The following is a 72089-nucleotide window of genomic DNA, read 5'->3' on the forward strand; positions in this document are numbered from 1 at the left end:
TAAGGAACATTTCTTTGTTGTTCAATGAAACAATTGATTATTCAAATGAAAGAATAATGCAGTTGTAATTTAATAATTGTATAATTTTGCTTCCATGTCTCCAAAACATAAATATTTACTGTATATTTGTATATGACACAGTTTCTTTAAATTATCCAAAATGTCAACATTTTTCCAATATTCCAAAATTTCCCAAGGTTCCCATAGACAGCTGCTGGAAGGGAGGTGAACAATATCTGTCCACGTCCATCTGAGAGGAGCTCAGGACAGATGTCCTACAGTTATTTAAAAATCCTATTAAATATGATCTAATAACCTTATCACAATAAAATGTCCGATAATCAAAGACGATTGAAGAAACCACTTAATTGTGGCCTTTAAATGCTTTATTGGCAGAAAAAAAACAGATAAACAAATATAAGGCTTCATTATATTGATATTAAAGAAAATGATCGTGAGATGCGTAATGATATCGTATCATTGGCCGGCTCTGCCTGTGTCCTAGTTCATCCCAAGCCCACGAGACGTTAGCGAGATGGGCTATCTATCAAAAAGTAGTGATGACCAGTAGAAAATAATGTGTGGTGCTGGTGTGCAGAGCACTGTGTATGAACACACTTCATCACTCGGGAGCTTCCTGTGGGAAGAGCCTGCCTTGGAAATGGGGAGCGTGTGATTTAGTGCTCCAGCATCATTTTCCATACGGCGAGGGATGAGTGAGTGTGGACCACCTGACCTGTGTCCTTGATGTTCTTTTGAGCTTGGTGTACCGCAGTGGCTAATGAACCTATATCATAGCGACGAGTTTTCAAGCCCGTCATTTTTCAAACTTGTCCTCTAGCAGTTTGCGTTCCTAAGCTGTCGAGTCGGTGGCGCCAAGTGAAGGTTACGAACGCGACGAGACAGTGACGGAGCTGTGAGCTGTTAGCCCGACATGTAGGAGGTAGAACAATAGCAACTTTGTCTCGCTTTAAAGTTCTAAAACCGAGGAGGAGGAGGAGGAGGAGGAGGATTGTTCCACTGCCAGATAGAGCAAAGAGCTAGCGGAGGATCAGCGGTGGAGCGAATCATCTTCTCGTCTACATGCTGAAGAAGTGCTGCACAAAGATGCACTGCACTGAATGTCAAAACTGAGTGGTCATTAAAGCGGAATATCCTTCCCCTATAGTTTCATTCAGTAGTACACTACTATATACCATTGTTTCCCAACCCTGGTCCTCAGGGAACACTGCCCTGCCATGTTTTAGATGTTGCCCTGCTCCAACACACCTGATTCAGATGAAACATTACATTTTTGAAAAAAAAAATGGACAAAAGTTGAAACATTAAATTTAAAATAATATATATTTTTTTTTTTACAAAAGTTGAAATATTACTTCTTTTTTTTAAAAAAAAATTGACAAAAGTTGAAACATTCAATTAAAATTTTTTTTTTTTTTACAAAAGTTCAAAAATTCCATTAAAAAAATATTATTTTTTTTACAAAAGTTGAGATATTATATTAAAAAAAAAAAATGGACAAAAGTTGAAATATAATTTTTTTAATTTTTTTTTTAAATTGACAAAAGTTTTTTAACAAAAGTTGAAACATTAAATTATTTGAAACATTGAATTATTTGAAGTTTGTTATCAGGCTTCTGCAGAACTCGATGATGAGCTGACCATTTATTTGAATCAGGTGTTTTTTGAGCAGGGCAACATGTAAAACATGGCAGGACAGAGTTCCCTGATAACCAGGGTTGGGAAACACTGCTATATGCTACTATTTTTATGAGCACCACTTTAAAAAAAAAAACATCCGTCCAACGATTGTCTACAACTTTATCCTCGTCCACTCTCCCCCAACCCTCTCCTGACCATGTGCATTTATTTTCAACGGAGCTCACCAACACAAGCCCCTGGAGCCACGTCCATGCCGCTCGGCATCCTTTTTGCGTTCGTCTGTGTTTTTCAATTCTTGCTGTTAGACCAACTGTAAAAAAGCCGGTCCGTTTTCGACAGTTGTTTCCTCTTCCTCCGACAACTGTCGTCTGTACTTCTTTTGGTAACTACTTCAGACAGTCTGTGGCACTTCTAGGCTGTAAAGTTTGAGCTTAGGCAGGTTCAGAGTTTGAACTTGAACTTCTGCTTCTGGACCTCGTGGTAATTACTTCAGACAGTCTGAAGTAGAGCTTAGATAGGGCCCAAAAATTCAAGCCCGACCCAAGCCTGTGCACATTGTGTCCGAGCCTGGACTGGACCAACACATTAACTGTAATTACGAGCCCGAACCCGACTTAAACCAGACAATTTTTTTAATATGTGAGCCGTAAATGTACACACGGCCTCCCCACAGCGGGAGCTTGTTGTACCTGCTGCCACAGTCACAACAATTTACAACAATAACAGAGCCGCTGAGATCCACTTTCCATGAACGCATATGTTGCTAATGGCGACACGCTTCCTGGTTTTTAAATGACGCGTTCACGGCCGCAGATTTTTCCCACCTTCACACAATACGGCGTGCTATAACATACCACGCGAACGCGACGAGGGAGAAAAAATACGACACGGGCTCGGGTTGGGGTCGGGCAGAGCATCTAAACTCTAGTCTGAAGCGTTTCTTGGCCATAACGTTTGAGTATAAGCAGAGTTTGAACCCCCCCCCCCTCCAATTGATATCCAAATTCTGGACAGCACCCCCCAACATTTTGAAGGCAATAACCAAAGATGTGTGTTTGAGTTTATTCCAGGAGGTCCACCAGTGCCCACACCACGCATTTCCCCCTCCCACAGTCCAAAAACATGGCCCTGTGATGGACTGGCGACCGGTCCAGGGTTCACTCCGCCCCTTCGCACTACGACAGCAGCTGGTGATTGGCTCCAGTGACCCGCGACCCTCTTATATGAGATTATGTATGCATGCGTGGAAACCACGGTCTCGTACAGTATATGCGAGGACAAAATGTTCATGGGCGCTTGAAAGCGTGACTAGAACTAGAAAACTAAAAACTAGAACATAAAGCTCGAAATATTCCAAAAATAGTCAAATAAAAGTCCCACTTCACACAGTGCCATTCCGGTTGCGTCCACTCAGGATAAGTGTCCGAGTGTTCAGTTCCACTGAAGGCCACCGGTGTGAAGTTTAAGCTTTTAATGACTTCAAAGAGCATGGATGGTGAAAAATTGTTGCACAGCACAAAGAAAGGGGAAAAGGTGAGCGTGTCAGTCAGCCATGTGTTTGTTTATCTGCAGGAAGCTCGCACACACACACACACACACACACACTCTCTCTCTCCCTTCCTGTATGTGGGCAAGCGGAGGGAGACCTGAGCGATTGCAGGAAGTTAGGATTGGCTTCTCTGGGGAAGAGAGATAAGAGCGAGGCAGAGAAATAGTTAACGGGAGGTTATCTGCACTCCTTCATTACTAATAACAAACACACGTACACGGCGTGTACACACACACAGAGTGTACACACAAGTCATCCAGTTTGATATTTGCATAGGTTTTCTCTGTGTGTGTGTGAGATACTGGTGATTTCCTCTTGTGTGTAGGAAGCTGCGTCTCTGTTGTTCAGAAGGGGAAATCCCTCCGCGGTGTTGAGGAAAAACGAGGCAATCGGTCAGGCTGAAGTCTCAGGTCGACCTAAAGTGGGAACACGACGTCAGGATAAGTTACAACATGCCCCCCTCGTGCGCTTACTCAAATACACCAAAAAACAAATAATAGATGTTACCTGGCTGGGAACTGGTTGAACAAGGTGAGATCATTTGAATAGATGTTTGCATCGGGGACATTTTGAACTCACACCTGCTGTAATCGGTCATTTGCATGCTTGTAAAAAAGCGTTAACTGTAAAGCGCCGGTGTGATTCATGTGCTCTGTTGTTGCAAAAAGAATACGCTCTACTATGTCTGGGTTAATATCACACGTGTTACAAATACATATGATACCCGCAAATCTATTTATTAATATTATAATCTTGGGCTATTTTCTCCCTCAGAAGTATCATATTTCTGCCAGAGTTGAATTTGAAGGGTCACATTGTGTGTTGTGCCCTGTTCTGAGAGGCTCTATTTACACAATCATTGATACTCTGATAATTGCAGTATACTTTAGTAGAATTGCATTGAATCACAACGGCAACACAAGTAGAATAAGACAAGTATTGTATCGTGATACAATCGAATTGTGGAGCTAAATTTCAGGGGAAAATGTGGCGCATGCTAAGGTTGCATAAGGACAAAATACAATTTTCTTCTCTTGTATTTACCTTAAAGGTAATATTTTGCTATTGCAAAATGGCCGGTGACGCCGACAGATAAATAACACTGGGACGGCGGGCGGACTTTTTTTGGGGTCATTTTGCATTTTCTAGCAAACAAGAATATTGTTTACTGGCATCAATTTGATATATATATACAGTATATATATATATATTTTTTTAAAGTCATTAACACTATTTTATTATTCTTTCAATTTATATTTTCAAATACTTCATTTATCTTTCCTTTCCAACAGCAATATAAAGAGAAAAATTGATATTTATGAATGGTAATTAATCCACAGCTACCCTGTGATTAAAAATGATAATGTATATATATATATATATATGTATGTGTATATATGTATATATATATATATATATATATATATATATATGTATATATATATATGTTATATTGTTTCTAGTTCACAGATTTTTTTTAGACAAATAGATGGTCACATTGAACATTTAATTCCTTTTTTAAGTTAACATGTGAACTGTTTAATTTCCTAAATTGCTTTTTGTGCTTTTGTTGAAAACTGAACCCAACGCACTTAAGTCATTGTTCAGCTCAATGACAATACAATGGTCGCCTGATTGATTGAACAGAGGGGTGATGGGCAGTAATTGGGTCGTCCATCTGTGCTCTTTCTCTGTGTGTGTGTGTGTGTGTGCAGTTGGGGGAATATATAACGGGGGGCCTCTTCCCCAAAAAACTGTGATACCATTTTAGCTCAACCAGACCTTGTGCTGCTGAACCTGAACTCTGCGTTCTAGTAAGAAGTTGCACAGTCAGAGAGATTGTTTTTGCTGTGATGTTTGTGTGGGGTTGTTTTTTTGGCATCCGTCGCTGTGTGTGCACGGGGGGTGGTGTGTGTGTGTGTGGGGGGGGGGGGGGGGGACTGAGGCAAGCTCTGGGTGTAGGAAATGCATTGTTCATTGTTTTTATTTTCATTTAGGTATTTATTTTTTGTTGTTTGTGTGTTAAAGGCAGAAAAAGTTAGGGGAGGTCAGATGGAGCAGTAACTGACAACAGATGGCCCGTGTGTGTGTGTGTGTGTGTGTGTGTGTGTGTGTGTGTGTGTGTGTGTGTGTGTGTGTGTGTGTGTGTGTGTGTGTGTGTGTGTGTGTGTGTGTGTGTGTGTGTGTGTGTGTGTGTGTGTGTGTGTGTGTGTGTGTGAGTGTGTGTGATGCAAACAGCACACACTCCCCTCTCTGTCTCCCTCTACCACACATATGGACACACACACTTCCATGAATGAGCTTCTCACCATGTCGCCCCTGAGTCACAGTTCCTGGCAGCAGCAGATCGCCTGCAGTGACTCACATCCCATTCCCACATCTTTCTCTCTCTTTGACCTTCTACATTTTATTTTATATGTGCTTTAAAACTTCATATTTACATTCAAGCCGTTAGCCTAATAACAGCCGATTAACTCCACACGATCTCTCTCTCTCTCGCTCTCTCATACATCATCTCTTTGTGCCGCCTGGCAGCGTTCCCGCGCTGCAACGGGCAACATAACACGCTTGTAAAGCGAGATGATGACCGTAAACAGGTTGGAGTCTCGCTGAAAGCACAGAGAGGTTTCACGATTCTACCTTTCACTCAGCAGTTTTGACAGTTGTTCTGCTGCTGTATACGCACAAACGCTCCCTCGGTCAGGTTCTGGTAGCGTACGAGTCGTGTTACATCATTACTGTACGCAAACAAGGAAGGTCACCAAAGGTTAGCGTAGGAGCTTTAGAGCTGCAACTAACGATTATGTTTGTAATATATACAAATATATATCATATATATAGCCTATATATTTATATTTTTATAGTTTCTCGATTAATTGTTTGGTCCATAAAATGTCAGAAAACGTCGATCTGTGTTTGTCAAAACCTGGAAATGACGATGTTCTTGAATGTCTTGTTTTGTCCACAAAAATTATTCAGTTTTAAAATATTCACATTTAAAGGTGCCATATGTAAGAATGTGGCCAAAAACGGTTACTACATTCAAACTCAAAATACCGAGGTCACTGCAATGATTGGTAGACGGCGGTAGGTGGCGCCACATGCCAAAACATGATTTCAAAACATAAACATGATTTGCAGTCTGCAAAATATATTTTTTAATGCAAATATTCTGTCTGTACTGTTGTTGTTGGTGAGTTCAGTTTGTTATATGAACATTATTCCTGAGTCTCTGTGACATATTAGGAGGATTTTATGGCCAGTTGCTTTAGATTTATTACATAATGCACCTTTAAGAAGCTAAAAAAATCAGAATTTTTTAGTTTTAACCATGAAAAAAGCTTCCAACCGATTAATCGATTGTCAAAATAGTTGACGGTTAATTTAGTAATCGATATATCGATTTAATTGTTTTAGCTCTAGAGCCAGTATTGAGTTAATATATGGCCTTGGCTCGCCTCTACACAGTTTAGGTCGGTTTTCGAGTACAATAATAGCAGCTCCTGAAAGTGGGCGGAGTCATCACTGCACATTTTCAGTGTAACTGAATCATTAGAATCAGTTTTATGTAATATTTCAGACATTTTCCTTTGCTAATTGTTGGAAATTAAAGCACGTTTTCAGGGTCGTTTAGTCCTTTTAACGGCTCTACAGTGACCAATCAGTGAACGGCAGTCTGACGACGTCACGCATAGTCGGAACCTTCGTCTTTTATGTTATTTTATCAGATAAAGGGTAAACGATACACCCTTGATACCTTTGATAGCTATGATAGATAGAGGGACGGGTAGATATCCGTCCGTCTTCTACTGCTTTATCCTCCACACCATCTCAGCTGACATACCTGGACAGATCAGCGATAGGTAGATCGGTAGATATAAATCGTCATTCACAACCTGGAACATCGAGGGAATATTTCGATGTGTTGTTGATCTGAGAGAGGCTTGGATACAAGTGGACGGAAAAGTAACCTGGACGTACGGCAAGTAGAAATAAATGTGTAAAAACCCTTTCCTTTTCAATTCCCAGTACATAGAGTACATAGGAAGCTGCCTACAGCTCTTGTGTGGCTTTGGAATTGTTTGTTTCTTTAAGGACACATTTGAAAAACTGCAAAACCTATGTGTAGCATTCTGTGACAATATCCCCAATTATCCTGTCATTATACACTAATAATAACATTATATACATATTATATTTCATTCCTAAGTCGGGATCAAGGATTTTTAATCCTTGACCTTTGACCAACATGTTTATTTCTGTGGCTAATGCCATGTCTTTAGACATCAGTGCAGCTGATATATTAATATTACTCAAAACGTACTGGACATTTTGCAGTATTTTAAAGTAATCCTCATCTAAAAACATGAAATACAAGAAAAGAAAATTGCTCTGGATGCATGACGTCTCCTCTTAATTTAACACATTTCCTGGAGTCGAGCCAAGTCTTTGCGTACGTGTGTAGGTTTGGACGCTTGTTGTCAAGGATTAGCACACTGACACACATAACACACACACACGTCACATCTAAGGACTAAGACGACATCTGGCCGATGCAGCGAGCAGCTTTTGTGCGACTCTTCTCTCTCAGACGAGGATTAAGCTTATTCCTAGATAGTTGCGGCCTCGCTCGACGAGGTTGTGCGAGACATCTGCTGCTGCTGCGGATCGCAGCGTCTGCGTCTTTTACTGGCAATAAATGCTGCTTTTCATCTCTTCAATAAACTTTCATTACATGCTTTTCTGTGAGAAGTATAGAGGCAGACCGAGTGGGTGAGACCATTCATTGGGCCTTGTTTTTTCAAGTTAGGAATTTTTTGTTCATAAACCAGATAATTGTCAGTAAAAGTATTTTTTTTTGATAGCAGGTTATACGTTATTTTTCTTCTTGAAAATACTGTGTATAAAATGGAGAGACAGACCTTTAGTTACTGAAGTTTTACAATATTTGTTGGCATTAAACAGGTTTGTGGAACAGCTTCCCCCAAAGACCTGAGGGCAGAACTGAACATTCATATTTAAAGTAAAGCTTAGCTTTTTAGTTTTTTATATTATCTTACTACCTGAGGTTATCTTAGTGAAGATGTGTGTCTTTTACAGCCCCCTTTTATTTCCCCCCTAATTGTAGAATAACTTCAGTGTTTCCTCGTTAATGAAAGTGTTTCCTGACAGTTTTTGTCTCTTTTCATGTCCCACTGTTGCCTCCATGTCTGTGACTCACAGAGAGGCAATTTTGACTGTGTCTGTGAGTGTGTGTGTGGTTTATCATGTAAAGCACTTTGTGCTACAATTTCTTTTTGAATTATAAGTGCTTCACGAATAAAGTCTGATTTATTCATTCATTATATTATGTTTTATTTTATTTTATCAAATGGAGGAAACCAGAAAATGGGCAAACTGGGCCAACGTTTATTTAAAAAAATAAAAAAATAAAAAATTGGCTTCAGCATTGGCCATAGAGAAATCTCAAATAAGCACAAACGGCATATGTAATATACATATATATATACATACTATATTATAGTATGTATGTCTCTCTAACACGAACACACACACACATTGAGTATAATTCACTCAATAGCTTGCTAGCTAAAAAGATAGCTTGCTAGCTAAAAGACAGATAGATAGATAGATAGATAGATAGATAGATAGATAGATAGATAGATAGATAGATAGATAGATAGATAGATAGATAGATAGATAGATAGCTAAAAGATAGAGAGCTTGCTATCTGATAGATAGATAGCTCGCTAGCTAAAAGATAGAGAGCTTGCTAGCTAAAAGATAGGTAGATAGATAGCTCGCTAAAAGATCGATAGATAGATAGCTCGCTAGCTAAAAGATTGAGAGCTTGCTAGCTGATAGATAGATAGATAGATAGATAGATAGATAGATAGATAGATAGATAGATAGATGGATGGATGGATGGATGGATGGATGGATGGATGGATGGATGGATAGAGAGCTCGCTAGCCAAAAGATTGGTAGATAGATAGCTCGCTAGCTAAAAGATCGAGAGCTTGCTAGCTGATAGATAGATAGATAGATAGATAGATAGATAGATAGATAGATAGATAGATAGATAGATAGATAGATAGATAGATAGATAGCTAACAGATAGAGAGCTTGCTATCTGATAGATAGATAGCTTGCTAGCTAAAAGATAGAGAGCTTGCTAGCTAAAAGATAGAGAGCTTGCTAGCTAAAAGATAGCTCGCTAGCTAAAAGATCGATAGATAGATAGCTCGCTAGCTGATAGATAGATAGATAGATAGATAGATAGATAGATAGATAGATAGATAGATAGATAGATAGATAGATAGATAGATAGATAGCTAAAAGATAGAGAGCTTGCTATCTGATAGATAGATAGCTCGCTAGCTAAAAGATAGAGAGCTTGCTAGCTAAAAGATAGGTAGATAGATAGCTCGCTAAAAGATCGATAGATAGATAGCTCGCTAGCTAAAAGATTGAGAGCTTGCTAGCTGATAGATAGATAGATAGATAGATAGATAGATAGATGGATGGATGGATGGATGGATGGATGGATGGATGGATAGAGAGCTCGCTAGCCAAAAGATTGGTAGATAGATAGCTCGCTAGCTAAAAGATCGAGAGCTTGCTAGCTGATAGATAGATAGATAGATAGATAGATAGATAGATAGATAGATAGATAGATAGATAGATAGATAGATAGATAGATAGATAGATAGATAGCTAACAGATAGAGAGCTTGCTATCTGATAGATAGATAGCTTGCTAGCTAAAAGATAGAGAGCTTGCTAGCTAAAAGATAGAGAGCTTGCTAGCTAAAAGATAGCTCGCTAGCTAAAAGATCGATAGATAGATAGCTCGCTAGCTGATAGATAGATAGATAGATAGATAGATAGATAGATAGATAGATAGATAGATAGATAGATGTGAATGGTACAGTACATTATATTGGTAGTTCTACAGGTTTGACAGGTCTTGCAGTGTGTCGATTATTGCAGAATTATCTGGTGTGCTCATTTCTGCCTGAAAGCTGTTTATCTCAAACAGTGTTTGTTTTTGGACAACATCTCACTCAGCTGTAGCTCAGTCTGTTGGTGTTGGCCACCGTCAGACTGAGGTGCACAGAGCATCACAAACATCCTCATCACGGTGTCACAGTAGTTCCCGCCTCCACAGGAACAGGAGCTGACGCTGGCCTTTTCCTGTACAGTGGAATCCAGTGTACTGTCCAAACAGACACCCTGATATTTTGTGTTCTGGCTGCGGTGTCTGTGTTTGTGGGCGATGGATGTGAGGGTGAGCTTTGTTCAACTCTCAGTGGAGGAAAAGATGAGAGCTGATTTTCCGCTGTAAACTTTTGACAACTTTTGCTTAGCTTGTGTGAGACAAACACAGCTGGAAAGAGAAGTGATCCCACTGGTCAAGAGCTTCTCAATGTGTCCTCTGTGCTGCAGCTATGAGGGCCTCACAGCCAAGACCCACCTTTTTCAGATGAAATGAAGCTGCTGTTGAGCTATTTTAAGATCCTTGAGGTTTGTTGTTGATGTGCCATAAAGCAGCCATTCCCAAACTTAGGAGTGCTGAAGCCTACTTTGGAATCTGAAAATTGCCCAGCCAAACCTTATATCACGACAAATCAAGGATCAATAATTCCAATATGATTGTTTCAATGTGTGTGAAAATGGGGTTTTCGAAAAAAAACTAGGTGCAGATTAATAATAATATGTCCATTTCAAAACACATTAAAATCAACAAATACGGTGTCACCTGCTATACGAGGTCAAATAAAAGAAGACATCATTCAAACACCATGTCTTTGCTCTCTTATTGTACATGCATGATAGCAATTTTAAAACTATTGCTCAAATTAAAAACACAATTATTTCTTTGTATTTCTGCAGTACTGTATTTGTCCACTAGGGGCCGCTGCCACATTTTGGGAATCCTTGCCTAAATAAATGTGTTGCATGGCACAGAAAACAAAAACACTCTTGTTGTTTCAATGTCGTGATCCAACCACACGACATCTTTCTAAAAGGTCAGGAGCTGCTTAGTTTGACGAGGTGGATCTGTGTGGGCGACGACGTCACTGTCTCTCCACGATAATGACCCTGCTGTTCCCCATGTGTCCTCATTATGGTTGTCAACAAGTTCCAGGACGGTTGTGTCATTTGTGGATTTTAACAGGTGAGATTTGTGGTCCAGGGTTAGTAAAGATGCGTTGTGTTCTCACGACAGCAACCTGTGATTATCATCATGACTTCTTTATCTGATCACATCCTGTTACTCAGCGTCACCACCTGTGGTCAGAGGATGACGAGGGACCAGAACCATGATGATCTGCCTGTTTTTACGTTGTGGTTGTGCTGAAGACAAAGAAGGTTTTTATGTTGTTCTGAAGGAGAGAGGACGATAAAGACTAACACAACATTCTACTTTCACTTGTTCTACTCGATAGATAGATAGATAGATAGATAGATAGATAGATAGATAGATAGATAGATAGATAGATAGATAGATAGATAGATAGATAGATAGATAGAGCGCTCGCTAGCTAAAAGATAGAGAGCTTGCTAGCTAAAAGATTAATAGATAGCTCGCTAGCTAAAAGATATAGCGCTTGCTAGCTGATAGATAGCTAACTAGCTTGCTAGCGAAAAGATAGATAGCTCGCTTGCTAAAAGATAGAGAGCTTGCTAGCTTAAATATATATAGATAGATAAAAGATAGATAGCTCCCTAGCTAATAGATATAGAGCTCGCTAGCTAAAAGATACAGAGCTTGCTAGCTGATAGATAGGTAGATGGATAGATAGATAGCACGCTTGCTAGCTAAAAGATAGATGCTTGCTAGCTGATAGATAGATAGACAGATAGATAGATTGCTAGGTAAAAGATCGATGATAGCTCACTTGCTAAAAGATAGAGCTTGCTAGCTAAAAGAGATAGATAGATAGATAGATAGATAGATAGATAGATAGATAGATAGATAGATAGATAGATAGATAGATAGATAGATAGATAGATAGATAGATAGATAGATAGATAGTTTCATAGATTCATCGTCTTCTCTCCATTCATGCAACTGAAAAACTTTGGTCTGAAATCCCTGTTTGGGCATGTACTCCAAAGAAGATGGGAACTAAATACTGCTGTACTCAGCAGTGGCCAACAGAGGGCGGCAGAGGTCAGTGCTGCTTATTGTGTGACACAACTGGTGCAGCTTCAGCGGCCGTGTTAAACCCTCAGCCATGCTGTGTTCTGTGGTAGTATTCTATGGTCTGATAGATACAAGTGGGAGTGTAATGAAGTCGTGAAAATGTGCATGTTTGTGTGTTGACATCTCCCCGTGTGGGTGAGAAACAAGGAAACGACTCTCTGTGCTATTACACTCTGCCATCTGTTTACTTTCTCACCTCACACACACACACACACACAGAAACCTGCTCTCTCTCTCACGCCCATTTAAAATCCATTAAAATCAGCTCTATCTCGTGACAGAGGAGTAGATTTGCAGTGGATTTGTTGTTGCATCAGACGTTTCCAAGTCAAGTTTGGGATTACTGTCCAAAATACAAGCACCAGCAGGGAAGCGATTAATTGACTATGTCTGCCTCCGATACACTAGGTGGCACTATGCTCACAGCTTATTAGTGTGACAGACTGGGTAAGAGATGCCATCCCAGAAGTATGTTGCACAAGGGTTATGTTTAACCCCAGTAAATGTTTTCCCCATCACAATAACTCAGATGCTGTTAAATTAGGGTAAAATACTGCGTAGTTCTGCTTTACGAGTCCAGTTTTAATCAGACTAACTAACAAGACTTTTACCTTTTTTTTTAGGTCATGTAAACAAAGTGACTTGAGTAATACACAACATTTATTATCAAAAAATCCCCATAAAGAGGCTTAACTAGAGAGCCAGAATAGATCAAATCAAATAAGAAGTAACACTTATAAGAAAAGCAGCAAGGACACCATGGGTAGTGTCTGTTGGTTTGCTTTTAGGATCTATATAATCACTGTGAGAATGTTTATTTTGCCGTCGACCAACAGTTCACCCTCTTCTCTCTGCCGCTCACTACTAAGTTTACACAGTGAATCGCTTTCATATTAAACTCCAGCCTGGCAAGAAATACAGCTCTTATTGACACTGGTAACAGGACATCCTTGTTTCTCTCTCCCTTGATTCTCACCTTGCAGTGTGTGTGTGCATATATATATATATATATATATATATATATATATTATATATATTATATATATTATATATATAGATAGATATAGATATAGATATAGATATAGATAGCAACTTTATTTTTTCCCTCCACCTGATAAAATGCTTTTTTTATAATACGTTTTATAATAACAAATGATACACACAATTGCTCAAATGAAACAAACATGTGTGGTTTCTCTCTATAATCTGCATTGTATCAGTGCACTTTTACATTTTACATTAAAAAAAAATTTAACAATAAAAGCTAATTATTAAATAAACCAAATGAAATGTGTGAAAGTGTAATAATTGGCCAAATTAACTGAGCACTAATCTGCCTCGATGCTGATTATTTAAAGTGCTTGTGTTGGAGACACCACCTCCTCACCTCCTCACCACACTGGTTTCCACACTATTTCACAGCAATTAGCACTTTTATTTGCAGCCACCAACACAATAATAACACTAAATCATCACATGAGTTCTTTTTTCCCCCCTTCTTCTATTTGTTAAATGGTATTTCATGAGCAGTGCGTTGACTCTGTCACTCACATTCACACAAACCTGCAGGAATACACGAAATACACCAGACTCCTCTGTTAAATGTTGAGATTTTAGACATTTCCCTGGTAATTGTTGGAGATTGAGCCACGTTTTTAGGATTGTTAAGTCTTTCTTTAACCGATCTACAGTTCAGCTTTGATTCTTGTGTCGAAAGTCTCTGACCAATCAGTGGCCGTTATGCATAATATCTCCTTAGTGAATATTTGCAAACTGTATAATGTATTTTCAGTTTGAGTATTTATTGATTTATTTATTTTTTCTGGTTTTCTGAGTAGGCACTAAAAAGAAGTATCTGGTACCAGGTGCTATGCTAGTGTAAACACAAATTAACCGGTGAAAACGCACCATAAGACAGCAAGGGAATCACTTTTCCTCTAAAATGTCACAAAATAACAAACATGTACTGTTGTATTTACATCCCATCGCTAAAAGTGCGCTAAAACACGATCGAGTATATGTCAACTTAGCTGTTTATCGCAGATCGTCTGACGCAATTCTCATTCTTTCTCATGCATTCCTGCAGCGGCACGGTGCATTAAAACCAGCGGAGGCTCAGCTTCAATTGATTATGATGAGACGGAGACACAGAAAAGAGCTGAGGGCTGCATTGTGTGTTTGTTACCACACACATGGAAACCAGTTGTTAATACAAGGTCTAAATGAGGCCTAGTATTTAGAAAGTGAAGTTTCCTGCCTTTCCCCCCAAGCTCTAATATAACCAGAAAATATGGCCTGTTATAAATGAGGATAATGTGCTGGAGGTTAATGGGAAATAGTTTTCATTCTAGTGTCGGTCTTGTTTCTCAGCAGGTGGTGGCAGCGCTGTCTCCGTGTTGTTTGTGCAACGCAGCCATGTTCCGCAACAGTCTGAAGATGCTGCTGGGAGGCAAAACCCGCAGGAACAACACTGGTCAGTGATCCAGATTACTCTTCTCGTCTTCTTTGAAACTGGTGGATTTTACGCCATCTCCCCACTTATCTCTCTCTTTTGTACACCAGGTGGCGGTGGCATGGAGTCTGAAGGGTCAGAGGTCAGGATGATGGAGGGGTTCACGCGGTCGCTTCCCTCCTCACCCCTCCTCAACCTGCGACTGGCCAAGAGAAGTGGTGAGTACGAATCTGTCTCCATCGCCTCAGGAGATTCAGGGTTCCTCACGATACGGTACATGGTTCACGATACCAATAATATCGCAATTAGTGCTGGGCACGTTAACGTTAACGCATGACGCGTTTCCGTGACGACTGGCCGGAAAAAGACGCGCGTGACGTCATGTTTACGTGACTCCCCGATTGTTAAAATGAGTCGGTAAAGTATCGCTAAACTTTAACAACAGATGCACACATACGCAGTTACACAGGTACGCTGATTATTTGTAGCGCTGCTCTTTTCGTTTAATAAACAAACCGCTCCAGTTCCACTGTAGGCGCACTAATGGCGCTAAAGGCGCTAAAGGAGCTAACGCAGCTAACGGAGCTAACGGAGCTAGCTGGTAAATGGTGCCCGGATTCTGGTGCCGCAGCACGTAAACATGACGTCACACGTCTTTTTCCGGAATGCGTTAACATTGACGCCGTTAGCGCCGTTAACCGTCATTAACGGCGTTAACGTGCCCAGTGCTACTCTTTATAAAAAAAATTGATTCTGGGACATTTTATGTAAACTCTGAATCGTAGTAAATGGGAATCGCTTTTTATTGCCACGTCCCTAATTTCTCCGTTTATTCACAACACAGAGAACAGAAGTGCATTAACTCTATGTATTGACCGTGGATGGAGCATCTCTGAACGTAGCTTTCGCCGCCATTATCCCACAAAATAACATTTTCCAGTTCACACACGAACAATAAAATAACACGTTCAATTGAATCGCCGACAATCCTGAGGAGAGGGAGCGAAGTCGAGGGGCTGCAACTGACGATTATTTCAGTCCACAGAACAGAATGTCAGGAAATGTCGATCTGCGTTTTTCCCCCCAAACCTCAGATTTGACCACGTCCTCAAACGTCTCGTGTGTTGTTCACAGACCAAAGATATTCCGTTTATTGTCACGGCGGAGCAAAGGAAACCGCGACATGTTCACATTCAAGGAAGCTAAAAAATTAACAAAATACCGGGAGCTGGTGTTTCGTTTAACGCTCGATTTCTAATCCGTTAACTCTTGCAGACTTCACATGGAGGGCGGTGTGCAAAGCTGGGCTGTTAAACATTTGCCAATAAACACACTTCAAAAAAATCAATCTAAAAGAGTAAATTCATTTGATGGAGTGGTCAGAGTAGGACAGGTTTCAGAGATGCAGCGCGTGAGGGTTCTGAAAAAGCCTCCAGAGTCTCTCCACTGCGGCGTTTTTATGGTGCAGTCGCCGCCAGAAGCCACACAGGAATATACCAACACCCCCACACCCCCCCACACCCCCCACACCCCCCACACCCCCCACACCCCTGACACATGGAGACTCGGATCTGGTTGAAAGGGAGGAGAAAACCAAAAAAGAAACCATAACCAGCATTTAAAATAGTTTCCCTCTCTCTGTGTGTGTGTGTGTGTGTGTGTGTCTCTGTCTCTCTTTTACACACACACACACACACACACACACACACACACACACACACACACACACACACACAGCTGTGACCTGTTACACTGCGTCTGGCAGCAAAAAGGGGGGGGGGTTGACCTCTGACCCCTACATTTGATCATCCCTCAGTGCCACAGTGAGAGAGAGAATGCAGAAATGAAACCCAGCCTCCTGCAAACCTCTCCTCCTCCTCCTCTCCTCCTCTCTCTCTCTCTTCGTCCTCGGGGTTGATTTGACACACTTCGTCTAAACATTACCATGTGGAGTCTCTCTCTCTCTCTCTCTTTTTTCCCCCCACCACTTCCCCGTGTTGCTCGCTGCTTTCTGTCAAAACAAACAGGAACGACTGTCCAAGGCAAAGCAAACCTCGATAAGTCGATACCACGAGCTTTACTGTACAACATTAACTTTACAAAACACACAACAAACAGCATTGGATGACATTTTTTTTGACACTTGGTTTACAATAAATAATTACAGAAGAGGATCAGGGCCACGGAGGAAAAAGATATTTAGACTTCAAACTCAGAATTCCGACTTTACACCCAGAATTCTGACTTTATTCTTAGAATTCTGACTTTATTCTCGAGTTTATTCTCAGAACTGACTTTAAACTCAGAATTCCGACTTTACACCCAGAATTCTGACTTTATTCTTAGAATTCTGACTTTATTCTCGAGTTTATTCTCAGAACTGAATTTAAACTCAGAATTCTGACTTTATTCTGTCAATTCTGACTTTATTCTGTGAATTACGACTTTAAACTCAGAATTCTGACTTTATTCTGTGAATTCCGACTTTAAACTCAGAATTCTGACTTTATTCTCGGAAATCTGACTTTAAACTCCAAAATATTTTTTTCCTCCGTGGCCCTAATCCACTTCCGTAAATAAAAGACTTGTTTAATATCGGTGTAAACAGCTTTTAAGATCTACAGTAACCAGAAAAACAAAGCGCAGTAGTTGGGCGGCTAAATGTAAACCCATCTTAAAGGTGTAATATACAACGGAGCTGCATCGATTACTAAATTTAAAACTTAGATTTTTCAGCGCTTTTTTTGGTTTCTTTTCTCCATGTAACAAACAAATCATTCAAACTGAGGTTTGGGAAACGGCAGTCATTTCAAGTCCTCGATTAATCGAGGAAAACAGTCAACAGATTGATCGATTATGAGAATAATTGTTAGTTGCAGCCCTAATGTGCAACATTCTGCATCACATAACATCAAACAAGGGGAGTGATAAGAACAGCTGATATTGGTCCTTTTTTATGATGACTTGGGGCTAGTCCTTGTAAAAAAAAACTTGTTTTTGTCTGTGTTTATTGTGACTGACCATAAAAAGCAGGAACAAATACTAAAGGGTTTTGCATTCACTTGGGAAAAAAACCCTCAATTTGTCCCTGACTGAAGTATTAGTTCTGCTTTTTGGATACTTAAGAATATGAGGAGCTTCATTCCCTTCTTGAGAGCTTCATTTATTTATTTATTTATTTGGAGCAAACTTGTTTTGACTCCTTTTGCGTTAGCTTGAATATGTGGATGTCTTTGCAAATCTACTGAGGTGTGAGACGGGAATGAAAGCATCTTGTTTTGAAGTGTCTGGAAGCGTAGCGGTTATTATGTTTGTAGGAAAAATGACCTTGTTATGGTATGGTAAGAGCTTTTCCACTCTTGATGAGCACTCAAAACTACAGTTTTGCCATTCACACGTTCACCTACACATTCATACGTCTATGTGACTCGCTCTACCACTGAGCCTAAGCCATTGCCATCAAGTGAACGTGATATATTTACGTGCACGATAGCTTAAAAATGTCTGTCATTTAAAATCACTTCTGTTTTGCTCAGAAACACATGCCTAATTAGCAACGGACCTTTAATCTCGCTCCTCTTTTGGCTCCGTTTTGGTCTCCACCACCAGTCCTGAGAGAAATATGTGGCTGTTTATCCAGCTTGGTGGTTAATGTTTCCGCGCTGTGTGGCAGTGGGCAACCAGGAAATGGACTTCCTGCTGTAAACGCTAATGGTGCTCGTAATGACCTCCACCCAGGATGTGATCGAAAAGTTAGTTCAAAGGTGCTAAATACAATGATTAGGTCAGATTGTTGTTGTTGGAACACAAATGACGTAACATCATTTGTATGCTACGTCCTTCATCTGAAAACCGTCTGTCAGCCAATACTATCAGACCTGGCTGAAGGGAGCGTTGGTGTGTATACGCCAGCAGAGCAGGGGTGGTATTTTCAGCTGCAGAATTCTCTTCAGGAGCTTTTGTTTTCGTGGGCTCTTTTTTGTGTTTTCTGTCACACTCTTGTCAACCTGTTTGCAGTCGTCTCGCTTTACTAGCACAATGCTGTTGCCCGCGTCCGTCTGGACGTATATCATATAGACGATCAGATTGAAATAGATTTTTAAAAAATCCGATCAGAATCGCGTTTAAAACTGGTTCTAATCAGATTTGGAGAAAAATCGGATCTCGTGTTTTTTTAGCTGTTCAGAAAATCCAGCTAGCTAGAATCTGGATATGCTTAAAGGTGCATTATGTAATAAATCTAAAGCAACTGGCCATAAAATCCTCCTAATATGTCACAGAGACTCAGGAATAATGTTCATATAACAAACTGAACTCACCAACAACAACAGTACAGACAAAATATTTGCATTAAAAATTTTTTTTTGCAGACTGCAAATCATGTTTATGTTTTGAAATCATGTTTTGGCATGTGGCGCCACCTACCACCGTCTACCAATCATTGCAGTCATTAGGGTCACGGGTTGCCAGTTACGTCAGAAAACGAAACCTAAAGACCTTGGTGTTTTGAATTTGAATGTAGTAACCGTTTTTGGCCACTTTCTTACATATGGCACCTTTAAATCACCGATTTAGGCTGCAGTCTAAACAAGGCCACAGAGAGAAACCCAGAGAGTCGTGTGGAGCTGACAGGATAGCGTGAAGTCATTTGACAGCGCTTCGAATTTGTTTGGATTTAAAAGTTACATACTGCAGTTTTAAAGTGGTCGCGAATCCATGTTGTCACTAAGTTGAGGCTGTTTATGTTACCGATGTAAATTTATTGTAAATTGTACGCGGGGGGGGGGGGGGGGAGTTATTTTTGGATGTATTTAATAGCGTTCCAACAAACCAGGGAGTCGCGTTAGCTCGGTGCTTTCGTTGCCCCCCCCCCCCCACCACCACCCACCCCCCCCTCTCTTAGACAGAGGCTTCTATGTTTCTCTGAAAAACACAGGCATATTTAATTCCTCAGATTTTGCAAAGGAATGTTGGAGGTATGATTTAAGGACATTTGATCTTCACGTCCAAAGGAAGATAAACATCGAAAACATTGTGATTAACCCACTTTTATCTAGTGCCTTCTGCATTTTTCACATTTTTGGGACTGAAGTGGATTACAGTGCTTTTTCGTCTCCTCTCTGTGTCCAGACGCTCTTTTGTTCTTGGAAAAAGGAGTTTTCACTTTAATTGCAGCTTTTCTCTGCTCTTCCTGCCAACCTTCCCTCCACCGAGTCTTCCCTCAGCCCCCTTTTTTTCTTCTTTCTGCGTGTGCTTTGTTACAAGATAGAAGACTTGAGCTTGTGTTTTTTAACTTAGCCCACATTTCTGGACATGTACTCGCTCCGCTCGGCTCCTCCTGCAGTCCCCCCTCGTTCACTCATGTGTGTGGGGGTTTGTGTGTGTGTGTGTGTGTTGGAGGAGGAGGTTCTGATTTGCAGTGGAGTCAGACGAGGGAGGTCGCCTTTCCTTTCCGAGCAGATATGGAGGCTCTGCAGTTGAAAAGAATAACTCCTCTCTGACGTTGGAAACCTGACTTGTTGCTTTTCTCGCCAAAAGAGGACATCGTCTGAGGGAAGATTTACTCCGTGACCCTTTTGTGCGTTTTTAGCTGCTGTTCTTTGCTTTAGTTCTGAGTAGATTCTACCTGTGAATGAAAAAGGAGTTTGTTTTTTTGGGGGAGGACAATAACCAGTGAAACACTGTCCAGGTCTGCTGTGTGAAGAGAGTGCACTTTCCAGTTTTACTTGACAAGTACCGAACCTGTGAAGATTTTGCCTTTTAGCACTATTTGTTTTTCACTGCTGGTCGATCTGCTTCAGATAGTTGGAGTTGGAGAGGTGTTTTCTTTTCTCCCTCCTCTTATCTCCTCACTCCTACCTCCTTCATCTCTGTCTTTTGTGTTCCGTGGAGAAGGAGGAGCTCAGGACCAGAGAGAAGAAGAAGAAGAAGAAGAAGAAGTGTGGAGTGATGTTTCAGCGCATTGCAAACGCCACTTGACTCTGCCGCTCTCTGAATCAATCGGAGCAACTGCCGGGGGAACGCCAGCTATGGACTGCACGGCTATTGTTTTTAAACCGTGCGCCTGCTCGGCGACCAAGTGGTGCCGCCACGAGCGGTCGTCCGGCCGCCGGCCGTGGAGGCTGCTGCGCGGCGGCGGCGGCGGCGGCTGCAGTTGTGGCAGAGATGTCATGGAAGCAGATGTCGCTGGCCACACCTCCTCCCTCCTGCAGCGCTTGCTGTTTTATGTCTGCTGCTGCGTGTCCCGTGAGGACAGCCCCGAGCTGCGTCGGCACTGGGTGGCGCCTCCCGTCAGCGGAGCGCAGAGGAGAGGAAGAGGAGAGGAGGAAGGTGAGGTGGTTAGGTTTTAGAGGACGGACAGGTTTCATTTACCTGTCTTTGTGTCACTGTTCTTCACTTTTTTTAGGTTTAAACTGCACATGTTTTGAATATAAACACATGGCTCTTTTTCCAATATACAGTTCTAGAACTACTCGGATTCCATTAGGGATAACCGATTTGTTAAAGAGTGCTTCTGATTGGTCAGAGAGTGTCGTGACTGGAAGAGTGGAATGTCCGAGCGCGACGTCCGACACAAGAATCAAACCGAACAATGCCGAACTTTAGATCAGTTAAACAGACATAAAGGGTGAATTCCAATTCCTTGCTTAACCCTCAATCTTAACCCTCAATCTCAAAAATGTGCTCCCTCTAGTGCAAGTGCTGTCCCGATTCTCAGAAAAATTCAGTTGAGGGGCAAGTTTAAGGGCTGTATCGCCCTCAATATTGAGATTTTCCGAGACCACCCTTGGGAGCAAGGGCTACCCAGAATGCATTGCGTGTTTTGACATAACAAAGATGGCACCGAAAGCAGCGAAACGAGTACGCTACAAATCCATTGTCTTATCTTAGTTTGGGCCCGTGTCCGTGGTTGTGGTATTTGTATGAGTATCATCTTATAACTAACTGACAACCCTAACCCTGACGTAAATGTGTTCTTCTTCTTCTTCTTCTTTTTTGGAGTTGACAGACTGGACGCAGCTTTTTGCGTTATTCTGCCCCCTACAGTCTGAAGACGTATCTGCATTTAAGGGGTGTCCCATTTCGAAGTGACAAAATAACCCTCAACACTTGGTTTTGAGGGCCAGTTAAGATTAAGGGTTGAGCTTGAGGGTTAAGGTAGGAATTGGAATTGGTTTGATTCTCCCACCCCTGCGCTGCTGCTGCATACACACAAACTCTCCCTCGGTCAGGTCTGATAGTTTTGCCTGACAGAGCCTGTTTCCAGTTGAAGGACACAGCATTGAAATCATATTGCCCATGATTTTAGCAGGGGCTCAAAATATACTATAATGGATTCTATATTTCCCACAATGCAACTGTAATGCTTTCTCACCACACAGTTTGATGCCGTTTTTATTGTCTTTAACTTTTTTATATATTCATCTCCCCATGAAGAGGAAACTGAATGTTCCAATCCAAATTTATCTCTATAGCACATTTTAAAAACAACCATCACATAAATGCATAAAACAGACTGAAACAATGTAAACTAAAAGCAATATGAAAGAAAACAATAAAACACGGAAACAAGGTCAATAAAAACACTTAAACTGCTAGCTCTTATACACGGTCAGTGAACGAAGTGGGTTTTTAGTCGCGCTTTAAAAACAGTTCAGTGTGGGAGCAAGTTTCATGTGGGGAGGCATTTTGTTCCACATTTAGGAGCAAACACAGCAAAGTCTCCACCGTTGTTGTTGTTGTAATCTCGATCCTGTAGGTAACACAAGAAGAGATCTTTGCGCAGAACTCAGTGATCGTGGATGTGAACGATCACTGAGGTAAGATATGAGGGCAAGACCATTTAAGGCAAAACAAAAAAGGAGAATTTTAAAATGAATTCCTTAAATAGATTGGGAGCCGGTGCAGAGATGCCAACACAGATGTGCTCTTACTTGTGTGTTCCAGTCAGCAGATGTGCAGCAGTGTTCTGAAAATATACAATATAATAATATACGTATATAGCAGACTAAATACTGTCCTGTCATAGGTGAATTAGTCCAGATCCAGGCTTTACTTTTCAAACCCAAAGACTCGACAGTCCATGACTCGGATGCAGAAGTTAGGTTAGGTTATATCTCCTTAAAGTCTACACGCTGGTGCTTTAAAGGGCCAGTTCATGTGTTTTTGAAATGTGGTTGATTGTGGAACCCACACACTCTCAGGGTGCGAATCCTAGTCCGTTTGCTAGCAAAGTCCGGCTCGTTTCTTGTAGGTGTGAATGTGCAGCCGAACTCTGATCCGCACCAAAGAAGCCAAATCTGGTCCGCCTAAAAACGTAGGTCATCGGTTTAAGTGAACTAAATGCAGGAAGTGGACTACAACGCAGGGCATTGTGGGTAAACGCAACCAAAACATACACATTTTTTTTGCTCTGATGTGGAGGAAACAGAACAACAGATGAGCGAGTTTTCTTGTTCATTGTTGTCTCGTCTTCTCCTTCAGTAATTCTTGATACAGCGCCGCCTCAGGCGAGGAGGGGAATACCTTAAAAAGGTGCGTGTGGATGGAGTGTGAAAGCAAACTCGGACCAGCTGAATGTTGCAACCCCAAATCGTACCCAAAGTCTAGCGGTGACTATTATGTGTGAAATCGACCTCAGTGTCTTCCCCACAGCTAATTGTACTGTGCACAATCCCAGTCATAGCATGGTTACCCACAGGGACAGGGTTTGCAGCCACTTAACAAAAGTCTTATCTATTTTATCTTACTCTATTTATGCCAATAAAGGCTGTGGGTTCAAATCTGGCCTGTGACAGCCCAGAAGGAAACAATGGAAGATGGAAATATTCAAATATCTCTTAAGAAATAATTATGATGAATTTTTGAAAATCAGGAAATTATCCATTAGCCCTGATGCACTTTGACAGTGAGCTGACTTTCTTCTCAAAAACAAAAAGTATCTCGGAATGACTTGAAATTTATCATCATAATAGTCGGCATCGCCCTGGACAAGGATCCGTTGAAAATATTTGCATATCTCTACAGGAAAAATTTAAATGAATTTTTAAAACTCAGGAAGCTATCCATTTGCCCTGATACACTTTGACAGTGAGCTGACTTTCTTCAAAAAAAAAAAAAAGTATCTCGGAATGACTTGAAATTTATCATCATAATAGTCGGCATCGCCCTGAACAAGGGTCCGTTGAAAATATTTGCATATCTCTTAGGGAATAATTTTAATTAATTTTTTGAAAATCAAGAAATGATCCATTTGCCCTGATACACTTTGACAGTGAGCTGACTTTCTTCAAAAAAAAAAAAAGTATCTCGGAATGACTTGAAATTTACCATCATAATAGTCGGCATCGCCCTGAACAAGGGTCCATTGAAAATATTTGTATATCTCTTAAGAAATAATTTTAATGAATTTTTGAAAATCAGAAAATGATCCATTTGCCCTGATACACTTTGACAGTGAGCTGACTTTCTTCTCAAAAACAAAAAGTATCTCAGAATTACTTGAAATTCACCATCATAATAGTCGGTATCGCCCTGAACAAGGGTCCGTTGAAAATATTTGCATATCTCTTAAGAAATAATTTTAATGAATTTTTGAAAATCAGAAAATGATCCATTTGCCCTGATACACTTTGACAGTGAGCTGACTTTCTTCTCAAAAACAAAAAGTATCTCAGAATTACTTGAAATTCACCATCATAATAGTCGGTATCGCCCTGAACAAGGGTCCGTTGAAAATATTTGCATATCTCTTAAGGAATAATTTTAATGAATTTTTGAAAATCAGGAAATGATCCATTTGCCCTGATACACTTTGACAGTGAGCTGACTTTCTTCAAAAAAAAAAAAGTATCTCGGAATGACTTGAAATTTACCATCATAATAGTCGGTATCACCCTGAACAAGGGTCTGTTGAAAATATTTGCATATCTCTTAGGGAATAATTTTAATGAATTTTTGAAAATCAGGAAATTATCCATTTGCCCTGATACACTTTGACAGTGAGCTGAAAAAATCTATCGGAATGACTTGAAATTTACCATCATAGGATTGAAGGATTGAAGGGAAAAAGATAGGGGGATTGGAGGAAGCACATATGTTAGATTTCTTGCCACATAACCACAGCATCTCATCGCTTTCACACCCCGTCTTTCCATACCCGTGCTTCCTGTTTGCCTCATCACTGTTAACTATTAAATGAAGGCAGAATGCCAAGGAATCCCGTGAAGGGAAGGAAAAGAATGCGAAAAACCGAATTAAATGAAGACATAAATTAAGGGAGCAAGAAGGACAGGGAAAAAACTATAAAATAAATAATGCAAAGGCAGGAGGGTGGTAGGAATAAAGAGAATAAGGCAGAAGGAGAAAGAAAAGTGGGAGAGCAGAAGATCAGAGGATGGAGTTGAGCACTGACGACAGAAGTTATAGTAGTTAATGTAACAGAAGTGGAAAAAAATCTGTGCTGGCTGTATCTGATCCTTCCATTTTATTTTTCTTCAGCTAAAAACGACTCGCACACCCTGTCATTGACTGACCACACACACACACACATTCTTGAACGGCGTCCTCAGTGAGGACACTCGTAGATGTAATACATGCCCTTCTCTCTTACCCTAACCTTGACCATCACAATTAAATAACCTAAACCCAGTTCTACCCCTAACCTTAATCCTCCGATTGTGAGGACCGGACAAAAATAATGTCCTCACAAATATAGATTTGAGTCAAAATCTGTCCTCATATCCCGCTGTGGACACACACACACACACACACACACAGGCTTTTTTCCAGTTTGCTTTGTGTTTGCTTGGTTTTATTTTCAGTCTGACTCTGCGATGCCTCTCTAGTATTCAGTCCACAATTTATAGCTGTAATTACAGACTGTCAGAGAAAGAGACAGAGTATGAGCCCTCATGCTGTGGCTTACATTCTTGTGTGTGCGTGTGTGTGTGTGTGTGCTTTTCCTTTTGGCACATTTAGGCCATAATAGTAAATATATAAATATGGACATTACATTACACCGTCTGGAGTGCATACCTTTTGTATGAGTGTGTGCTAATGATCTCTTCCATTTTCTGTTGTCTGCTCTGACAGATTTACACTAACTTTTCTTCTTGATTGTATTAATTGTATAAAGTAAATATTGTGCAGCTTTGACAGAAAGAAAACCTTTACCGGGAGAGTCTTTCATTTGTCGCCGTGTATTTGCCTTTGCCTCTTAAGAAGCAGCCCATGTGACCAGCAGCACTCGTGAAGGTCGCAGTTGTGTTCTGTTTTATCTCTCTCCAGCAAAGTCAGTGCACCCCCCGGTGAAGGAATAATCCAACGTAACGCCCAATAAAAAAACCACAAGCTGTCATCCAGTGTCCCACCCACCACAGCATGTGCGACACTGTGTCGCCGCGCTGGCGTCTGCGTCTCTCTGAGCCTCAGTAAACACAAGCTCATGTGAACATAGTGAGGAGTAGAAGCTGTAAATCTACACCACAGGTACAGATACAGGTGAAGGTAACTCCATGTGGAGGAGATGATCTGATTAGATTTTGGTGCATTGTTTGCATTCCTGATGACTGGCTAGCACAGGGGTCTGCAACCTTTAGAATGAAAAGAGCCATTTTTGTTCCCTCTGCACCCAAATAAAATTAATCTGGAGCCGCAAAAACCCCATTTGTTCCTTAAAACGAAGATAAAATCACATGTAAAGTCGATACCCAACCTCTAAAGTGGAGAAAAACTACTTGAAATAAAATTATTTTGTGTAGTTTATGTCTGAGGAAAACCTGCATGGCGTAAAGTACATGGATCTAAAGATGGACAGGAATCCAAATGTGAACTTCATGTACTGTAATGGCTCTCTAGGGAGGTTTTTCAATTGGATGTGACAGACAAACAATATCAAAACACTTTTATTTATGCCTTTATCTTGACAAAAAAGTGTGAAAAACACGAGATGTTTTGTTCTTCAAAGCTACAAGGAGCCACTGCAGAGTGGCTGAAGAGCCACATGAGGCTCTAGAGCCGCAGGTTGCAGACCTGTAGTAGAACTGTTCTGTTCTTTATGGAGAACACAAATATAGTGATGTTATAAAGCACTAGGAACAACAGAGGCTGATAAAGGTGCCATTAGTTATGCGGGTAGTTTGGTATTAAATAAACTGTTCGTTTTATTATAGCGCTGTATGGAAAATGGGCTCCAGAGTGGGACATTAGGCAAACGATGATGCTATAATTCCACCTGTCTCTTGCTCTGGTATTCACTGTTGATGATCTCCATCATCGTTGTCGTCTTCCTCATCTTGTATTTGGAGATGGCTTGGTTTGGTTCGCTCAAGATAACGTTTATTTTCGTTCCTTAGTCCCCCTTGGCTTTCTTCGCTCTATCTCCGTTTCTGTGATTTTAGACATTGTCATGTATATTTAAGCATGCTGTATTTTTTGGGGAGCGTAGCAGCATTACAGCGCCACATACAGGCCTGGCATACAGCGTTTAGAGTCATTTTGGGCATTTTGTGAGCGTAAGAGACAGTTTTTGAAACTATGCCGTGCTTATGGCTTACAAAGTAAAAAAAAAATTGTTAACCTCTTCTTCCCTGACCCTCTTTTTTGAGTCCCTGCTCGAAAATGACATGCCCAAACTAAATAGAGTAAATCTCTGCAGTTACAAGCTCTACGTGAATTATCTTGGTATCAAAATAAAGATTCCACCAGAGGTGTCAGTTTCACTGTAGATACCACTGTGTCAGAGTAAATGCACATGGAACACAGCATAAATTAAGGATTTTTTTTCTCTCGCCTAAAAAAATATTGCATTTTAAAGCAAATATCACCTTTACAATATGCAGTAGGAGCTTAAAAACACATGGAGGTCATGTAACAACATGTGGACATGAGCTGTACAAAGTCTGATGCTGTTGAAGTGAAGCAGAGTAAAGTTACAGAGGTTTTAGTAAAGAGATGTGGTTTTATGACGCTTTTGTCGCTGCGTGTGACGCTGCCCCCGGTACCAAGGGCCAACCGTGAAGAAGAGGTTAAGAGAAAGCCCTGTTTCCACGTGGATAAGGCCTGAGAGTCGACAGATATTTACTGCAGGATTGTCAGAGACAAGATGATGAAATGGACAACCACACCAGTAATGAACAAGCAACATTTTTGAGCAATTTTGCCATATCAAATTTATCAAAGGTTTCCATCCAAGAAAATACATCAGTTTTCGTCAGCATATGGATGTTATCCACATTATCTTTGAGGACCTTGTTCTGGAGTGTAGGTGATCGAAGCAGTATGGCAGAACAATCTCGATAATATCACCTGGAACCTGCCGTGGACACAAAAGTTGTCTGAGACAAATTAGAGCTGTAACATACCTCTTTATTTGGTTCACCAGGTGAGGATGAGGAGTTAGGACCTCCACCCTCAGTAGACGAGGCGGCCGATGCTCTGATGACCAGGTTGGGCTTCCTGCTGGGGGATAAGGTCATCAGCCGAGAGCCAGACTCCCCTTACCACGCCCAGGATGACGGACAGGTGAACTACTCCCTGACACATGATGTATGTTTAGTTTACTCTTTTAGTGGTTACTGGTGCAGTGGTACAGTGGCTAATTAGTTAGCTCAAAACAATAAATACCGTGGTTATCTGTATCTTAACTGTTGGAAAAGACTGACTCAAAATCAGACACACTTCCTGGGTTTGCCTACTGCGGAATTAATTAATAATTTCTGGCAAACAAACAAAACAAATATATATATTTCTTTTTTTGTGGTAGAATGTAAATGACTTGCCATAATGCTAACAGAAACAGAACTGTAACCACAATCTATTTTATATTTATAACCTGTTGAACCTCTTTGGCGAATTTAGCGTGTTAGCTACAACGTGTTAGCTTGAAAGAAAGTTTTTCTACTTTATTGGAGCAGCTGAGAATTATCACATGACCAGAAGAGACAACAGGGCAAAAAAAAAACTTGTTTAACATGTTAAATGTCCACCAACAAAGTCTACGAGAGAGAAAGTGTTAGCTAAACTTGGCTGAAGCTAACTGTTTAGCTTCCCTGTGTGGGATAAAAATGTGGACTTCCTCTCTGCTATAATCTCCACTGCAAACTATTGTTTTTCTTCTCCTCTGTTAGAAATGTTTTTAGAGGGTAACAGCTTTTTATGTTTGGTAAAGTTCTGACCGATAGCAGCTAGTAGCTTCTGCTAGCGTCCCGTGTGTTGAACTGCTATGAGCAAGTTTCCTGAATCTCTGGCAACACATCATAGGCATTTTATGACTTAATACACTAAAAATCTTACATATAGCACCATTAACTACCTTTTATGTGGTACTTTAAGTTCATATACACGATGAACTGAGGTTGTTTTGTTGTATGATGTCTGTCCCACAGAGGATCTCTCCTTCCTCCAGTCTGGCCAGTAGCAGCACCTCCCCCTGTTCCACACTGCCGCCCCCTGCTGGAGGAGAGGGCAGCAGCGACAACAGGCACGCCTCAAACCACGCCTCTGTCACCTCCCCCACCTCAACACTGGAAAGCAGAGACAGCGGCATCATCGGTAAGATCATGCCCTATCAAAAATGACTTTCTCCAAATCGTCTGCATTGATTAACCATTCCTTTTTTTTGTCTGTCACTTCCAGCCACACTGACCAGCTACTCTGCAGAGTCGGCAGCAGAGCAGGAAAACAGCGCCAAGTACCCTAGAGACAGTTACCATGGTAGCAGCCTCCTCCTCTGGCAGCAGGGGGGCCGGCCAGTGGTGGCCTCCACGTCCTCCTCCTGCATGGTGACGACGGGAAATTCAAATGACGGCTTTCGGTACCGGGCAGACGACAACATGGCCGCCTCCACGTACAGCCTCAACAAGCTCCACCCGGACCGAGGCCATGTCACTGCACATTCATCAGGCTCCACCCACTCCATACCGCTCTACCTCATGCCTCGCCCCAATTCAGTAGCTGGTAAATATCAAGTGGATGATGTGTATGTGCATGTCCCAGTCCAGGTATTTCTGTGTGGAGTTTGCATGTTCTTGTGTGTGGGTTTTGGGTGAATTCCAATTCCTTGCTTAACCCTCAATCTCAAAAATGTGTGCTCCCTCTAGTGCAAGTGCTGTCCCAATTCTCAGAAAAATTAAGTTGAGGGGCAAGTTTAAGGGCTGTATCGCCCTCAATATTGAGATTTTCCGAGACCACCCTTCGGAGCAAGAGCTACCCAGAATGCATTGCGTGTTTTGACATAGCAAAGATGACGCCGAAAGCAGCGAAACGAGTACGCTACAAATGAAGTATTTTCTTTGTTAATAGAGATATAAAAATAATGAAAACCATTGTATTATTTTAGTTTAAGCCCATATTATGGATTACTTACGTCATTGTTGCATTACATTTTTTATTTTACGATCTTTTGTCAATAGCCGGCTGGTGCGGACAAGCGATCGTTTGCTATGGTTTACTTTTCAATAAGCCAAAATAATCAAAATAACCCTCCAGTTAAGATTAAGGGTTGAGCTTGAGGGTTAAGACAGGAATTGGAATTGGCCCTTACTTTAGTTTTAGAGGTTAATTGGACGCTCTAAATTGCCTATTGGTGTTAGTGGTGCAAGTGGCACTGCGATGGACTGGCAACCTGTCCAGGGTGTACCCAGCCTTCTGCCCTAAAGCAGCTGGGATTGGCACCAGCAGCCCCGCAAAACCCTCATGGGAAGGATAAAGTGGTAAACAATACTGTCTCTCCACCAAGTTCGGCTATTCTACCAGAGGCCTGGGAACCTGAGGGTTCTGCACAGCATCATAGCTGTTCCTGGAATCTAGTGCTCCTATCACCACTTTACTCCCCCACAACATCGTCTCTAGCTCCTTTTTCAACCCTTGGGTATTTCTCAAGCTTCTTGTGTCTCATGTTCCTTCTTCTTGATGTTGCTGTCGCTTGGGATTGCCTCATCTGTCTTCTGCTCTTTATCATCCACCACGATTTCTGGTTGATTAGTCACCACCAGTTTGTTCGTCTGAATCTGAAAGTCCCATAGTAGCTTAGTTTAGCTTAGTCATTCTCAATCTCCTGTAGGCATCTTCCATCTTGACCCTAGGACCTCTAGTCCATACTCCATAACCACTAGGGCCAACCAAAGAAACTCTTGGTCGGCCAAAGGCCTGAAATTTCGACTAAAAATCGACTAATCGGGAGGTGGGGTGCTTTGAGAGTGCAGCTATTTTAATTTGAAAAGACCGTGATATTCGAAAATAATGTACTTCTATAATTGTTGGCAACGCTAATCTGTTTGTCTCAGACCCACTGGGCTGGACTAAACCAAAATAGCGGAAAACAAGGGGGGTGTTCTCTGAAGACAGGCTGTTACCTGTGAAACACGGGTGCTCTAAAACACCCCTATTAGACTTGGTACTTTCCTCCTAATGAAATTCACAATAAAAAAAAATAAATAAATTTTGGTTGAGCCAGAGCGTGTCGACCAATTAGTCGACCAGTCGACTTTGACTTTACAGCCCTAATAACCACAGTGCAGATGTTTCTGTACACTATTCCAGCCACTGGGTTGCGTTGTTCTATGTATGCATTTCCAGCCAGCATCTTTGGGCATCCTTGCGCTCTTTGTCAGACCATTTTCTGCAAACCCTAGAGATGGTTCTGCAACCATGACACATTCATGATGATGCTCTCTCTGCTGTGCTCTCTCCCTTCACACTCTTCCCTGATGGGAAAGAACGACAACACAGTTTCACATACATCGTGAGCTCACTTTTTCATCGTCGGCAAACAAAGCCTTAGTGGCGTCTTCCATGATAATTATGTTTCCACCCTTGGTTTAACACAGGACTTTGCACACACACACACACACACAGTAGTTACACACTTACCACTCTCCAGTTTTATTTCATCTTCAATTTCCTAACCATTTTTGTCTACATCTTGTTGGCTTCCTCGTTCATTTTCCCACCACTGCAGCTCAGGATAACACGAGGCGACTTAGTGAATGTGAAAATGTGAAATCTCTTAAGACACAGTGAGATTATGACTGAAAATGGAAAGTATGAATACACACCACAAATGGTGATAGCGTATAAGTTCAGAGATTGTTCCTGCTGCCACCAAAGGGGCAAAGTAATTGCAGATGAATTTATCACCGATAATTTTGGCATTATCAGTTATTCAAATATATCAGTGTTTGTTTTCTTTACTTTTTTTTTGTGGTGAGCTCTGTTTATGTTCCGCAGCGTGTCCACATCTCACCCCTCTCCTTCCTCATTTCGCCGTCTCTCTCCCTCTCTGCCTCATGGCAACAAAAACCATGAGTACTTTGGAAAAGGAAGGAAATGACGCTGAAAGCACACAACACATACACACAGGATATGAGACACAGCCAGTGCTGACATGTTTCTGTTCATGGAGGTCTTGCGAACGGATTGACTGGATCATGCTTTCGGTAGGTTTCAGCTTGTTTCGTGCGGAGCCGAGACGATTCCGTTCCGTTTATTTGCTTCGTTAGCTTTTGGATTAGCTGTATAGCTGCTGCAGAAGCCAGACTCGGCGAATATCCTGGAAAAGTCGTAGATGACAAAAAGGGACATCATTCTTTTTCTTCAGAAATGATCTCTGTCTACTACATGACCTTTATTAGAGCCCAAGCTCCCCTAGCATGGCTTAAAGGCCATTTTTGTTTTCTGTTTGATGGTGAATTTTATATATTCATTTATTTATTTATGTCCTAAATGGTTGCACGTTAACTGTTAACAAATGCATGCAAAATCTCATGAAACTTTCAATGGAAGAAGGTAGAACAGACTAAGGAGACAAGAAAGCAGTTGGGTGCAGAACTTTGTGCTTGAGTTGAAGTCTGTTTTTAAAACTGTCGTAGAGTTTAGATGATGTGTGCTTTTACAACTCAAAGATACTGTAGCTTTTAAAAAAATAATTGTCATTTTACTGCCACGGAAACGAATCACCATTGAAGTAAAACGTTGACGCATTTCCTTGACGACTGACTGGAAAAAGATGCGCGTCTTGTTTACCGGAGTCCAGGCACCGTTAACCAGTTAGCTTCGTTAGCTGCATTAGCGCCGTTAGCGCGCCTAAAGTCGTTTCCATGACTACTGCGCGGAAAAAGACATGCATGCCGTCATGTTTACGTGCCCCGACGACGTAGTCCAGGCCCCGTTTACCAGTTAGCTCCGTTAGCTGCACTAGCTCCTTTTAGCGCCGTTAGCGCGCATACAGCCTTTTTCCGGTCAGTCGTCATGGAAACGCATCATGCGTTAACGTTGGCGCCATTTACCGCCGTTGACGCGTCCAGCACTAAATTAAATTGACGAAAACGTATTTAAATTCCAGCTACAACCTAAGTCCTTGATAAACATGACTTTCTTTTGTCTTCCTCTCTGTAGCCACTAGTTCTGCCCACCTTGAGGATCTAGCCTATCTGGACGAGCAGCAGAGACACATCCCTTCAAGAACATCCCTCAGAATGCCCAGACAGAATTCAGGGAGTCGCAGTCAACAGGATCACCGAGGTCGACACACAGGAGTCCACTGAAAATGACACAAAAACTCACTGAAAAAAGATGTGTTTATAATTCTCTGTCTATTCCCTCTTTCCCCTACAGTTCGCTTCTCTCCCTCTCTCAACCTGAAGCCGCTCCACTTCGAGGTTCCCAGTCTCTCGTCCGATTGGCTGTTCACTGGCAGGGAGTGGCTCTTTCAGGAAGTGGACGCCTCTCTCTGCAGCGATGACCCGGCGACCGGTCGCGGCGTCGTCATAGTCGGCAACATGGGCTTCGGCAAGACGGCCATCATCGCCCGCCTGGTGGCGCTCAGTTGTCACGGACAGCGAATGTGGCCGAGCCCTGCTGGAAGCCAAAGCAACCCCAAGTGTAAGCAGCGAAGACAACATCTGCTTGTTTATATCCATCAAATAATCCATGTTATGGTGGTAAAACATTTAGTTTAAATTGGAAAACAAGCGCACAGCCTTGTGGAGAGCCGTCTCCATTGCGTAAAATATTTTCTTTCTGCAAGAGTGTAGATTTATTTCCTAAATGGTTGCAATTTAACTGTTAACAAATGTATGCAAAATCTCATGAAACTTTCAATGGAAGAAAGTAGAAGAGACTAAGGAGACAGGCACCGTTAAAGGAATAGTTCGGAATTTTGAACATAAGACCTATTTTCCAACTCAGCCGGTGTGATGGAGACGTCTGGATACGTTTTCAAGAAATTTCATTCAGTTCTTCTAGTTGCAGAGTTCGCTGGTGCTATGGCTAGCGCAAGTCAATGATACAAGTTAGCATGGCATTAAAAACACTCATACCGACTCCACAGTGCACCCTAGGCAAATCGATTGTAACGGCAGACTATCGACGTACATATCTGTGTTGATAGAATAATATTTGAAACAAAACTAACGTCACATCGCATGAATTTTTGAGGGGACTACTCCGCCGCTGCCGGAAGTATGACGCGCTGCTGCTGCTGAGACATAAATCCTTCAAATTGCAAGGTTGGTTTTATTTCAAACATTCTATCAACACAGATATGTACATCGATAGTCTGCCGTTACAATCGATTTGCCTCAGGTGAACTGTGGAGTCGGTATGAGTGTTTCTAATGCCATGCTAACTTGTATCATTGACTTGCGCTAGCCATAGCACCAGCGAACTCTGCAACTAGAAGAACTGAATGAAATTTCTTGAAAACGTCTCCAGACGTCTCCATCACACCGGCTGAGTTGGAAAATAGGTCTTATGTCCAAAATTCAGAACTATCACTTCAACCAGTTAGCTCCTTTAGCTGCATTAGCTCGTTTAGCGCCGCTAGCGCGCATACAGTGGAAGTGGGTGCCAAAAATTGCAAAACAAGCGCACAGCCTTGTGGAGAACAGTCTCCATTGCATAAAATACTTTCTTTCTGCACAGACAAAGATGTAAACTGCGAGTTGAACGGTTCTTCCGTTTTTACTGCTTGCTCAATATCATTCTGTATTCTCTGTACTCGGTTGGCAAATGGAGGGAATGTAATAGAGTTTTGGCAGGAGACGGAGCAACAGTGCTCTCGAAAAAGACTCCCTGGGAGTTCCTCCAGCTACGAAGACAACCTGATTCATTCTGTAAGCAACAGCTGAGTCATTGTACAGGATCTCTTCTGACCCTCCAGCAAACTGCAACCACAGATAAATAGCTTTTGTATTCATATCTTCTCTTACATTTTAAATGAAGATGGATTCTAACAGTTTGTTTCCCCCCCTCCTTTGCACCCTCAAAACAGATGTAGCGCCTGTTTCTCTTTCCAACGACTCCTTGGGAAGGGGAGGAGGAAGAGGAACTGAAGGAGGAGGAAGCTGTCCAGGAACTCCAGAGATGAGGAGGAGACAGGAGGAGGCTGTGAGGAAGCTTGCAGGACAGGTAGATCCATTGTATTAGACGATAATGTTACTGGACAACCGATAAAAAGTTCATATTCACCTAGTGTTTGAGCTCAGGCCACACCTTGGCAGCACAGCACTGTCATAAATTTAGCTTTTTACGATGTTTCAAAATAACCCAAATCTGTAAACAATATGATCACAGCTGCGCAACATTTTCCAGCTTTGGCATTGTTGGGTATTGTCTTGGATTTATTGCTTTATATTATATGTGTCTGTTTTGTAAAAAATAAAATAAATTAGCTTAGCATAGAGAGTGGAAAACAGTGTAGTAACAGCTAGCCTGGCAGCAAACCAAGATTATCAACAGAATTGTGAGGAACAAACAGTTTTGACGATAACGCCTGTTTGTTGTGTTGTGCAGCGCGGTTCAGCGCTATGATTTGTGATGCTAATGCGATAGTGGAATGGTTTTCCACTGAGGGGAGTGTAGCCCTGATGACGATAGTTTCAAAAGTAGGAATTTTCACTTGCGATAAATTAAAGTAGCTTAACTTTACTCCCTCTGTTTTCCCCTTCTTTTATAATTTTCTTCAGTATGATTTGTATAACAGTCGTTAACTTTCTCAGTCACATTTGAGCGAGGAGTCATTACTGCTAAGCTAACAGCTAAGCTAGCATATGTGAATATGCAGTGCTTTACAAATTTATTAGACCGCCTGACATAAAAACGACATATTAAATACTTTAGGAATCTTTCAAAAACTTGTTTAAAACTAAATTTTCAATACTAATTTTGATTTATTTGGCAAATAAAAACACTGAATTCACCTTTTTATATACGCAAATTTCAGCCAACTCACTGGGCTTAGCTCTAGCTCGCTTATTCAGTTTTTTTCTGACTTTCAGTTGGACAGTTTGACTATGACTATGTGTTGAGAATATTAATTGACAGTTTGACAGGTCCCACTCATTCAACACTCATACGTACAAGAATTGTCGTCACGCCGTCTGCCGTCGCTTGACAACCAGGTGACACTTCTGGAAGCTGCTGATGCCACCAAAATAAAGAGTCCACTGCATAAAGAAACCTAACTTGTACTTTTTATGACTTGCTTTTTGTATAGTACACATTAGAAAAACAAGATATATTAATTTACAAGCTTTAGGGGTTACGGTAAAGGAAAGGTAGAATACAAAGGCAGTGGTAATGCAGCATTACTGATGCTAACAACCCTTAGCCACCAAGAAGAAGAAGAGTTTATCACTCAATCGTCTGTCTTTGCAGGTCGTCTCGTATCATTTCTGTCAGGCTGACAACTGTTACACGTGTCTGGTTCCCGAGTTCGTCCACAACATGGCGGCGATGCTAAGCACCGCCCCCCAGTTGCTCGCCTACCGGGAGCTGCTGCACCAGTCGCCGCAGCTGCAGAGCATCCTCAGCCTGCGCTCCTGCATCCAGGATCCGAGCTCGGCTCTGCAGAGAGGAATACTGGAGCCGCTGGACGCTCTCTACAAAGGTACGTGCACGTTCTACTGCGTTCCACTCTTCTATTGAGCAAACGCCCCCGTGTTTTATCTGTGATGGTTCACGTTGTTGTTGTTACAGAGAGGAAGTTGCAAGTGGAAGGGGCGGGGCTTATCGTTCTGATTGACGGGCTAAACGAGGCAGAGTTCCACCGCCCAGACTATGGTGACACGCTGACTTCCTTCCTGTCCAAGAGTGTCCTGAAATTTCCTTCCTGGTTGAAGATCATTACTACTGTCAGGACCGGTCAGCAGGTACACACACACACACACACACACACACACACACACACACACACACACACACACACACACACACACACACACACACACACCCACACACACACACACACACACACACACACACACACACACACACACACACACACACACACACAGTGCCTAGGCCTAAACCCTAACCCTAAAACCAGGTTTCAACCCTGACTTAAGCCCTTTAAAGTCAAAATGCCTTCACAAAGATAGGTTTGCATGTATTTTTGGACCTCATGAAGATAGAAATACTAAGTAAACATTGTTTTTTCATTAAAACAAGATCATCAACAACACTTACTGACACATTCACTCTATTTACGGGGTTCATGTTATGTAGTGTTGTCAAGGTTTGAAAAGTGCTTAAAAATGCTTGCAATATTGACTGTATTTATTTAAAAAATAGCTTATTGGCTGAAAAGTTTGCTTATTAGATAAATAAATACCAAAACTGTGCCTGGACCTGTGTGACAGTGACTATTATAAAACACAATTGTGATTGTTCATAGCAAAATCCCATCTCTTGTAATGTGATAGAAAGTCAAATCATCATTTTTGTGTATGCATGTATTTTATTCTAATATTTAAGCACTCTTCAAGGACCAAAGTGCTTGAAAAGTGCTTGAAATTGACCTTGGAAAAGGTGTAGGAAGCATGTATTTACAGATTTCTCATGTAGTGTGTGAGGCTGTAGTTGTACGAAACCAAATAATCACACAAAGAGATAAAATGTGCTGCAATCTGCGATTATATCGGACATATTTTTGAGGAAATGTAAGATAATAGTGATTATTCTATTCTATCGCATAGTGCATTTGGGTTTGGCCAAAATTAGGTTATTATGTTTGTGGCACTTTTTCCATGTTATTTTAAGGAATTAAAACTCATTTTAAAGCCAATTAAAATGACTTGCTTGTTTGGATTGGAGCAAATTAATCGTGATTTATGAACGTGGAACTTTCCAAGAAGACACATTTAAGGAGGGAAGGATGATTATCTGTGGCTTTTCACTGGAAACTGGAACTGCAAAAAACATCCCCTCCAGCCACAATGACCCAAGATAATCTATGTGTCAAACATATTTCTTACTCCACTCTTATTTCACAACATCTGAGCTGACGACATGTTTTTATAATTATATTATTAACCGTTATGAAAGCAACAGCATCTTGTGTGTTTAAATAATTACAGATTATTTTCTTTTGTAATAGTCGCTGTCTTTTACATAGTTGTACATATTTGTGTCCAGTGAGTCAGCGAGAACATTAAATAATAGGCCAGACACAGCTTTTTTTAGCTCATAATTAGCTATTAAGCTACAGCTACAACATGTTATGTTGGTATGTTAAGTAGTGCTGTGCAAAAGGTTAACACGTTAACGCACGGCGCATTTCCATGACGACCGGAAAAAGACGCGAATTACGTCATGTTTACGTGCCGCGACACCGGAGCCCAGGCACCGTTTACCAGTTAGTTCCGTTGGCTGCATTATCGCCTTTTAGCGCCTTTTAGCGCCGTTAGCGCGCCTACAGTGGAACTGGAGCGATCTGTTTATTAAACGAAAAGAGCAGCACTACAAATAACCAGCGTGTGTGTGTACTGCGTATGTGTGCCTCTGTTTTTAAACTTTAGCGTTACTTTACAGACTCATTTTAACAATCGTGAGTCACGTAAACATGACGTCACGCGCGTCTTTTTCCGCTCAGTCGTCATGGAAACGTGCGTTAACGTGCATTAACGTTGACGCACTAGTTATAAGATAAAACATACAGTGATGGAATAAACAGTATTCATAGAATAAAATACATGATTTCATGTTAACTTTAATAGAAGCAGAAAGATATTGAAATAGAAGCAAAATATAGTTGATGTAAGTGTAGCTTTACTTCACTGAAGACTTAATTAATTCATCTGTTCAACACTGTAATTAAATAGTAATTATTTGTTGGCATAATTGAACAATAATTGCATAATCTTTCATCATACATGAACTGAAATTACTGCCAACGTTGGCTGTGTAGCAAAAAAAAAGCTTGCATATAGTGTCTTTAAATCAGTTTGAAATAACAAATCCTGTTTCTCTGACCACACCAGGACACCACTCTCTCTCTGCCGTTTCACCGCATCTCGCTTGACAAGATGGAGGAGAACAACGCCATAGACCAGGACCTGCAGGTCAGACCTCCACACACTCTCCCTCTGCCTGTCTTTCCATCTCTCTGTCAGTCTGTTTGTCTTATATATATGTGTGTGTCTCTCTCTCTCTGTGTCCTCAGGGCTACCTGATGCAGCGCATCCACAGCAGCAGCGAGATCCAGAGCAACGTGTCGCTGAGCAACGGTCGCCTGGACAACGCGGCGCTCGGCAAATTGACCGGCCACCTGAAGAGCCTGAGCAGAGGCTCGTACCTGTACCTGAAACTGACCTTGGACCTGATAGAGCGAGGGTACCTTGTCCTGAAGAGCTCCAGCTTCAAGGTGAAGAGAGAGGAAATTTAACGTATATTGTCGAATCTACAGTAAACATGGAGACATTAACTCTCTCTGTGTGTGTTTGTGTGTGTGTGGGGATAGGTGGTTCCTGTGAGTCTAGCAGAAGTCTACCTGCTGCAGCTCAACATGAGGTTTCCCACCCAGTCGTCTTTTCAGAGAGTTCTACCACTGCTCAACATAACTGTGGCATCACTGCACCCGCTGACTGAACAGCAGGTACACACCATTTCAGTTGCCGCGTCTTTCTCGTTGCACATATGTAATGAAATGATGACTCTGTAACGTCTCCCGTTGTTGTCCTCCCGCAGCTGTTCGAGGCGGTGAACGCGAGCGCTCTGACCGGCGGAGCGCTGCAGTGGGACGAGTTTGCTCAGCGGCTGGAGCAGCTCTCGTCTCTCCTGCTGAGGCGGAGCGACGGCAGCTGGATGCTGAACCACACCTCCTTCAGGGAGTGGCTGGTTTGGAGGGACGAGGGCCAGGACGACAGGTTCCTCTGCGACCCCCGCAGTGGGCACACTCTCCTGGCCTTCTGGCTCTGCAGACAGGAAGGGAAGTTGAATCGGCAGCAGACGCTGGAGCTGGGACATCACATCTTAAAGGCTCACATCTACAAGGTTAGCTTACAAGAGTCAACACAAAGGACCATGTTTTCATTTATGTATACACTAGTGTATTTCACGATGTAGACAATACAATTTGGTCAAGTCCTAGTATACAAGCACGAGTGGGTAACGTATTTATTGAATGAAGTTTGTTTACCTCCGCACAGCTTGGGGGCAAAATGCCCTTTTTCAATTTTTTAGTATTAGGTACAGTCATTATTTAGTTTAAAGCTCAAAACGTGTCCGCTAAAATGCTCAAGGGTCAACATTAAAGATGCATTATGTAATAAATCTAAATCAACTGGGCATAAAATCCTCCTAATATGTCACAGACTCAGGAATAATGTTCATATAACAAACTAAACTCACCAACAACAACAGCACAGCCAACATATTTGCATTAAAAATCTATATTTTGCAGACTGCAAATCATGTATATGTTTTGAAATCATGTTTTTGCATGTGGCGCCACCTACCGCCGTCTACCAATCATTGCAGTCAGTAGAGTCTCAGCTGCCGAGCAACCACGGGTTGCCAGTTACGTCAGAAAACGAAACCTAAAAGACCTCGGTATTTTGAATTTGAGTGTAGTAACCATTTTCGGCCACATTCTTACATATGGCACCTCTAACGCACATTAACGCATGGCACGTCTCCATGACGACTACCCGGAAAAAGACACGTGTGACGTCATGTTTCGTGTTGTGGCACCGGAATCCAGGCACCGTTTACCAGTTAGCTCTCTGTTAGCTGCATTAGCTCCTTCAGCGCTGTTAGCGCACCTACAGTGGAACTGGAGCGGTCTGTAATAAACATGACGTCACGCACATCTTTTCCCCGGCAGTCGTCATAGAAGCACATCATTCGTTAACGTGTGTTAGCGTTGGCGCTGTTAGCCGCCGTTAGCGCGTTAACGCGCCCAGCACTAAATATTATCCGTGCATCTCATCTCCAGGGTCTGAGTAGGAAGCTTGGGGTTTCCTCCTCAGTTCTTCAGGGGCTGTGGCTGGCCTACAGCACAGAGAACCTGAGTCATGCTCTGTCATCTCTGCGTAACCTCTACACCCCGAACATCAAGGTAACTGCTGTGTGTGCTGCACACACACAGATTCACACACCTTATTATACTGTATACTCAGATACTCATGCTGTAACTTGGCTCTCTACCTGTCCAGGTGAGCAGGTTGCTGATCATGGGTGGGGCTGACGTGGATCACCATAGCGACGTCCTGAACAACGCCCCGCTGCTGTGTGTTCACGCCCACCTGGGCCACAAGGACGCTGTGGCGCAGCTGCTCGATCATGGAGCTCAGGTGATATAAATGTAGTCTGCTTTTATGAGGCGTTGACACACAGTTACCGAAAAAAACTATCCCTGTTGTAAAGTCACAATTCTGACTCTAAACTCAGAATTCTACACTTTAAACGCAGAATTCTGACTGTAAACTGACTTTATCTCCGAATTCTGACTTAAAACTCAGAAATCTAGACTTTAAACTCAGAATTCTGACTTTAAACTCAGAATTCTGACTTTAAACTCAGAATTCTGACTTTAAACTGACTTTAAACTCAGAATTCTGACTAAAACTGACTTTAAAACTCAGAATTCTGAATTTAAACTGACTTTATTCTCAGAATTCTGACTTTATTCTCAGAATTCTAGACTTTAAACTCAGAATTCTGGCTTTATTCTAAGAATTCTGACTTTAAACTCAGAATTCTAGACTTTAAACGCAGAATTCTGACTTTAAACTGACTTTATTCTCAGAATTCTGACTTTAAACTCAGAATTCTAGACTTTAAACTCAGAATTCTGACTAAAACTGACTTTAAAACTCAGAATTCTGAATTTAAACTGACTTTATTGTCAGAATTCTGACTTTATTGTCATTCTTTTATTCAGAATTCAAATTCAAAACTCAAATATTTTTTTCCTGTGTCGCCCTAATCCTCTTCCGTACTTACCAAAGTCCATAGAGAAAATAACCGATTTTAGCTCAAGTGGACATGAGAACTGCTGTTTTGCTGCTGCCTAGTTAGATAAATTTGTGCCACTTATATACAACTGAACGAAGGATTTCAAACACCATAGTCACAAGAAAACAAATTTGAATTTAATGATGGAGGCAACAGTGGATCAACAACTCCTGTGTGCTGTGATTTAAAATCCCTGATTTTCCCTGATGGACTTTGGTGTGGGCGAGTACTCTGTTCGCAAAGTTCCAGCCGGAAAAGGGCGTTGGAAACGGTGAGGGGAAAAAGTGGCAAATGTACAATGTGGATTAAAGCAGGCAGAGATTTTATCAGATGAGCCTTTTGATAAGTGGCCACTATCTCTTTTCCTTTTTCCTGTCAGTAATCAGAGGTCAAATGAGCAGAAACAAAGGAATAACAAGCTCAACAGGCTTCATTTACTCTTCTCCTTGTGGCTTCCTGACACAATGAATGATGATTAATGAATATAAAATATGTTTTTCCAGAGGTGTTCTTCTATCCTTTCCATCACACATTACTCAGTGCCTGTCAATGCGCTCAGTTAACGTCCTTCTGTGCTGTATTTCTAGGTGAACGCTCAGTCTCACGATGGTTTGACAGCGCTGGGCTTCGCTGCTGCGGCTGGACACATGGACATCGTCGTCACGCTGAGTCAGCACAAAGCTAAGGTATCATATATTAATACAATTTATTGGACTATAACGTAAAGATTAGTGCTGTCAAGCGTTAACTAAACGTCAACTTTAACGTATGACGCGTTTCCATGACGACTGACCGGTAAAAGACGTGCGTGACGTCATGTTTACGTGACTCCGGATTGTTAAAATGAGTCTCTAAAGTAACGCTAAACTTTAAAAACAGTGGCACATATACACAGTACACAGGTACGCTGGTTATTTATAGCGCTGCTCTTTTCGTTTAATGAACAGACCGCTCCAGTTCCACTGTAGGCGTGCTAAACGCGCTAAACGAGCTAATGCAGCTAATGGAGCTAATGGAGCTAACTGGTAAACGGTGCCTGGACTCCGGTAAACACGACGTCACGCGCGTCTTTTTCCAGTCAGTCGTCACGGAAACGCGTCATGCATCAACGTTTTACTTCAATGGTGATTAGTTTACTGGTTATTTATAGCGCTGCTCTTTTCGTTTAATAAACAGACCGCTCCTGTTCCACTGTAGGCGCGCTAACGCCGCTAAAAGGAGCTTACGGCGCTAAAAGGAGCTAACGCAGCTAATATATATATATAATATATATATAATATACCACGATATGTGGGAAAACATTTTTTTTTAAACTGTTCAAAGCAAAACAGACTTCTCTATAAGTGTCCGTCTCTCCGCGTGCTGCAGGTGGGTCACGTGGACGGCTCCGGTCAGTGCGTGTTGGTGCACGCCGCCCAGCGAGGACACCTCGGCGTGCTGCACTTCCTGTTAAAGACGGCGGACTGGAGCTGCACTTCCTGCTGCGGCCAGAGGGGAGCGAGCAAGGCCCAGGCGGTGCAGCAAGCTCTGACTGCGGCGGCCAGCATGGGCCACACAGAGGTCAACACCACACACACACACACACACACTCATACTTGTCTTCGTGAGAATATTCACTGACTAACCCCGCAACAACTACATGTGTGTGCACAGACGGTGTCACACCTCCTCGATCTTCCAGAAGACGAAGGAGAGAAACCTGAGATCAACACACTTGACAGTCTGTGGGGAGAGACAGGTACGACAACACAACAAATCCAGGAAGACTGTGGATAGTTTAATGTTTTAGATAGAAAAATAAATGTATTTGTGTGTGTGTGTGTGTGTGTGTGTGTGTGTGTGTGTGTCAGCTCTGACAGCAGCAGCAGGAAATGGCAGGTTGCCCGTCTGCAGACTGCTGCTGGATCAGGGAGCCGCCGTTGAGCAAGGCAACAGGCGGGGTGTGACTCCACTCTTCAGTGCTGTGAGAAGAGGCCACTGGCAGGTACGGTACCACACACACACACACACACACACACACACACACACACATACAGGAAGTAAAGAGGTTTATTTTGAGTGTTGGTCTCCCTCTGGTGGTCTCAGGTGGTGGAGTTGCTCCTGAATCACGGGGTGGACGTGAACACGGTGGACCAGCAGGGTCGAACGGCTCTGATGACGGCAGCCTCAGAGGGACATATGCCCACCGCCCGGCTGTTGCTGGAACATGGTAATCTACCTCACCACCAACAACAACAATAACAATAACAATAACAAAAACAACAATAATAATGGTTGTGAACATGAAATCCGAAGTAGAAAATGAATCCCGGTCTTTTGCAGGAGCGTCTCTGGATCAGAGCGACAGGGAGGGGTTAACGGCGCTGAGCTGGGCGTGTCTGAAAAGTCAACTCCCGTTGGTCCGAGAGCTGGTGGAGAGAGGTGCAGCGACGACTCACGCAGACCGCAGCGGGCGGACTCCTCTGGACCTGGCCGCCTTTCGCGGAGACCCAGAAGTGGTTTGTGAACCGGATCCACTTTGCATTGTAGAAATAGTGTCAGTCGCTGCTGAACAAGAGCCCTGTAATCTGCAAAAGAAAGTGTAGCTGATACCTACACTACCGTTCGAAAGTTTGGGGTCGCCTATACAATTCTGTATTGTATTGAATACTGTATTATTCCAACTTTGTATGACAGAACACAAAATTCACATGCAATTATCTGCACCTGGGGCAAAACCAGTAGGACGCGGGCTTGATAATCTCCTTAGATGAACAGCTTAGTTTATAAAGTTGGTGTTAACTGTTCGTGTTGGCCTCCCTCTCCCTGTGTTAGGTGCAGTTCCTGGTGGATCACGGAGCGTCGGTGGAGCACGTGGACTGCAGCGGCATGCGTCCTCTGGACCGAGCGGTCGGCTGCAGAAACACATCTGCAGTCATCGCGCTGCTCAAAAAAGGAGCTAAGATAGGTAAAAAGGAACATGACCCAGTAACGCCATAGATAGATAGATAGATAGATAGATAGATAGATAGATAGATAGATAGAGAGCTAGAGAGCTAGAGAGCTAGATAGAGAGCTAGCTAGCTAAAAGACAGATAGCTCGATAGCTAAAAATAGATAGATAGCTCGCTAGCTAAAAATAATGAGCTTGCTAGCTAAAAGATAGATAGATTAGAGAGCTTGCTAGCAAAAAAATAGATAAATAGCTTGCTAGCTAAAAGATAATGCGCTTGCTAGCTAAAAGATAGATAGATAGATAGATAGATAGATAGATAGATAGATAGATAGATAGATAGATAGATAGATAGATAGATAGATAGATAGATAGATAGATAGATAGATAGATAGATAGATAGATAGATAGATAGATTGGAGAGCTTGCCAGCTAAAAGATAGATGGCTAGATAGCTAAAAATAGATAGATAGCTCGCTAGCTAAAAGATAATGAGCTTGCTCGCTGATAGATAGATAGATAGATAGATAGATAGATAGATAGATAGATAGATAGATAGATAGATAGATAGATAGATAAACCTTTGATACACAAACCCCTGGAAAATGATTCTAATTCTGTTGATTTGTCTGTCAAAATAAAGGACAGTAGACACTATAACAACAGTTGGCCTCACATATTGCATTTCTGGTGTGTGTGTCCGTGTGTCCGTCATGTACATACTTGTGTGTTTAGGACCAGCAACCTGGGCTATGGCGACCTCTAAACCAGACATCCTCATGGTTCTGCTCAGTAAACTGATCCAAGAGGGAGACAAACTGTACAAGGTAAACACAACCTTTGTTTGTGTTTGATATTATGTGTGTGCGTGTGTATTTGTTCCAAACCCAAAACGAGTGTTTTGTGTCTTTGTGCAATCTGTAGCAAGGTAAAGTGAGAGAAGCTGCTCACTCCTATCAGTCGGCGCTCCAGAAATTCCCAGGAGACGAGCTGAAGACGTTCAGACAGCTGAGAGTGTGTGTGCTGCTCAACCTGTCGCGCTGCCGCCGCAAGATGAACGTGAGTCTCTTTGTCTTTGTCTAAGTCACACAAACGCACATAAATAATTTTTTATTTGGTCAAATTTGCACTAAATTAAGATTTAAAATGCCTTTTCTTCTCCAGGAAACTATAATTGTGTCGAGTCTCTATTCTATAATGTCTCTGCTACATTATGATTCCTTTTTTTTGCTTCATTTCAGGATTTTAGCCTCGCGGAGGAGTTTGCTACCAAGGCACTGGAACTTAAAGCGAAATCCTACGAGGCCTTTTATGCCAGAGCTCGAGCTAAACGAGGCCGCAGGTAATTATACAGCAACATAACAACGAGTCTTTGAACGCTTTAAAGTGGCCCGAGCCAGATCATAAACTGTGCACACAGAGATTTAATGTTGTTCATTTTGTAATCGGTCTCAAAGGTTGTTATTTTACTTCCTCTGAAACTACTTCTGTGAGTCCACTTTCTGAGTCTGCAGAGGTCGGCTTTGGTCCATGTGACGTACACTACCGTTCAAAAGTTTGGGGTTTCTTAGTTTTTCAATGAATATAACATTAAATGAATCAGAAATGCACATAGGTGTATAGAGGCCCATTTCCAGTGTTCTTACGGTACATTGTGTTTGCGAATGGTGTTAGAAGACTATTGGATGATTAGAAAACCATTGAAAACCTTTGTGTAATGATGTTAGCACAGCTGAAAACAGTTTTGCTGGTTCTTTGATGAAAGGAAAGTTTGAAGGAATTGTCGCCATGTATGTGCATGCGGAAAAGCACAGCAACTGTCTGTAACAGAAAGTAGAAAGTATGACCCAGGCCTTCTCTCCTTCTGGGTCTCGGCAACTGATAGAATTGGACAAATGACAACCTGCGACAATCTCAACTCATGTTTGGAAACATAAATTCTCAACAACCATCGTCCCAGGTTGCTGTCTGATGAGAAATCTGACCGTCAACTGAATAAATTCCCTCGTTGCTTACTTGAATGCATTAATTATTGCAGCGTTATTTCAGGTCAGCATATTAAATGCTCTTCTGTCTCTGCTTCTTCCTCCTCTCGTCATTCCAGACAATTCCACGCTGCTCTGGAGGACCTGATTGAGGCCAGTCGTCTGTGTCCGTCCAACCGGGAGATCCAGCGCTTGCTGTCTCGGGTCAAAGAAGAGTGTCGGCAGGTTGCTCAGCAGCAAGAACCTCCTCCTCCTCCTCCTCCTCCTCAGTCACACCACGTCTATCAAACGAGTGCGTCCGTCAGTGACGCCAGGTCCAGGGATTCCGGTTGTTTGCAAGTGCATGACAAGGAGGGCCTTACTGAGGAAGATGAGGAGGAAGATAAGGAGGAGGAGGAGAGGTGTTACAGGAAAGAAGATCCTTCTCAGAACTCTTCTTCCTTCCACCAAGCACATGGGGTTCAGAATCTTGACACCCACTCCCGGCCTGGGGGGCCATCTCCCTCCTCCCTCTCGCCCACTCACTTGTCGTATCATCATGCTTCAAGTCCCATGCACTCCCCTTCCTCCTCTTCGCCCGCTCACGCTGCTCCTCCCCCGTCTTCTTCGTCCTTTCACCATTTCAGCCCTCCTTCCTCGCCCATGCACCATCAGGCCGGCCCGATGTCAGAGAACATCCCCGCAGGTCTGCACCGCTATCCGCCGTCCATGTCGGCCTTCCACCACTCAGAGCAGAAACAGCACCACTACATGTCTGATCAGATGTCCTTTCAGAAGCAGAACCCTGCCCAAGGCCAATGGCTTCAACCAGCCAAAGTCCAGGTGGTTAGAACCAGTCAGCCCAGTTCCTCTTCCCACTCCAACGTGATTTTAGGAAGCTCAGCTTACTCACAGTTTGCCAATCTGCCCCAAGAACTGGCTGAACTGGGAGAGGGAATTTGCTCCAGTCCCTTAAATGTCAGGCCAGGTCTGCAGGTCCAGGCTGGTCTGAACTCTGGAGCTCCATATCCGCTACAGGATGAGGCAAGATCTGCTTACGGAAGAGGAGCAGGAGGAGCAGATAAGACAGGGATGAACCGGTTTGCTCAGGCCACACAGTTTAGCCGCAACCAATCCAAGGCAGCTCACTACCCGATGGAAGTTACAGAGTTTACATTGGGAAAAAAGCCGCCAGAAAGCTTTCCGTCATTGCAAGAGTATCAATACCACAACCAGGGTGGGCCACGACGCCCACTCAGCGGCCATCCGACCCCGTCTGCTGTGACCTCCGGCCGGCCTCTCAACCAGAGCGTCAGCGTCTGTTTCCCTCCCAGCAGCAGCGGCAGCCACGCTAGCGGGCAAACACCAGGTCCGCTCTTCAGGACCTCAGTCTCCACCCAGCACATAGATTTAACTCCAGATCCGTCCTCCTCTGTGGGAGGGGTCACCGGTTACCACGATGATCTCTTTCTGATCTCGTCTCCTCAGTCGGAGGTGTGCATGGTGGGAGGGGGCACATATCCCGGCGAGGCAGGCCGATCCTCGAGGAGCACGCCGTTTATGGGCGTCATCGACAAGACGGTGAGAGTGCAGCAGCAGCAGCAGGCTCCGCCCAGTTCCTCGTCGTGCCTGAGCCCGTCTCGCTCCTGGGCCGTGTCCTCGGTGGACACGGTGGTCACCTCGCCGGGCAAGAACCCCGGCAGTCAAGGCGGCTTCGCTCAACCGCAGCCGTCGTCCATCGCCTACCACAACCGCAGCAACAACAACGCTCACAACGGCCACGTCCTGCACGACGGCCAGCTCAACTACTACGAGGTGCTGCCCCCCGGTGGTCCGCAGAGTGACGGCTCCTCCGCGCAGGTGGCCAGCCACATTCCTCCTTACCTGGACGTGAAGCTGGCCCGAACAATGCCGGTGATTCACAGCTGCTCGGACAGACCGGGCGAGAGGAAGACGAGACCGACCTCGCCCGTCAAACCAAAAAGACCCTTCGTCGAGTCCAACGTGTAAGAGAGACGTTTAAATGTCGAGTCAAGACGGGACAGGAAGTATAATTAAGTGAACCCTTAAGCGAAACCTTTGTATCCCAATAATCCTTGAGATTGTGGCGTTTTCGAGGTCGGGTTAATGCTTGACACAAATAAAGTCGTTGTGTGTGTGTGTTCCATGCAATGTGTTGTCGTGCAACATTCAGAGGAGATGCAATAATACGTGTTGGTTGTACACATGATGACCAGAGTTGGTTTGTTTGATGCACCAGGTCATTTGGTTGTGCTCCTCGTTGAAAACAAGAAGCTAGCTAACTTCTCGATGAAGTTGCACGAGTACAATATCAGAAAAACATATTTGTCACAGGTCAGGTTTGGGCAGACACAGCTCCTGACGCTGTAAAGCACAAACGGGAAACACTTGATCGTGGAAACAATATACGCAAAAATAAAAGACACTGAACTGTCCCGCCTCCATGTTCCCTGATCGTCTCTCGGGGGCCTATCGTAGATATACAACTGATGTCTCTCAGTGACGTCCGCTGAGAAGGGAGAGACACAAAAGCACCACTATTATGACCTTAATCTGCTGTTTTGACGCCTTTTTAAAGATGATGATGATGATTCGCATTTCTAGTTTGAAGCTCTTAAGTGATACAATGACTGGAAACCTGGATTCCTTCCAGGCTCTGTAACCCGTGCTGGGCAGATGTTGGTCAGAGACCCCGGTCCAGTCCCCAAAGCCATAGTTTAAGAAACTAGGATGATGCTGTCATTGAAAGAGCACTGGCTTACTGTTTATAAAACAAAAGTAAGTGGTATTTATCTTTTCTTTTTTTTCTTTTTTTAAGTTATGTCCGTGTTAACCTTTATGAATTGTGTCTCTTTTAAACCCTCTGTCTGGGTTTGGCGTTTTAGATTTTTCATCTGTGAACATAAAGAAATTGCAGATATCGACATCGATATCGAGAAAAAACATGTAAACTATGCCTTTTGTAGATGTTTGGATGTTGTTGCTTCAGGTAGATTTTCATTTTTTTTAATTCTACCAGAGCCGTTCACACTCACTGCCATGGAAAAATGCTTAAATGTCCCATGAGGTCCCAATTACGCGGCTCCTGCTGCAGTCAATAATTCAGAAAAGGCAAATTAACGCCATCTGGTCGTTCATTATAAACCGTTCATTAAAAGAGTGAATGTCTCGTCAGCTTTGAAACTATAGTCACAGCAAGTCTGTTAATGTTGGGGGTTTTTCTGTCAGGGTTGACCCGGTGTGTGTGTGTGTGTGTGTGTGTGTGTGTGTGTGTGTGTGGCGCGGTGGTGTAAAAACCCCTTTGATGCTTCTTTGGTTTAGCCTTTTAAAAGACAAAAAAACACAAGTACTGTGTACTGAGTACTGTGCTGTGGACATGTATTTCCCCTTGAGGACAATAAAGTCAAAGTGCAACCAATGTTAGGCACAATTTAACGTGTGGTGTGTTTATGTGCTAGCTGCAATCTAGCGTGTCTGGCTAGCTCGTTTGCTGCTAAAAAGCCAAGTATTGCATTTCAAGACATAGATTATCAGCACTATTAGGCCATTGGTATGTTTTAAAAACCTTTTAACAAAGGTTTTGTAGCGTTCTTGACCCATAAGTTGTGATGCTAGGATGCTATTCGACGTTTGGCCTTCATTAGCATATCTTTTCTACTCTAGTCCACGAAGCTAAGGTACTCCAGCTAAACTTGTTAGCCGAAGTAGCATTATTGTGCATTTGCCAAACATGTAATTTTGGAATTTCTAAAAGTCCTATAATGCTACGAGTAAAGATGTGGTTTTCAAATATAGTTATAAGCTAAGCAGCTAAGCTAGGTCTACCAGAGTATTTTAGAAACAAAAAAGCTAACTTAAACTTAGCGTAAACTATCAAGAGTGATTGAATGTGACGTTCATGATTATGTTTTCAACAACTGTTGTGTCTTTGTTACTTGGAGTAACAAAGACACAACAACTCTTTGGAAACTCTTTTTCCAAAGAGTCCAAGAATATGGTTCTTTCATGTTTTTATGTTCCCTGAAGGCCACCGTAGTTTCTAATACACACTTGCAAAAGCAAAGGCTATTTAGTGGGCTGTAATATGCAACTTCACCTCTGGATGCCACTGAATCCTACGCTGTTGTCCTTCAACTCGTTCTGCAATATACAGTACTACAAAAAAAGATGCTGTTTTATTTGTTCTACAAGATTCTTTAAAATTCCAATATTGACTTCGCCGAGATTTTACATTTTGAAATTATTCAACTGGAAACAGGGCGTCAACCTCATACCGTGACTCAAAGCTGCTGATGTCACCTTATTTCCGGCTCCTGACCGTGACTCGGTACGTTTCCATGCACATTTTAAGTCGATCTAAAGTGGTAGCGTCCAACGTAAACCGTCCAATAATGACACGTAGATATACTGGGACAGTACGATCACCAAAATGAACCAGTATCCGTGCTAGCCTCCCTCCCATTCATTCTCCTCCTGGCAATCGCGGCAGTCCGGAAAACGTCGGAGGAGGCAGGAGAAGAAAATGAGTTAAACTGTCTGAGCTTAATTCTGCGTTCACTTTAAATGCTCATTTTCGCGCCGGGGGCATTCGCGTCAATCGCGCCGCGGGATCACTTTAGTGCAGTCACATCATTGTAGAAGTTGACTTATTTTGGCCAACAGATAGCACAAACCCGGCCGACGCAAAATTCGCAAACACAACGTTAAAGACGGACGGCTGAAAACCTATAACTAGCTTAAATTTGACGGCCTTTGACGGCATTTAAGCCTTGTTGATATTCTTCACCAAGAGAGAAAGTTTAACATGTATTTATTAAATTAACTGCTTGTCTCGCCTGATTTTTAGTTTCCAAAGTTTTCACACAGAGCAGCTTTAATAATAACTGCTTAAACCTACCAGCAGAACATGAATGAATCCGAGTCTAATGTATGACCTCTGACCTTTGGCTCAGTCTCTCTGAACACTGCCATTTCTCTTACTGCTCAGGAGCCTCCAGCTTGTTATAGTAACTCATTCACTCTGGTTCACACCACGTTTGCTGACTGATGCACGTGTGGCGGAGACAGAAGAAGGACAGATAAAAAATATAATTGTACATGTGATCCCCAGCACAACGTGTGCTTTGAGTCTTAAAAAAAAGAAGTAATATTTAAAACCCGGGACTGTTACATCAAGATTAAGCATTTAAAATGTGTTTTTATTCTGTTTTTGTGACATAATTGACTGCATTACAATGAAATAAAGCTCAATGAAAGGCAATGTGAGTGGATCTTTTTTTTGTGGTTTGCCCCCTAGTGGCTATTGGATGTATTCTTATTTCCTGGTTGGCTTCAGGAGGGAGACTATATTGTAATATAGTGTAATATTTGTAATGTTTTAGACATTTCGGAAATGTTGAAGATTAACTTATGTTTCTTTTTAACTGATCCACCAGAGCAGGTACTAAAAAACACCGCACAGGTGAATTTGTGTTAGCATAGCATAGCATAGTGATGGCACTGGTGTTAGACCATGATGTTTAAATTTAGTGAGAAGGAAGTCGGGATTTTCTTGCTTGTTTTGTCTCATTTCCAAATTTTCCCTTTCCATGTTTTTGATTGGGTTTTCAAAAGCCATTTTGTTGTTGTACATATGTTACATATATGTCGCAATAAAATGTAGCAAAGTGTAGCATTAATTTGTACAAAAGAGTCCACAATTGAATTGAATTGTTTGTTATGAAAACAGACCGACGTCTTTTTACCATCTAGAATTTTACAGGTGATGCGTTTAATTTGACAAAGAAATCGAAGCCGCTTCATTTGCACGGTTTTGTTTATTTCCAATTTTGTATTTGGAAAAAAAAGACCAAGACAATATCAACAACAACTACATGAAGACAACACAACAACAACAACAACAACAACAAAACACCGAACTTTCATTAATTTGGCCAGTTTTCTGTAAACGCTTTGCATCAGGCACTAAAGGGCTAATTCCTGAAGTGGAAAAAAAAATAAATGTATTTATTTAAACTTAACTTGGTTCAACACATTCAAATATATAACATTTGATGAATACAACACACGGCATGTTCCACAGACAAATTACTTGGCTTCTCACAACTGGCAACACAAAATAATACATCTTTAGCATTTTAACCCTTTAAAATGACAGTTGTGTTTACGCAATAACGCAAGTAAAAAATAAAAATAAATAAAGCTAAAGTGGCAACGGTAAATCATTCGCGTTAACAGTCCAGGGTGTGAGAATTAGTGACATCTAGTGGTGAGACTGCAGACTTTAACAACGACAGGACTGCTTCACTCACAACGCTTGCTGTCGCCAGTGTGTCCACAAGATGGCAGCCTCCGTAAAACAAGGGCCTTGCTTAAAGTACAGATACGAAGGCTTATGCTAAGGCTAAGAAAACCAAACACTGTCGTAGTATTTTTTTTTGGTTTCTGCTAATGTGCCGTCTTAAATATTACATACTGGACCTTTAAAGATGCCAGTATGAGCTGTGTTTGGGCCTCAGGAACCAAAAGAGGTTCCTGAGCCGTTTGAGATGCTCTTAAACTGCATTTAAACATGTGCGTTAATTAAACGTGCCGCTGCGGTGACGCCATCCTGTTAACACCGAGCGCAGGACGCCGTTTGTATCCACGTTAAAGTGCCGTACGTCAGACCCCGGGAGGTCAGGGCGAGGCGGGCGTGCCGCCCTCCGTCAGGGTCTTGAAGTGGACCGACAGCGCCTCTTCCTCTGGGTTGCGCGGACGCCTGTAGTCTTCTTTGGTGGTCAGGTAGCCGAGCACCACGCCGAAACACACCAGCACGAGCCCCAGAACGTTGGCCAGGACGCCCTCCGGCACAAACTTGGAGTAGGTCGACCTGAGACCAGAGAGACGGTGGACAATTCAACATCATTTGTTTTGGGATTTTTTGCTACCAAGGTTTTTGGAAGAGCAGACGAGAAGGACCTGGATGAGTTCATGTGAAGGACACGGTCGGTCTGATTATATATTGTATGGGGACTTAAATATTGTTAAAATATCGTGATTGTATCGTATCGGGACTTACATATCACAATATTGTATTGTGACTTACATATCGTATATATCGATAATATCGTATTATGATATATATATCTTGATAATATCGTATCTTGATAATATTGTATGGTGACTTAAATATTGTGATAATATCGTATCTTCACTTAAATGTTGTGATAATATCATATTGTGATAATATTGTATGGTGACTTAAATATTGTGATAATATCGTGATAATATCGTATTGTGACTTAAATATTGTGATTATATCTTATTGTGACTTAAATATCGCAATATTCTATTGTGACTTAAACATAATGATAATATCCTGATTATACCGTATTGTGACTTAAATATTGTGATTATATCGACTTAAATATCACAATATTCTATCATGACTTGCATATCTTGATAATATCGCATTGTGACATATATATCTTGATATCGTATCTTAATAATATCGTGATAATATTGTATCGTGACTTAAATATTGTGATAATACTGTATTGTGACTTAAATATCGTGATTATGTCGCATTGTGACTTAAATATCGTGATTATGTCGTATTGTGACTTAAATATCATGATAATATCGCATTGTGACTTAAATATCGTGATTATGTCGTATTGTGACTTAAATATCGTGATTATGTCGTATTGTGACTTAAATATCATGATAATATCGCATTGTGACTTAAATATCGTGATTATGTCGTATTGTGACTTAAATATCGTGATTATGTCGTATTGTGACTTAAATATCGTGATTATGTCGTATTGTGACTTAAATATCGTGATTATATATCGTATCGTGACTTAAATATCGTGGTAATATCGTATTGTGACTTAAATATCATGATTATATCATATTGTGACTTAAATATCATGATAATATCATAATGTGACTTAAATATCGCTATAATATTGTATCGTGACATACATATCGTGATAATATCGTATCGTGACTTAATTATTGTGATAATATCGTATTGTGACTTAAATATCGCTATAATATTGTATCGTGACATACATATCGTGATAATATCGTATCGTGACAATAATCGTGATAATATCGTATTGTGACTTAAATATCACAATAATATCGTATCGTGACATACATATTGTGATAATATCGTATTGTGACTTAAATATCGTGATAATATCGTATTGTGACTTAAATATCGTGATAATATCGTATTGTGACTTAATTATCGTGATAATATCGTATAGTGACTTAAATATCGTGATTATATCGTATCGTGACTTAAATATCCTGATAATATCGCATTGTGTGTGTGAATTTTGGGGCGGCTACATTTCAGAGACACATACATGATGCTGAAGAGGAGTTTCTCTTTGATTCCGAGCAGACAGGTCCCGATGGCCATGGCCATCAGCAGCAAACCGCAGAAGACGTGGACGGGGAGGTAAGCGGCTCGTAACTGTGACGACGCCAAGGGAAACAGGAAGAACAGCAGACCCAACACCCACTAGGAGAAAGGAGTGTGTCTCAGAGTTAGTTAAGGTTAGGGTCAGGGACACACAGGGTCGTGTGTGTGTGTGTTTATACGTATACGCACCTGTAAGCAGAACACCACCATGGTGATCATGCCACACCAGCTGTGCAGAGTGTACATGTCTGGGATCTTTGATGCTTTGTGGAAATCAAACACAGCTACAAAACCTGCACACACACACACACACACACACACACACACACACACACAGTAATAAAGTAGTAAGACATTCATTAAAAATAACACACACAGTGATATGAACTTACACACACGCGTCTTTAACATACCTACGATGCTGATGATGAGGGCGAGCAGGTGAATGATGCCGTGCAGTATCTTGATATTCCTCTTTGCCTCATTACGGAATACTCTGTAGACCAGGATGGCTGAAGAGAGAGAGAGAGAGAGAGAGAGAGAGAGAGGGAATAATTTGAATAATGTGTGTGTTTTATATACAGGAAATATACAGTCATAGTCATAATATGTTATTGTGACTTAAATATCATGATAATATCGTGATAATGTTGTGATAATATCGTATCATGACTTAAATATTGTGATAATATCTTATTGTGACGTAAATATTGTAATAATATCGTATCGTGAATTAAATATCGTGATAATATTGTATCATGACTTAAATATTGAGATAACAATGTATTGTGACATAAATATTGTGATAATATCGTATTGTGACTTAATTATTGTATTGTGACATAAATATTTAATTGTGACTTAAATATCGTGATAATATCGTATTGTGACTTAAATACTGTGATAATATCGTACCATGAGTTAAATATCATATTGTGACTTTAATATCGTTTTGTGACTTAAATATCGTGATAATATCGTATTGTGACTAAAATATTGTGATAATATCGTATTGTGACTAAAATATCATGATAATATTGTATTGTGACTTAAATATGGTGATAATATCATATCTTGACATAAATATCGTGATAATATTGTATCGTGACTTAATTATCGTGATAATATCGTATTGTGACTTAAATATCGTGATAATATCGTATTGTGATTTAAGTATTGTATTGTGGCTTAAATGTGATAATATCGTATCTTGACATAAATATTGTGATAATATTGTGATAATATCGTATTGTGACTTAAATACTGTGATAATATCGTACCATGAGTTAAATATCATATTGTGACTTTAATATCGTTTTGTGATTTAAATATCGTGATAATATCGTATTGTGACTAAAATATTGTGATAGTATCGTATTGTGACTAAAATATCATGATAATATTGTATTGTGACTTAAATATGGTGATAATGTCATATCTTGACATAAATATCGTGATAATATTGTATCGTGACTTAATTATCGTGATAATATCGTATTGTGACTTAAATATCGTGATAATATCGTATTGTGATTTAAGTATTGTATTGTGGCTTAAATGTGATAATATCGTATCTTGACATAAATATTGTGATAATATTGTGATAATATCGTATTGTGACTTAAATACTGTGATAATATCGTACCATGAGTTAAATATCATATTGTGACTTTAATATCGTTTTGTGATTTAAATATCGTGATAATATCGTATTGTGACTAAAATATTGTGATAGTATCGTATTGTGACTAAAATATCATGATAATATTGTATTGTGACTTAAATATGGTGATAATGTCATATCTTGACATAAATATCGTGATAATATTGTATCGTGACTTAATTATCGTGATAATATCGTATTGTGACTTAAATATCGTGATAATATCGTATTGTGATTTAAGTATTGTATTGTGGCTTAAATGTGATAATATCGTATCTTGACATAAATATTGTGATAATATTGTGATAATATCGTATTGTGACTTAAATATCTTGATAATATCATATCTTGACATAAATATCTTGATAATATCGTGATAATATTGTATTGTGACTTAATTATTGTGATATTATCGTATTGTGACTTAAATATCGTGATAATATCATATTTTCACTTAAATATGGTGATAATATTGTATTTGACTTAAATATTTAATCGTGACTTAAATATCGTGATAATATCGTATTGTGACTTAAATATCGTGATAATATCGTATTGTGACTTAAATATCGTGATAATATCACTCATTGTGGAAACAGGTTTACAGGCTCACAGGTTTAGGATTAGGAACTGGATCCAGTGATACACTGAAGTGTCACTGATGAATTAGCATAAAAAGGAAGGGGGCGTGGCCTACGTGACAGATCTCAGATGCCGGCCCCTCGAGGTGTTTTCCACCGCTGATGGCCGTGTGACGACCAGCTGACCTTTGCTTTTATTGCACTAACGTAATCAGGTGCTGCAGCAGACGGCTGTGCCTGTTCAACCGTTTCAACATAATGTGTTTAGTTTCATTAGCGGAACACAAACGCAGGCCTGCAGGAGCAGAATAAAACCGTTTGAGCACAGTGACGTCTGGATTACAGTGACATACGACACCTTATCTCACAGACAGAGTCGTCCAGAACATGATGTTTTTAAAATGAAATCATGACGAAAGTAACTTCACGGCTTCTTCAATCAATAAAATACTGTATCTGCTCTCCCCTTAGAAAAGGTTATGCAATGAAGTCGTCAATCATTTATCCTCATAACTTCTCTCTTGAATATATTTGCTTGCTGTTATTTCCAGGTATTCAGGTTTTTCTCACGTTTTTTTCTAATATTTGTTTCTTTTTAGAGTATATTTGTTTAAAGAAATATGGCTGTTTTTCCTATTTACACGTCATCTCAGTGATGAAAGACGGTACAAGGTCAAATAGATCTAACTCCCACCATGTTTGGAAATGCATCAATAGTCAAACTAGTTCATGGAGTCGATCTCTCTTTGTGTTGCACTTTGATTCCTCTGTCATTTTTGTGGAACTTTACAAAAATATAGAGAGAAACTATTTCAATACTGAAGACTGAAAGTTGTGTGTTTTTCAGAAACCCAGACACAGGAAGGGGAGGGGCTGAAAATGAACAGGGGAAGACAGGAACAGGAACAGGAAGCAAAACTCAACAAGGTACAAACAAGTAAAAACAGATAACTGTTAAAACGAAATATCGCGATAATATCGTATCGTGACTTCAATATCACGATAATATCGTATCATGACTTAAATATCGTGATAATATTGTGATAATATCGTGATAATATCATATTGTGACTCAAGTATCATGATAATATTGTATCATGACTTAAATATCGTGATAATATTGTATCGTGACTTAAATATCGTGATAATATCATATCGTGACTTAAATATCGTGATAATATTGTATTGTGACTTATATATCGTGATAATATCATATCGTGACTTAAATATTGTGATAGTATTATATTGAGACTTAAATATTGTGATAATATCGTGATATTGTGATAATATAGTATTTCGACTTAAATATTGTGATAATATCGTATCTTGACTTAAATATCATGATCATATCGTAGCGTGACTTAAATATTGTGATAATATTGTGATGATATCGTTTCGTGACTTAAATATTGTGATAATATCGTATCGTGACTTGAATATTGCATTTTGACTTAAATATCGTGATAATATCGTATATCGTGGCTTTAATACCTTTATAATATTGTGACTTAAATATCGTGATAATATCGTATCGTGACTTTAATGCCTTGATAATATCGTGACTTAAATATCGTGATAATATCGTAACGTGACTTAAATACAGTGATATATTGTGACTTTAATATTTTGATAATATCGTGACATAAATATTGTGATAATATTGTGATAACATCGTATCATGACTTAAATGTTGTTATCATATCGTATCATGACTTAAATATCGTGATAATATCATATCATGACTTAAAAAAAGTTTTAACCTGAAAAAGTTTAGTGTGTTTTTCAGAAATTCAGACACATTATTAATCCATGGTGTCTTTTCTTTTTGAATAGACGCTAAACGGAGACACATGGATCCAGTCCAAGGTGCAGCGAGGGGATTTTCCCCAGCAACCGTCCTTATCAAGTCCTAAACGTCATCTGGTCAGCACACGCTGTAGTAACACAGCCAGATTATTCATCTGGGCCTTTCTAAAGTATTTTTTCTTTTATTATAATATATACTATCCTATGTTATTCTTTCTATATGATACTCTCTCCAAATCAAGCAAATTATCGCTGCCACGTTTTCAGGCTCACTTTACAAACTCCACCCGTTTATGAGGTTATGAATGCAAATGATCCCTGTGCTCGGGAAGATGATACGTTCATTACGCGCACGTTAAATTATCACGTGCACAGGATTCAGAACAAAGACTTTGTCAAAGACGTCACAGGAACACACAACTGTCAGGGTTGAGCCCTTCTTCTGTGTGTGTGTGTGTGTGTGTGTGTGTGTGTGTGTGTGTGTGTGTGTGTGTGTGTGTGTGTGTGTGTGTGTGTGTGTGTGTGTGTGTATGTGTGTTCTTGTACTTGCGGCACACTGAGGACCACTGAGGGTTTTTAACCAACAAAGTGAGGTAATTTTTACGGAGTGAGGACATTTTGGCCGGTCCTCACTTTGTTTTAATTGAAATCACTTCCTTAGGTTGCTACAACATGCTATACTCAATTTGTCAAAAAAAAAAATTATTTGGACGCCATGGACGCTGTATGACTTTTATGTCAAATTTTGGACAATGTTTTTTTTCACATTTTGATCGACATAGTATAGTATGATGTTTTTGTCAAATTTTGGACCAACATTTTTGGGTACATTTTTTTTTTTAATTTTGGACGACAGTATAGTATGAAATTTTTGTCAAATTTTGGTCACATTTTTTTTATTTTTTTTATTTTGGCCAACATAGTATGATGTTTTTGTCAAATTTTGGACCAACAACAAAAAAAATCGAAAAAGTTTTCCAGCCCTTTTTGCTCTGGGGCTCCCCCTGCAGACATTTTATGGTCCTGCAACCAGTAGTTCTTTGTAGATGTCATTCATGAAGTAGATTTTTGTAATTTTGCTGATTTATAAAGTGGAAATGCTGGTCCTCAGTATGCAGCAAGTACAAGAATGTGTGTGTGTGTGTGTGTGTGTGTGTGTGTGTGTGTGTGTGTGCGTGTGTGTGTGTGTGTGTGTGTGTTTGTGTGTGTGTGTGTGTGTGCGTGTGTGTGTGTGTGTGACTCGTCGTGGGTGTGGTCGATGGCCGTCTGGGTCGTGTCATCATAATGCATGTGGTCAGCAACAAAATGCCTGAGGCTTACACACACACACACACACACACACACACACACACACACACACACACACACACTAATACACAGTCTATTATTTAAAAAAATGACTTATCATGACCAGAACTACGTGTTTGGTCATTTGAGCATCAGCAGTTAGGGTGGGACTCACGGGCTTCCCTAATGATACGATATACCAAGAACATCGCGATACGACTCTGATTCTGTCATAATCGATATATTGTCAAAGAAAACAGTCGTACGGCGATTATACGCGATATCTATGTCTAACCATGGACTCACCGTCGCCCTGCAGGAAGACCAGGCCCAGCACCATGCACAGAGGGTGCAGGTTGAACTCCTGCGGTGAGCCGTCCCACGCGTATCCACCGTGGTATTTACCCATCCACACGCCGGTCAGCACCACCGAGGTCAGGCCCAGCACCTGCGACGCTGCCACCAGCACCGCAAACACGGAGCGACCGGAGCACGGAAGAGACTCCACCATGATCTGGGACACAAGCAAAGAACACAATCACTTTTTTTGAAAGGAAACCACGCAGTGACCTAAAGGTTGTCCTGTGTTATTGTTTCATTTCCACGGGCCTTTTTGTGAGACAGAAACCTGTGTTAAAAACAGCAAGTCTGTGCTCCAGAGTCGCTCAGCAGGTTTCTCAGACCACAACCCAGACACTCGTGAATATGCAAAACCACAATTTCCCTGAAACAAAGAGAAGCCGACCGGGAAGTTTAACAGGACCAGAGACGACAGGAGAGAAATAAAAACAGAATTATACTTATTAGAGCCCGAGCCACGAATGGCAGGGGACGAAACGGCACAAATTTGTGCCAATTGTTATCCTATATATTGTTATGCTTCAGGTTATTATTATTAAAGGTGCATTATGTAATAAATCTAAATCAATTGGCCATAAAATCCTCCTAATATGTCACAGAGACTCAGGAATAATGTTCATATAACAAACTGAACTCACCAACAACAACAGTACAGACAAAATATTTGCATTAAAAAAAATATTTTGCAGACTGCAAATCATGTTTATGTTTTGAAATCATGTTTTTGGCATGTGGCGCCACCTACCGCCGTCTACCAATCATTGCAGTCAGTAGAGTCTCAGCTGCCGAGCAACCACGGGTTGCCAGTTATGTCAGAAAATGAAACCTAAAAGACCTTGGTATTTTGAATTTTAATGTAGTAACTGTTTTTGGCCACATTCTTACATATGGCACCTTTAAATATGTGGTTTTGCTGTCATTTCTGAAGGGGTTAAAGTACATGAAAACTCTTGGAAATTGGTATGGAGGTCAGATCTGGCGAAAATGCGATATTGGCATAGCTCCCGGACCTGTGCTTTGCTCAAGGGCTCTGTAGCGCCCCCCTAAGGTGAAAACAGAGGCAAAATTAATTTTTCCACCGAATTTCCCCAAACTTGGTGAGAATATGTTATCGGCCGAGACGAACAAAAAAGTCGACCGTAACCATGGCCTCAACTCAACAGGAAGTCGGCCATTTTGGAATGTTTGCCTTGCATCTGGACGCGAGGGCCCTACCATGACTGCATACAGTCCTAGTTATTGTCCAGCCGCGCATACACAAAGGCTTCTTTAGCTAAATGACTGCCAACGTGGGCAGTCAATTCATTCCCTGCATTTATTTAATAAATGCACCTTTATTGCCACATCAACATGCACAACTGAGGATGAGCCGATATCACGTTCAGTATCGGTATCAGTCCGATATCGCTCAAAATCACTGGGTCGGATATCAAACAGATAAAAATGCAAAATCTGACACAATTCAAAACTGTAAAATTGAGTGTAAAAATGTCAATACGATATAAGCAATAGCATTTTTGCCAAGTCGTGATATCGGTATCTGACGCAGAATTGTATCATGCCATCGTTATTATGCACATTATACTCACTGGAAAATAATTAGTGCGTATTGCAAATAAAAAGGCTTAATCTGTAAAAACACGTTGTTGAGGTTAAAGTTGTGTTTGTTTGTTTTTTTCAGTAAAACCATGTCACCGGCGCCCGAGGCAGACGACCCAAGGCATGAGCAAACAAATTTGTTCTATTTGTTCTAACACAACTCGACTTTTGTTTTTCCCGACAGTGAAATGCTTTATTTTTTAGTACCTGCTCTGGTGACGTTCCAATCTTAAGATTAGATTAGTATTTTGATATTTAAATAGCGATTATCTTTTATCTTGTTGTTGTTGAAGATTTAAAAACCAAAGTCATTGAACTGGTTCAAGTTCAGTATCACCACACTTACATATATTCATATTAATACAATGCTATTTTTTCTTTCTTTTTTTAAAAACTGTCCTCTAATGTAAGGCTGAACAATGTACGGAAATTTTTATCAAAATCACAATATGGCCTATATACTGCAATTTTCAAATATATATATATATATATCAGAAAATCATAAAACGTCAAAAAAAAAAAAATTGTTTTGTCCACGAGCCACATAGTGATTCACTTTGAATGATTTCTTTGTGATATGGAGCAAAAAAGAAGAAGAATATTTTCCACATTTAACCCTTTAAGGCACACGTGGGCAACATAAGGCCCCAGGGCCGGATCTGGCCCGCAGACAACTTTTATCTGGCCCGCGACTTCTTCACTTGTTAGCTCAAGGTGCAAATACAGACTAAACATTCGCAGCGCAAATTATTCTTTTAAAATATAAAGTATTTGCATGTTGCATATGAAGTTGGGTTTAATGATTAACATTTATTTATTTAACACCTTTTATTTGTGCCCCCCCTCCTTTGCGTGCTTTATTTATGGGTGTATGGCCCTCAGGAAAAAACTGTTGCCCACCCCTTTAAGGTATGCAAAAAAAAAGCAAAGGAAAAATAATTTCTTTGCATTTGTTATTCTTTTATTTTCTTATGATAACAAAAACAAATATATATATATATTTTTATTAGACCCTACAGTATTTCAGATACAGGCCTCTACCAAACGGTTGAGACGTCTGTTCATAATAAACCCGGTTTGCATAATTCATAAAGTACAACATTCAGAACAAGTCACATTAATTTAGTGATAGTGAGTTCAGTTTGATGCATTTTTCAATGAGATATAGTGACTTAGAGTGTGGTCAACCAAACGGTTGAGTAGAACCTTAAAGGGTTAAGAAGCTAAAACAATCAGAAAATTGTGTTATAATCATGACAAAAAAGCTTCAAATTCATCAAATTAAGCTTCAAATTAAGATTCATCTTAATTTAGTAATGTTATTAATGTTAAAAACTCTGCTACTCTGAGGTGGTGGGGGTGGGGGTGGTGGTGAGGGTGGTGGTGGCCCTATAAAAGCTTGGGCTGGCCCTGGCTCCAGGTGATTCTCTCTTCTCTCTTACTCATTTACGACATGCAAAGCAAACACACACTCGCACGCACACACACAATACAAACACAACAACACTTACCAACTAACACGAAGCACGAGCGAAAATAAAGTGCATAATAAAAACAAAAAAACACTCGGACTCTCAGCCACACACACACACACACACACACACACACACACACACACACACACACACACACACACACACACACACACACACACACATCTGCAGGAAGTGTGTGTTTCAACATTAACATTAACTAACGCAGCTCAAACCGAAGTTAATCATCACACACACACACACACACACACACACACACACACACACACACACACACACACACACACACACACACACACACACACTGTCACTGTCACCATCACCTGTTCTCTTGTCTTCTTTACTCTGGATTCAGAGCTGAAACAAGCGGCGACACTGTGTCTTTAACGTGACTCAGTTAAAGACACAGTGACAAACAAACATCAATAACAACATTATTAACAATATTAATAATAAACAAAGAGACCAAACGGTGTGAAACACTTACAGCGCTGTTGTGTTGTGTTCAGTTCAGCTGTGCAGGAAAAAGTGCAGGAGTCTAGAGCTGATCCGCCCTCCTCCTTCCTCTGTGTGTGTGCGTGTGTGTGTGTGTGCGTGTGTGCGTGTGCGCGCGTGTGTGTGTTTTGGATGCCCTTCTGAATAAGCCCAACCCCCCTGTGCCTTGCAGGAAGAGAATATTTAAATCAGCCTCTAAAGCCATCATCATTACCTTTATCATCAATAACATCATCATGATCTCAGCCTCAGTTATTATATGTTATTACATCTTAACATAGTAACAATTATATTATATTATATTATATTATATAGTAACAATTATATGATCTGGTCTTTTTTTTAATATTCAGGAGATGAACATTTGTTTGAATGGATGTGGACGTGGACGTAAACGTCACGATAACATCATGACAGGGAAGAGGAGGAGATGGTGATGGTGGTGATGGCGTACATTGATGACTAAGAGCTCCATGTTAAAGGTTTGTTGCCTTGACAACAGTGGAGAAGGAGGAAGGGGTGGAAAGACGAGGAGGAGGTGGAGGAGGAGGAGGAGGAGACACTGGAGTATCTGTCAGGGAATCATGGCTCCTCATTAAAAGGAGGATTTAACCTCCATGTTGCTGCCTGTTTATTTCCTACACCACAACAACAAGTCAGTCCAACAATAATGTTCATTACATCCACACACTCAGTCAAGTCACTACACTGACATGACCAGAGGCCACTAGAGGGCACTCAAGGTCCCCCACATTTTAAACTATTATCAGAAAATGTGTTAAATTAGAGTTTCATTATGTTTCAGGAAGTGAAAACAAACACATATATTGATTTACAGATTGTACAAATGAAATGTGATAGTATTGTACATTCACAGCAAGTGAAACGCCACGAGTTGCATTCATTTTTATGTTCATGTTTTTTAGTATATCGTCTTTACTATATCATCATTCTTTTTTTGACTACAAATTGCCATATTGCTGTGATGAAGCAGGATTTACCTGTATAAAATGACACTTTATCATAATTTGTTGTTATATTTACAGTTACAGCCTGGAAACAATGTTTCTACACAAGGAAACATTTGTTAAATTAGTGTTATATTATGTTTCAGGGAGTGAAAACCTAATGCATAGCTACGAGTTGCATTCATTTTCACGACAAATTGTGTTCATGTTTTTTTTAGTATATCATCTTAACTATATGATCTTTTTTTTTTTAAGGTAAACTACTACACATTGCTATACTGCTGTGATGAAGCAGGATTTTCCTGTATAAATTACACTTTATTATAATTTGTTGTTATATTTACATTTACAGCCTGAAAACTATTTCGCTACACAAGAAAAAATTTGTTAAATTAGTGTTTTATTGTTTCAGGGAGTGAAAACTACATATATTGATTTACAGATTGTATAAATGAAATGCGATTAAATTGTACATTCACAGCAAATGCAAAGCCACGAGTTGCATTCATTTTCACGACAAATTGTGTTCATGTTTTTTTAGTTAATGTCTTCAGTATCATATGTTTCAGGGAGTGAAAACAATGTAATATTGATTGACAGATTGTACAAATGAAATGTGATCGTTAAGTATTTACTGAGTAAATGAATGAATCCATAGCCACGAGTTGCATTCATTTGTTTATGTCTTCAGTACTCTATGTTACTATATCATCATTTATTTATGTAAATGGTTAAAAATAATATGTTAATATGTTATTATTATTATTAATAATAATAATAATAATAATAATAATAATAATAATAATAATAATAAAAAATGTAATAATATTATATATTATAATATATTATAAATAGACAATCAAAACAACAAAAGGACAATCAGGTGCAAAAACATCAAATATTAATGAAGCACCTGAGTCATTTCAGTAATCCATGCACTACTCCTCCTCTCCTCTTGAGGGCAGTGCAGTTCTGATAATAGACTCATGTGTAACATCTTTAGTTAGGATGGATGTGTGTTGTTCACACTGGGATGTTTGGACCTGTTGAAGCAGCTGAAGACTCAGAGGGCAACGTAAGAACGCTGCAGAACGACGGAATCTGGTCAAGATGAGGATTAAGGTGTGAATTGTGGGTCACAGTAAGGGTTTGAGATAGAGTTTTGTTAAAGTCGTCCAAATGAATGGAAATCAATGTTGTGGGGACCTAAATCTACTGTTTACACAGTCACATTGTGGGGACGAAAAGCAAGTCCCCATAACATAAATGACTAGATTTTAAGGTGAAGACATGTTTTAAGGTTAGGGTTAGAGTAAGTCTCCAGGAAATGAGTGTTTGTCGATGCAATGTCCTCTGAAGTCATGTAAACCGGTGTGTGTGTGTGTGTGTGTGTGTGTGTGTGTGTGTGTGTGTGTGTGTGTGTGTGTGTGTGTGTGTGTGTGTGTTTTAAGCCCCTTTTTTGTGGGTTAAGACTTGGTTTTACGGTTAGGGTTAGAATTGGGCTTAGTTTAGGTTAAGGTAAGGGTTTATGGCTATGTCTATGAGTGTCCTCATTAAGTATTTTGTTTAAGAACGTGTGTATGTGTGTGTGTGTGTGTGTGTGTGTGTGCACTCATTTGTGTTACCTCTTTAGGACCTGTTATCTACCATAAACATGAACCTCGTCAGGAACAGGAGTCCAAAACCTGGTCCTAACAAGGGCGGCAGAACCTAATTTCTGCAGAATTAGGTTCAATTTAAATCTCAGATGTGCAACCTGTGTGTGTGTGTGTGTGTGTGTGTGTGTGTGTGTTGTGTCTTTTTCTTTGACATCTCTGATTTGTCTGTGACTCACCAGAGGCTGACTCACCACTGCTCTTTTTGCTCTTTCTCTCTCTCTGTGTCTTTTCTTATCCTCTCTTTCTTTTCCCTTTTTTCTCACCCATCATCGTTTATTTTTTAATTACTCCAAATTAAACCTCGTGGGCTTCATCATCTCCACATTCACTGTCATTCACTGTCATGTGTCATCATAAACGTGCGTGTCCTTCCATATCAGGTTTTTTTCTACCTGTGTAGAAGGAGAAGGAGTGACACCTCTTTGCCAAATGTGCAGTGACCAGCCACATACAGAGGCGATTCTAGAGTCTGTAGGGGCCCGAAGCAAAAAAAAACTGACACCAATGCAAAGTGTTCAAAATGTTGTTTTTTCCAAAATGAATGAAATAACATGTAAAAACCTTGTAATTAAAAAGTATGTGAAAATATAAATGTAAAGAACAATAAAATACTGTAAATAGCTTTTAAAAAACTATATAAACTTAGTAAAAAATACATTACACTGTAAAGAACCCACATTATAAAACAATATAAATATATAGAACAATAAAATACTGTAAATAACTGAAAAAAAAAACATATATAAACTGAGTAAAAAAGATATGCATTACACTGTAAATAATCCTCTTCATTTTCCAACTTTGCAGAACGATAACTTCACACAGGTTAAAGTGAGGTGGGGCCCCTTTAGGGAGGTTTCCTACTGAGATGTCATTGCAAATCGCCCATTGTTGTTTAAGGGGGACGGGGAGGCGACTGCTCACTGCACATTTCAGTAAAAACAGCCCTCAGGCTCCGAGTGTCGGGGGGCCCCCTATCAGCTCGGGGCCCCAAGCAGTTGCCTGCCTTGCCTGTTCACAAGCTGCGCCTCTGGCCGCTCACTTTTTTACTAAGTTTATATAGTTTATATTTATATTTTCACATACTTTTTAATTACAAGGTTTTTCCATGTTATTTCATTCATTGCGAGAATTTTTATTTATTTTGAACTCATACATTTTTGTTGGCGTCAGATTATTTGTAACATAATGGTGATGAACACTGGTTGGAAGGAAGGGCCCCCTGGGAATTTTTGCTTAGGGCCCATACAGACTCTAGAATCGCCTCTGGTGGGGGCAGTATAGAGTCAATCGTCCAATCCGTCCAGGAAGACGACCGATGAAAAAGAAGTAGACATTTTTATCCCTGCACCCAGAAGACAAAGCGTGAACATATTTTATTTGCATATATGGAAATATTGATCTCATCACATAATTAGCTCTCTCTCTGACTTAGCATCAGTTTCTCAGTGTTCTGCATGAGCATGGACACAGTGGACAGTGTCCACAACACCGCTAGCAATTAGCATTTTAACAAACAGACCCTTTCCCTAAATTAATTTCTTTCCTTGTGCAAAGTTCAAGCGCTTTTTCCCAAATTCACAAACTTTTAAGGATTTCAAGGAGCCATGGGAACCCTGTGATGATGTCTTTTTTTATATATATATATGACATTTGGTCAATATGTCTAAATGTCACATGGACTCAGGAATAAAGTTCATATAACAAACTGAACTCACCAACAACAACAGTACAGACAAAATATTTGCATTAAAAAAAATCTTTTGAAACCACGTTTTGGCATATGGCGCCACCTACCGCCGTCTACCAATCACTGCAGTCAGTAGAGTCTCAGCTGCCGAGCAACCACGGGTTGCCAGTTACGTCAGAAAACCGAAACCTAAAAGACCTCTGTATTTTGAATTTGAATGTAGTAACCGTTTTTGGCCACATTCTTACATATGGCGCCTTTAATGATTTCTTTGTTTATGTGGAGCAAAGAAACGGAGCAAATATTCACATTTAAGAAGCTGAAACAATCAGAAATCTTGTTTTAATCATGGAAAAAGCTTCAAAGCGATTAATCGATGATCAGAATTAATCATCGATTCAGCTCTTATTATATTTACTCTGTGTATGTTGCTCGTTACATGAGAAACGAAACGTCCAGGTTTGCCAGCGCTCAGTCACTAACGTGCTAAATCATGTCGCAGGTCCTCATTAAAGCAAAGTGGAAAAACAAGTCCAAGGTGCAGCGACTTTTGCACAAGATTTAAAAATAGTGCCTGGTTCCAGGTACTACGCTGGTGGAAACACTCGCGAAAGTGCCAATAGTTATTGCATTGCTGCCGTGTCTGGTGTGCGATCATTAGTGACATCTAGTGGTGAGAATGAACTCCAGTGTCAGGGAATCTACGGTGGCCTTCGCATTCCAGAAAGGATGCAACTCCTTCCTTCCTTCTTTGTTGGATTGTGTTGGATTTATGTGGGTGGAGGCCACCAGTTCAGATGAGGATGCGTCTGCCTTCCTCCTATAATCCAGAAAACATGCAGATTGGGATTAACATAACCTGGAAAACTCTAAAACAGACCATATAAGGTGTTTCCGGAACGTCTCACCTTCAGGGATCTGCTCCACGTTTCCCCGTTGACCCTCAGAGAAACAACAGTGGATCGGCTCGTACGTGTCGGTCTGTTGCTAAAACAACAGCCCCCCCCCCCCTCTATGAACTCCCCTGGGATTGGTCCAAGTGTACACCAGGGTGCATTTATGTCGTTTTGTGGGCGGAGCTTTGACGAAAGGACTAATGGGATGTGTTTGTTGCGGCGTTTTGACGCACAAACAAACACAAAGCAAATTTAATGATGAGACGGAATACGATGGGATGACCTTTCACTTCTTCCCTCTCTCTCTTTTTTAAAAAAAATCAATAGTCCTCTGTTCCAGCGACCTCGCCGATACTTTTAAAAATACCCCTCAAGGCACCTGTGGAGTGGTCTGACTGAGGACAGCATCTCCATGGCAACAACATCATTACCAGAATAGCTCTTTCTTTCTCGCTATTTCCGTCTCTCACGCTTTTCTGTCCTTTATATTCCGCCTCCCTGCTTTTCTGTTTTTTTCTTCGAGCCGCTGCTGTTCTTCTTCTTCTTCTTCTTCTTCTCATGAATATAAACCCTCTTTTTCCTCCTCTCCTCTCCTCTCCTTCGTTCCTTGCTCCCTTGTCCTTTTGTGCCGTTCCTTCGCTCCCCTTCATTTTTTGTGTGATTCCTTCCTTCACCTCTTCCCTTCCTCTCTGCACAGTCACGTTTCCACACCTCCTTTCCCACTCTCCAACCTTCCTTTCTTCTCCTGCCACCACCACCACCCCCTCCTCTATCCAGTTTGTGTCTTTTTATTCTTCACTGAGAGTGGAGAAACTGTGTTTAAAGCATCAGCATGGGGGATTCTCTCCTCCCTAATGTGAAAGGGACATTTGTGACAGTCGTCTGTTTTATTTTTATTCTGCTTTTATTGCCATTTATGCTGTATTTTAGAGGGATAATACGATATCGCCTTTTATGATTATGGTAAAAATGGAGGGAGAATAGACATTTGATTTCATTTCTTCCCATTTTATTTAATTGCTTCCCAGTTTATATACATAAATATGTATATAAATATACTTTACATACCTAACTGTACGAAACGTGCTTGTACCGTGATGGAAACACAGCTTTATATTCTAGTGGCACCTGCCCCCCCCCCCACTAGTGCGCAGTAGGTTCCCTTTGAATTGTTTAGCCCCTGCCCTTCCAAATGTCAGTGCACGCCACTGCTTAAAATTGTATTTCAGCTTTTGGAACTATTATCCCACAAATGCTCATCTGCAGCTCTTGAAAGTTTGTTTGTATTAGTTCATGTCCAATAAAAACAGGGCAGAATTATTCTTTCATTGATTAAAAGTGTGTATCAGATGGAGTTGTTGTTGTTGCCGTGGTCACAGAAGAGGAGAGGAGCCTTTGAGGATTGTGGAAATACCCTCAACCCAGTGAGCAATCGATTAGCTTTGTTCTGTGACAGCAGCACCCTGTATATATATATATATATATATATATATATATATATATGCAGGGCCAGCCCAAGGCATAACCGAACTAAGCCGCTGCTTAGGGCCCTGTGACTACCAAGAGCAATTAACTAAAAAAAAATAAAATAAATTTTTTTTTGGATTTCTGTAGTTTATTTAGAATTTTTCTCCATTTTTACCAAAGCTTTTTCAGTTTTTACATAGTTGTCAGATGTGATTATTATTTTATTCATAAACTTGACATGTATTTGTCTATCTTATAAAATGCTGTGGTTTTTTTTACATATAAAAGTCATATATGGGTTGCCAGCTATGTCAGAAAACCGAAACCTCAAAGACCTCTGTATTTTTGAATTTGAATGTAGTAACCGTTTTTGGCCACATTCTTACATATGGCAGCTCTAATATCTTAATATTTTATTTATAAACCGTTTGGTTTGCAAATCTGGTGTCTGCTTCCGTGCATTAATCACTGTGGATTACAATCTAACTAAAACAAAAAGTTCTCACATTTAGTTTTACAAGTGTATTCGTATTCGTGACAGAGTAGAATAAATAGAATACCTTTATATTATAGTACAAGGCTATTCAACTTAAGGCCCGGGGGCCAGATCCGGGCCCTTCAAGCAATTTGGACCAGCCCGCGGCCCATTAACCCATAAATAATGAATGTGTTAT

At 40.9% G+C, this 72089-nt stretch overlaps 2 protein-coding genes across 2 annotated transcripts; one reads left to right on the top strand and one right to left on the bottom strand.

The window, feature by feature from the left end:
• Window positions 1–14839: 14839 nt before the first annotated feature.
• Window positions 14840–49019, top strand: tanc2a (tetratricopeptide repeat, ankyrin repeat and coiled-coil containing 2a; the record flags this gene model as incomplete). Its single annotated transcript, XM_083896215.1, has 27 exons — window positions 14840–14897; window positions 14987–15094; window positions 28261–28400; window positions 29264–29429; window positions 29514–29834; window positions 33273–33398; window positions 33492–33758; window positions 35149–35285; window positions 36534–36765; window positions 36855–37027; window positions 39137–39217; window positions 39319–39519; window positions 39616–39750; window positions 39843–40148; window positions 41092–41214; window positions 41312–41449; window positions 42701–42799; window positions 43482–43673; window positions 43767–43851; window positions 43964–44097; window positions 44199–44322; window positions 44436–44611; window positions 44928–45060; window positions 45781–45872; window positions 45970–46104; window positions 46287–46387; window positions 47150–49019. The coding sequence occupies 27 exons, from the start codon at window positions 14840–14842 to the stop codon at window positions 49017–49019; spliced, it is 5853 nt and encodes a 1950-aa protein (XP_083752341.1).
• A 4689-nt stretch (window positions 49020–53708) lies between these two features.
• cyb561 (cytochrome b561) lies at window positions 53709–61300 on the bottom strand (the record flags this gene model as incomplete). Its single annotated transcript, XM_083895984.1, has 5 exons — window positions 53709–53901; window positions 55394–55551; window positions 55642–55745; window positions 55866–55964; window positions 61096–61300. 5 exons carry the CDS (start codon window positions 61298–61300, stop codon window positions 53709–53711), a joined length of 759 nt encoding a protein of 252 aa, XP_083752110.1.
• Window positions 61301–72089: the final 10789 nt, after the last annotated feature.

Source organism: Microchirus variegatus, assembly GCF_963457635.1.
Source record: "Microchirus variegatus genome assembly, chromosome: 10".
NCBI lineage: Eukaryota > Metazoa > Chordata > Actinopteri > Pleuronectiformes > Soleidae > Microchirus > Microchirus variegatus.